Below are 69,720 nucleotides of genomic sequence, written 5' to 3'. Positions count from 1 at the left end.
AAAGTAATGTAACACATTACTTTCCATAAAAAGTGACCAATTAACGCAATAACTTACTTCTTAAGGGAGTAACACAATATTTTAACACATTACTTTTAAAAGTAACTTTCCCCAACACTAGTTATCAGTCAGTAAGTCTACATTTATAGATCCATTTATATAAATCTAAAAACAATATTCTAAAGTTTTCTCTTTACTCTTTCCACCGTACCCATATGTCTAATACCAGACAAATTAAACTCCTTCTCTCGAGTGCTTTGGTTGTATTTGTAAGGGGATCAAATTTTAAATACGTTAATGAATTGCTAAACTGCTTCTTCATTTAATGGGGTGTTGTTCGGCTAAAGAAAACACACCCCCGGCTCCTGGCATTAGATCCCATTAGCTCACCCACCTGCTGTCTATGGCCAATGCCAGATGAGTCATAAGGCTGAAGCACTCATTCATGGGATTTCTGTTTGCCTCGGAGTACTCAGCTGCTCTCCCAACATGATACACTATCATAATAGACTGGACCGTCTAAAATGTGAAATGTAACAATAAAATGAATTACAATAATAACATTATTCACGAGTTCACATCTACATATAATTAGTACAATAAGTTTATGCGTATTTGGCGTGCTGTCCGGGGAGAGGGCTCCGAGCTCGGAGTTAGGCCCGAACCCAGAGTACTCCCCCAGTTGGTAAGTGTAGATCAGGGGTGTCCAAACTCAGTCCTGGAGGGCCACTGTCCTGCAGAGTTTAGCTCCAACCCCAATTAAACACACCTGAACCAGATAATCAAGGTCTGATTATCTGGTTCAGGTGTGTTTAATTGGGGTTGGAGCTAAACTCTGCAGGACAGTGGCCCTCCAGGACTGAGTTTGGACACCCCTGGTGTAGATGGAACTGGAAGTGAGGAGATGGGCTGGACGAGGGATGCTGACAAACTTTCAATGAACAGAGATAGGTCTGCTGTGAATTTATACTCTGTCATTGAGTTGATTACTGATTAATCTCCAGCTGTGCATAATTTGGTTAATTATCTGAACCTGCTCCTCCCGAACTTTGTTAATAAAACATAATTTATGTAGTCAGAGAAAGAGGATCTCAATGACAATTTCAATCAAATTAACTTTAGCTGGAAAATAACTTTATTCACGAACTGCTATAAAGCCAAAACAATCTCTGTTACTTTAAACTATCCTTGTATCTCTTTAAAGCCGCTTTGGAACAAAAGCGCTATATAAATGAAGATGACTTGACTTGACTTGACTTGACATGTAAAGCACATTAAAAAATAACTCAGATGCACAGCACAAAATATTAAGCAATAACAAACATAATACTGGCACACAGTGCCATTTGTTTCTTAATTTTCTAATAAAAAAAATAAAAAAATAAATAAATTCATACACTGAGGCATGAAATAGCCTAAAACATGCCAACAGCAACTCTAAAAATTATTAGATGATCACAAGAAACATTTGTTCACCATTTCTTTAGATTTTCTCTTTTGATCGTCTGTTTTTGATCGAAGACATTTTTGAACTGGCTCTAAACAACTATATGGAATGGAAAATTATGCTTGAATCTGCTAATCTTAAAGTCCCCCTGTAGTCAATCATTTTGTCCCTTAAAACTCTTCTTTGATCACCAAAATATCATATTTAAAAGTAAAAGTTTTTTCCTTGAAAAAAAAAATGTGTTCATGCCTTAAATGTACTTGAATGTGACTTTAAACCCTAATTTAGTATACGCGGTTATATGAATATGCAAATAAATTAGCCCCGCCTCCACGCACTCACACCAGCTCAGAGATCCATTCAGAAACACCGGCGATCTCAAACAGCGTTTTTGCGACTGTCTTTGGTAAACTGCAGTTTTCAGGAGAAAATACTCAACAATCTGTTGACTTATGTATTTGTACATGGTTTGTCTTATAGCATATCAAAAACACCACATAGACATAAACAACATTAAACATCAAAAGCCTGTCCAAACATAAATTGTTATGTACCAGTGTTGGGTATAACACATTACTGAGTAATTCATTACTGTAATTTAATTACTTTCTCCTTGAAAAGTAAAGTACGGTATACTCTTAATTTTTTCTGTAATTTAGTTCAGTTACTTCGGAAGTAATTGCATTAAATACTGTATAGAATATAGAACAATCCTGTATAAAAAATCTAACTATGGATATCTTCATGAAACAGTCATACACTGAGGACTCTCTTCTGTAGAGAAATATAAGCATATTTACAGCGTCATTTTATCACTCATTTCTGCCATGTACTGGCCATATTAGGGAAGCATTAAACCAAGACCGCCCTACATGGACACAGTAGCAATGAAAGCTTATGTGCTCAGGTACAAACCTTTCCTTACAAGCTTTCTAACTGATCCTCTAAGTACAAAGCGCTTTTGCTCTTTTCATGTTACGATCAGTAAATGGAGGGTTTTGCTGCTGTGTGGTGTAAAGTGCTCAGTCTATTGAAGAGAGTAAAGAGGTCTGTAGTATACAAAGGCTGGCTGTGATGATAATAGTGGTAATGAAACACAACCAAAATAGGAATATGCAGTGAGAGAGAGAGAGAGAGAGAGAGAGAGAGAGAGAGAGAGAGAGAGAGAGAGGGTTGCTGCTGTACTGTGTGAGAGTTAGTGATTTGCACTCGTTCTTTGAAGACACGTTCACACCAATAAATGAGGCACAGCACAAGTATGTATGTTTTGAATTTTTTTATATTTAGGCTACTTTATGACTGAAAAAAAAAAAAATCTGTTGTGTTGAATCCTGCACTAGTATGATAACTTTGTTTGTCTTGCAGTGCATGAATGCATTTGGTCAGATGAGGAATGATGCTATGGACCATTATCTTCGTTTGAAAGGCACAGATGAAGAGGGCTAGCATGTCTCGTCCTGTATGGAGTTCACTTCAGATGCTCCTCCTTCTGTCCTCTTCTGTCAGGGTTAATCCTGCTGTGTCTGAATTAGGTGAGTATAACCTGTGTAGTATTTTGGATGCAAGTTAGCTTATGTGATTTTATTGGATTTTATTCTGCTGAACAGGCCCATAAAAATGCATGCGTGCCATGCAAATCTTTTATACGCTTGCATAATTTGACAAAAGGCTTGCCAAAACATTGTGCTTGCTCCACATGTAGCCTAGCAACGGTGGACTTCAAACTACCCCTGCTTCCTCAAAGTGACGCCCATTTGAAATGAGATTTAATGTGGTGAAAGATACACTGAATATCTACAATACCTGGGTATTACTTTGCAAACACTAATGCAATATAAAATCATTAATGCTACAGATAACATGATGCATACATTGTGTTTTTAGTCCTATATTCTAACTAAGACATAAAGTAGGGTCCACAAGCCTAAACAGTAATAATAATCTAATTTAAACCTATAAATAAACAGAGTGGTTTATGATTTTCAGAAAAATCGTCACAAAGTGTAAACATTTACAATTTTCTTTTTACTCTTTCTTTTTTTTGTTGTAAAAAATTATTAAATTAGAAAAATGCAAAAAATATTTTCACTAAATATGTGCAAATGCATTTTATGCATAATTCAAGAAAGCACTATAATGTTTTACACTATGAGGTTCCATTTGTGGCAAAACTTAGTTGACTGCTTTGTGGTTTGTACATTTGTCCTTGTCTACATGGTCCAAATTATAATTCTTTTAGTTCAGATAAATTAGTATGTTGATGTGTATGTTCTCTGTTTATGTCGTCTTTCTCTGTCTCCTTACTGTAGTTCTGTCGTCTTTACAGTCATCCTTACTGTCATCTTTCTCTGTTGTCCTTACTGTCATCTTTCTCTGTTGTCCTTACTGTCGTCTTTACAGTCATCCTTACTGTCATCTTTCTCTGTTGTCCTTACTGTCATTTTTCTCTGTTGTCCTTACTGTCGTCGTCTTCTGTTGTCCCTGCGGTGTGTGCCCACTGGCGCGGAGCAGAGCAAGCATTTCCAATTCATTCCTATGGAAGTTGAGCTTCATGCTTGCGTTGTGGGATTGACAGTGGACAGAACAAAACGTTGAGAGCGTCAAATATCAGGCAAAAAAACGCAGTCGGCAGCCAATCGCTGTGAGGTTCAGGTATAGTGACGTCTGTCTTGAGAGTTTAAAAATATGCAGGTTGTGCTGGAGTTTATGCTGGATTTAATGCATTAGTCATGTTGTTTACACATTAGTCGCTTTGCAGTTGTTATATACACTGCCCGACCAAAAAAACTTTTAAAAAGTCGCTGTTTGGATTTAAATGGGCAAATGCTTAAGAGTCTATGATTGGATCATTATTGCAGTGATTATATTTCTAACATTTTATATGTTTGGCAACAGTTCTTCTAACCCTAATCGATGGAGTGTGTATCCCTCTCCATCAATTAGGTTTAGAAGAATTGTTGCCAAACATTAAACATGTTAGAAACATAATAATCACTGCAATAATGATCCAATCATAGACTCTTAATCATTTGCCTATTTGCTATAGTTGGAGAGGAGAGAGAGAGAGTGATCGAGCCAATTCAAATAATGGGGACTTTTAGGAGGCCATGATTGGCAAGGGCCAATGTATGGAATTTGGCCAGGACACCGCGGTTACACCCCTACTCTTTACGAGAAGTGCCATGGGATTTTTAATGACCACAGAGAGTCAGGACCTCGGTTTAACGTCTCATCGGAAGGACAGTGCTTGTTACATTAAAGACACTGTTACAGTTACATGTTACAGCGATATGGCTGCTGGCCCTTGATTAATTGCATCAGGTGTGCTTGAGACAACACCTGTTTTGCAGATTTGTTCTGTCGTGAGGGATTCTATTTAGAGGGTTGAATAATTTGGAGACTGCAGAAGTCATTAAAAGTTGCTTTTTCAGTTGAATTTGGGGAAACCACTTGAAACATTTGTTGTGTTGAGCTATTTCAATTACTTTTGTTTAATTTTCTATTGCAAACAGCTGACACCTGGGCCCGTTTTCACAAAATGGGCGTGTCAGTCCTAATTTTAGGACTCCTAAATTTTTGCTCTAAGAGTATTTCACAAAGCATTTTAGTGCTAAATCTAGCTCCTAAATCTGTGAAACCTGAGTAGTCAGGAGGACCCTTAGGTCAAAATCACAAACAATTCTAATGGCTGTTGTTGGCAATCTGCCTCAGCAATCCGTCCAAAGACACTGTACATTGAGGCAATAGCGATAGCTAGCTTTGGGTGCTGAACCTTTTCTTCATAAATGCAATAAAAACATTTGATTTATAGATTTTAATCTATGATAAAATGCCAAAAATAAATCTTTAATAAATAAATTAATAAATACATAAATAATGTCCGATTAACTGAGGCAATTGTTTTAATAATAATTTGTTACATTTATATAGCGCTTTTTCTGAGACCTCAAAGCGCTTTACATAGATGGGGGAATCTCCTCAACCACCACCGATGTGCAGCATCCACTTGGATGATGCGACGGCAGCCATTTTGCGCCAGAACGCCCACCACACACCAGCTTACTGGTGGAGAGGAGACAGTGATGAAGCCAATCAGTATATGGGGATGATTAGGAGGCCATGATGGACAGAGGCCAAGGGGCAAATTTGGCCAGGATGCCGGGGTTACACCCCTACTCTTTTTCGAAGGACATCCTGGGATTTTTAATGACCACAGAGAGTCAGGACCTCGGTTTAACGTCTCATCCGAAGGACGGTGCTCTTTTGGCAGTAAAGTGTCCCCATCACTATACTGGGGCATTAGGACCCACACAGACCACAGGGTGAGCACCCCCTGCTGGCCTCACTAACACCTCTTCCAGCAGCAACCTGGTTTTCTCAGGAGGTCTCCCATCCAGGTACTAACCAGGGTTCCCTTTCGTAAAGGGAACTCCCGCTGCATCGATACTCGATACTTTGGGGAATGCCCTCGGCATGACGCGTCTGAAGTCTGTAATGGAACTATTCCAATCTTGATTGGTGCTGTGTCTTTCGTCACTCGTGACGTTGCATGTGACGGTGATCCGGAAGCTATAAAAGGACAACGGAACATAGCCGCGTCAGCTTTTCTGTCTTCAGCAAGCGTTCTGTGTGACTGTATTGTCTTATTTGATGTTGTCTGTCTATCTCAATATATATGGCGAATATAGAGAAACGACTCAGGCGGTGTGCGTCCCCTTGCCCACGCTATTTGAGCGAGGATGACACGCACTCGTTCTGTGTTGTTTGTCTGGGAGTGGAGCATGCACGGGCAGTGCTCGAGGGCGCTGTCTGTGCAAACTGTTTTCAGCTATCTATGAAAAAGCTCCGCTCCCGTTTGAGCTTGTTCGATCAATTAGATCAGGCTCGCGTTCCCAGTGCATCAGGTCCCGCGTCTGTTGAGGCAGCGCGCCGCTTGTATGCATGGGATTCGCACGTGGGGCTGGCATATAATATGACGGTTGCGACCCTTTCTCAGTGTTTATTAACCAGCTCCACTGGTCTCGCGCACGGTTCGGAAGCCCGCGCTGCGGCTTCTTCCGACCGTGTTAAAGACACAGCGTTTGATTTATCTGGCTCCGAGGAGTTAGATATTATCAACACTGAATCACGTGGATATGGGGATTCGCCACCCCATATTCCCGTTATTGAGGAGTTGCTGGAGGTTGTGACCAGGGCAGTGGTTAAATTAAATGTTGAATGGCCATATAATAAGCAGGAAGCGACTAAGAAAAATAAAATGGATGAGCGCTTCCTGCAGACCCAGTCACAATCTTTGTGTCAGAGCCTTCCCTTTTTCACTGATCTCCATACTGAGGTATCGAGATCGTGGAAAAATCCATGTTCATCTCAATTATTTTCCCCCCATGTATATATTTACTCATCCATTAGGGAATCTAATGAGAATGGTTATGAGGTGATGCCTTGGGTTGAGGAATATTTTGCGAAATATTTTCTCCCCGACATTGCGTCACCCCTGATAGCTCAGACACTTCCCTCCAAATCTCGTACATCGAATTTGTTAGGGAAAGCATATATGGCGGTGGGTCGAGCCGGTGCATGCCTACACACGATGGGGTTATTACAGGCATACCAGGCTGACCTCCTCAAAGAGGTGGATGATAACTGGGAGGTCTCACTCAACGGTATTACTGAATTTCGTAGAGTAGCTGACTTATCTCTCCGTATTATTAAAGAGACGGCCCGTGCTATTGGCCGTTCTATGGCAGCACTAGTCGTCTCAAAGAGACATTTATGGCTTAATCGCTTGGGGATCGGGGAAAAAGACAGGGCTTTCCTTCTCGATGCCCCCCTTTCGCCTTCTGGCCTCTTTGGCGACGCGGCAAGAACCGTTGTCGAGAGGCTTCAGGAGGCAGAGCGACAATCAGCTATCCCCAGTTGTCAGTCCAAGTCTCATGGGGTTGCTGCCAGGGGGCAGCCTCATGGGACAGCCACCAGTTCCTCATATTTTGAGAAGGTTTCCTCTCGTGCCCCCCCGTATAAGGCTTGGGGCCAGAAGAAACATTCTCGCATGAAGCCCTCTATATCGAAGACAGGTCTGAGGACTGTCTCTCGGGTTAAGTTGGCTTCAACTAAGAGGTCTTGTCGTAACACGCAGACCCTTATGGCCGTTCCCCCAGGAGAGCGAGTACAGGAGTCTCGCCCCCTTATACAGCCCTTAGGAAATCGATGTTTACTTCCCGCCGCCGATGGCGCTTCGGGACACATCGGCTTCCAGCGAACACAAATCGCAGTATCTGCCCGAAAACGTTGCGGCCCTGTCGAGTTCGCCGCCTCTCAGGAGGTCTGTAGAGAGCATATTTCGGTTAGTTCCTGCCAGTTAGCTGCTTCAGGTCACCGAAACCATTTGGAAATTTATAGTCGAGGCCAGTCTCGAGGGACTGGTCCCCATAATGGCATATTTAGACACCCCGAGGGGTCTTCAAAATATAGCCTAGGGGGTCCTGCTTACAGTGGAGCTAATATACAAATATTATCTACTAAGGGTGATTCACATGTCGGCCAGCCCCGAGCAGGGTCGGTTCTTGGAACAGGAAGTCTAGTCTCTCTTAACACAGGAAACCTCAAGGTGGGCTCTTCCTTGGTTAAGGGAGCCCGGGTTCTACAGCCGGTACTTCATAGTTCCTGTGAGGGAAGGGGAGTTAGGCCTTGTTTCGGATCTTATGGTACTGGATCAACCTCCGAGGGGGTTCAGATTCAAGATTCCGACTGTCAGTCAGACCAGCTCCGAGGACTGGTCTGTCGTGATAGATCCACAAGCTCCTTAACTCCTCATTCCCTTCTAACCCCATCACAGGAAGTTTCCGAGATCCGCTTTTGGGGGAAAAGCACATCAGTTCTGGATTCTTCCATTCGGCCTAGTATTGTATCCCCACACCTCCTCGGAATGCATGGTCACTGTCCTAGCTCCATGGAGTCTTCAAGGCATCCTCATTCCCGTCCATTGACTACTAGAGCAGACGGTTCAACACCGAGGTGTTGTTCTGAGTCTCGTGAGGTGCTCGGGAATATGGCTCAGAGTCTAGGAAAAATCACCAGTGCCTCTTCAGAGAAACCGATTCCTGGGGGCGGTGTAGGTTATAGTCACGATGCATGTTGAGATTATTGTGTGCACATCCCAACATCTGGCAGGTGCTGGACAAAAAGGACTACTAAATAGAAAAGATTGAAATGTCCGCAACACTGCTTACTCCCATATTTTAATAAAAAAAGCAACGTTTCGACCCTACTGGGTCTTCTTCAGGCAAAATGTTTTGCCTGAAGAAGACCCAGTAGGGTCGAAACGTTGCTTTTTTTATTAAAATATGGGAGTAAGCAGTGTTGCGGACATTTCAATCTTTTCTCTATAGTCACGATGCAGGCACAATTGTCTCCAGCTCGGACATTCACCTTCCTGACCATAGTCGTGAATATCAAGCTAGGCCAGGCCACCACTATATGACCTTATCAAAGAGTGGGCTCGCTGGCAGCAGTGTTCAACATACTATTCTTTGGCCTGCTGTACGTGGGGGCCCTGTAGTAGTGGCTCAGGACCAATGGGTTTTTCCCGAGAGGGAACCCACTCCGCTTGACCAGAGTTACGCGCACATGCCCTCGTTTTCTGATCATGGGGAGAAAGTTATGGTTTCTGCTCCTAGAACCTGTGTTGGAAACACAGGGTCTGAGGAAGCTTCAGACAGGCCATCAGGTTCTATTTTTGACAGACACTACGTCGGTGGTCTCTCTGATCAAAGAGGGGGCAGTCATCCTGTCGAGGCAGGGGCTGCAGCCCGGGGATTTCAAACTCCACCCCAAGTTGGCTTTAGCCGGGATGGAGGTCGGTGTGTCGGAGGTGGTCCTGTTTCCCCTTCATGCGGACGGCCACCTTCTGCGCCACCTCTCCCGTGCTCTTCCAGCTCTGCTGGGTCTGGATATCATGATACAGACATGGTTGAGGCCATGTCTGCGTATATTTTCCCCGATTGTTCTGCCCCCGAGGGTTCTAGAGTACAAGAGGGTTCGGCAGTACGGGATCAGCTTACTCTTAGTAGCCCCGCACTGACTGGCCCAAATATGGCTTCCAAACATCTGGGCCCTTCTGGCAGGCCTTCCGCGGTAAATCCGGATCAGGGTGGTCCTCCCTCCTCAGTCCGAGGTCGTGATATTTCACCCTTGGCTGTAGCCCAAGAAGCTGCTGGATTGGCCCCTGAGGGGGACCAATTCATAAATTCTGGTCTCTCAACCGAGGTTGTTGAGACCATTCTAAACTCTAGAGCCCCCTCCACGAGGAAACTTTATGCATTTAAATGGAAAATTTTCATTTTATGGTGCAGAGAACGTCAGTTGGACCCAGTTAACTGCCCAGTGGCTTCAGTACTGGAGTTCCTCCAGAATCGTTTCTCTGACGGGCTCTCCCCGTCCACGCTTAAGGTTTATGTGGCGGCTATATCAGCCTTCCACACGCCTTTAAGGGTGGGCACGCTGGGGACACACCCACTCATAATTCGTTTCCTTCGTGGAGCCAGGAGGATGAGGCCTGCCATCCAGCCTAGGGTCCCCACGTGGGACCTGGCAGTGGTCCTCGAAGGGTTATCCCTGGCACCCTTCGAACCCCTTGATAAGGTGTCTGAGAAATTTTTATCCTTTAAGGTAGCCTTCCTGCTCGCTATTACTTCCCTGAAACGAGTTGGCGACCTGCAGGCGCTATCTGTGGCTCCCTCTTGCCTCGAGTTCTCCCCTGGCAGAGTGAGAGCCATTCTCCACCCTAGACCTGGCTACGTGCCTAAGGTGCCCACGAATGTGGCACGGTCTATAATCCTTCCGGCCTTTCATCCTCCACCGCATGTGTCGGCTGATCAAGCTAAATTACACTTGTTATGCCCGGTCCGAGCTCTTGAGGCCTATGTACATAGGACCTCGGGCTGGAGGAAGTCGGACCAGCTGTTTGTGTGTTTTGGGTTATCCAAGAAGGGCTCCCCGGTCTCCAAACAGACTATTAGCAAGTGGATAGTAGAGGCTATTTCTTCAGCTTACGAGGTGCGCAATCTGCCTTCACCTCTCCTGATAAAAGCTCACTCAACCAGAGGAGTGGCATCCTCTAGAGCCTTGCTAGCAGGGGTTTCTCTTCAAGAGGTCTGTGATGCCACTGGCTGGGCCTCCTCACACACCTTCATCAAACATTACAGTCTGGATCTGCCCTCTACACCAGGTTCACAAGTTCTCATGTCTTGAGTGTGCCAGATTGCTTCACACCAGGGCGGGGTCTCTCAGTGTGGCGGCGTGGGTATTCGTTCCCCAAAGTATCGAGTATCGATGCAGCGGGAGTTCCCTTTACGAAAGGGAACGTCTCGGGTTACGTATGTAACCCTCGTTCCCTGAGTAGGGAACGAGACGCTGCATCCCTCGGCCACACTTTTCGCGCTCCTGAGAACGACTTGCTTCGACCCTTTAAAAGCTGACGCGGCTATGTTCCGTTGTCCTTTTATAGCTTCCGGATCACCGTCACATGCAACGTCACGAGTGACGAAAGACACAGCACCAATCAAGATTGGAATAGTTCCATTACAGACTTCAGACGCGTCATGCCGAGGGCATTCCCCAAAGTATCGAGTATCGATGCAGCGTCTCGTTTCCTACTCAGGGAACGAGGGTTATATACGTAACCCGAGACGTTCCTACAGGTTTCTTCAAGTTAAATTCAAGTCTTTTTAAGACCTTTTTAAGACCATTTATATAAAAAATTAATACCTATTTCACGTCCCTACCGGCAAAGAAAAACAAAATCCTTGAATTTGTGTTCATTTATTTTTCAAATGTGGAATGGGTAAAAGATAAGCCAAGCAGGTGTGAAAAATAAAAACATTTCAGTAAGCCACAAGAAAGTTTGCCGAACAATGTTAAGTTGTTTTTTAACATTAGCTAGCTACTTATTCCATGCTGGGAATATGGGGAACTGAGAGACCCCTGAACAATAAACATCGAAAATCAGAACTCAACAATAAATTAAATTAAGAAACACAGTCAACTCCTTAGCTCTTCACTCAGGGCAGCAATCTCTTTATCAAGGACAGCCAGTTCCGTCAACTTCTCCTTATGGCCTCTCCGCAGGAGGTTGGACCTGGAGATCAGGTCAGCCATCTTGCTTCCTGCCTTCCTTTCAGCCTCCTCAGCCAGCCTGTCTGCATCCCAAGCCAGACCCTCACACACCTCTTGTATGCGTCTCCTCTTCACCTTTAGCTCCTGAAGACAGTCCCCTGACTCTTTCCTCTTAAGAGCCTGGGATTTTGCCTCCCTTTTCTTTCTCTCTGTGTCAAGATGGGCACGATATCTGGTCCTAGCTCTTGCTACACTCTCGAGTAGCGCTTTACTGAGTGGAACCTAGGTATAGGATTGGGAAAAGAGAACCAGAGACAGTGACAAACTCAAGAAGCCAACTATGTTGATTCTGTCAACTTTTAAGTCAACAGCATTTTACTAGTCCAGGCAGGGATCATTCTTACCTGGGTAACACCTCCGTGTTGTGTGATATAATCACACACCAGCCTCCGTGTGACCACAGTGTCCTCTTGAATATTGTCTGACTCCACCTCTTTGTTGATAGAGAATCCATGTTCAACCGTAGCTTGGCCGTGGGAAAGGATGAGCAGCTTCTTGCAGAAGCCCCACAGCTCTGGATAAGGTTCCATGGCACTCCTCAGGAAGATGTCCAACCTCTTCTGCATGGGAGGAAAGGAGAGGAAGTCCTCACTCCGGCTCTCCAAGGATAGGAAACTGTCGAAGTGCTGCAGTATGACATCCCCTATGACAAAACAGATGAGAAAATATGCGGGGAAAAAAAAGAAATAATTAGGCTATAGGGCATTCCCAGCCAATCAGGTTTAGGATAAATTCATGTGTAGCCTATGATTTGCCTTTCTTATTCCTACCCGCAGAAGAATCAGTTAGCTGTTTGTCCTGGAGAAACCTCTGAACCAGCCCTTTCATGTGCTTCCTGCATCTTTCTGGGTCTCTGTACATTACTGATGGATCCAGGCACACCATCTGCCTAACAGTCGGATACTTGAGGGGGCTCTTGTCCTGCACTTTCCTAATGATGCTACACAGTCCCTGCATGCACTCTCTCCTGAACTCTAGCACCCTGAGCTCTGCACCTTTGATGCTCTAGAGAGAGGTAGCCATGAATATAGAACATGTCTTCAATGACCTGGTTCAGCCTAACCATTTGTAAAATGACCTTTTTAAACCATCACACTACCTTAAGCAGCGGCGGTTTCTTCATTAGGGCGATTGGGCGAAGCACCACCAAAGTGTGAAAGGGACTTTTTCAATCACAATCTCATTCAACCACAGAGTTACGCTAGTAGTCACTCACTGTTGTTCTGCCTCTGGATATAGTCCAATCAGCGCCAAGTCACGTTCTGTGGAGTACCGCCTCTTTTTGGGCGATTCCCATAGACTTACATTCAAAGATTTTTTTTTTCGAACTGCAGGCACTGCAATGCATTCTCTATGGGTTCCGGGAGGGCTCGCACTAACGTGCTTTCGTCATCACACGTAAACTTCACTTGTGCAGCGATTGGTTGAAACAAATATACCTCTAATAATATTTATCCATAAGCTGAAGTGACATCCAATAATTTCCTCAGTGCATAACTTACATTTCACGGACATATTCTCCATCTGTAAATGTTAGAAAGTCAATATTTCCAGCTTGTTGTCATGAGCTAAACTTCCGTGAACGAGCGCCGCCGCGTGCATGCGCGCCGAACAGACGGAGCGCAATAGAATAGGAGCGCAATTATTCTGACTAAAATATACATTAGCACTAAATTATAAATATATTTAGCTAAAATATTTCTTGTTGAATATTTGTTGTTGTTGGTGAACATAAATGTGCTAGAGAATTTCAAACCTACATGTGTATTTTTATGATATTAGCTTTGTTTTTATTTTTTATTTTTTTATTTTAAGTTTAGTAAATTTAACTACTTCTTTAAAAAGCATTATTTTGTTTTTAGATTGTAATGTTGCAATGTTAGAATGTAATGTGATTTGACCCCTTTTTTGGATAGACTGCAGATAGACAGCAAGGTTTCACTATGTTTGTTTTTATAACCTTCAATATGAACATTGTTTGTAGGACAATATTGATCAGAATATTAAATATTTAAAAAGTTATTAAATACATAATAATAAATATTATTAAAATTAAATACAGTTTTTTTTTATTCAAATAGAAAAATAATAATTAAATACTCAGATTATACCATACATCGCCATTTAGCCCAAAAATTCAGATTTATTTGGCAATTGGCTATTTCCCAACCCTACCGGCTGAAGTTTTAGCTAAACTTTAGGCTAATGATAGCTACATTATCACTGTTAAATTGTTATTTAACAATTAGCCTACATTCAGTCCCAAACAATTAATAATTCAGTTTGTTGTGCCCCCCCAAATTTTTTTAGCACCAGCCGCCACTGACCTTAAGGACTGACTCTGCACCTAGACCAATGGTGATGTCTTGTGGGCTGAGCCAGATGGTCTTGTCTGTGACATCCAATTTGGTCAGCTGCAGGGCAGTGATATCATGGAGGACTTCTCTCTTTATGAAGCGTCTGAGTAGACTCTGTCAAAAGACAAACACAAAAATGTCCGGTGCGGCACATTAATCACCGACATCAAATTGTCTGATTTTGATGCACAATGTATCCACTATTTTTTACACATACTAACCACAAACTCCACATTGTCAAAACATATCAATTGAGCCCAATCAGTGGTGATTATAATGTTAGAGAGAAACTCACCCCCCTACCAGAGTCTTGCTGCACCTACATTTCCGGTTTGAAAAATGCGGCAAAAGGAGGCGTTGCCTAGCGGACCGAGGGACGCGCGGGGGGAGTGGGGGGCCTCAACACTTCCTTGCTATTCCAACTCGCTACGAAGGTGTGGCCGAGACTGGGCGTATTTTATACTCCACAGCCGATTCAAATTCAAGTAAAGTTTTAACCTGAAGAGGGCACCACACTAACGGTTTTTGGAAGAAAATGTACTAAAATGTACTAAAATACCAAAAATAATTACCAGACATGTAGACATCACTATTAGACACTTATTATACAGTTTATCAGCAAAGAAAAATGATTTGGGGGTGAGTTGCACTTTAAGTAAATTATTACCATCATCAACTCAGTCAGGTCCTTCAGAAGGAATGGAAGCACAGGCTCATCTGTCTGGTATTTTTTCAGGAAGGGAGTGAAGGTCCTGGCGAGTGCTGTGTAGAACTGCAATTTGGCCAAGATGAGTGGATCCTTCATGGCTGCTGCAACTGTGTCATAGGATGCTGACAAAGAGAGGCAGACAGAGAGGCAGGACATTTCAACTTAGCCATATATTACAAAAACTATGACAAGGCCACACCAGCACAAGGGTTAGGACACAGTCACAGACCTATTCACTGCATTTAAGAACGGCCTACCTGTTCCAGGGTTCGAGAGTTTCTTTGATTTCACTGCTTCCATGTGCAAGAGCAGTGATGGCCAGACTTCCAGGGCTCTCTCCACAACCGGAAGGTTTTCCACCCAACGATGGGCACAGAAAGAAAGGGGGAACACACTAGACTTGGTTACTGTGATGTAATCCTCTCTCCTGGCGGGCACATTGAGGAACAATGTGTGCATTGCTTTTAGCAACTTGTCCAGCTGCCATGCAGTGAACCCACACTTGAATGCGTTGTGTAGCGTGTGTAGGCCACAGCTCCCCACACAAATGAGCTGAGCACCTGAAAATTTCATTGCAAAACTTAATATTAGAAACCAAATTCATATTTTGTATCACATGGAGATGTTTTGTACTGCATATGTTGCACCCATGCATCAATTTTTGCTCTGTAGCACTATGAGATTGTTTGTTCAATGTAAAGTGCACTACAAATAAAATGCATTATTATAATTATTAATAGATCACATTCACATTCACCCACAAACAGTAATAGCATTCTAAACTGCTCACCTCCATACTGCTCAGCGTGATCTTTCTGGAAAAGGTCGAAGAGTTTCCAATTCACACTGGGCCCATCCATTGAGATGGACACCAAGTCCCTGAGGTTCAGTCTGTCCATACATTCCTGAAAAAAAGGGTTGCATTTGATTACTCAAGATAAGAGGATTGGATGAGCAGATATTGTTAAGGGAAATAACTAATTGGTCATGTAATATTGCAGTTACAGAAGAGTATATGCACACAAGTTGAGTCTATCAATATAAATTGATGAGCTTTTAAAGTAAAAAATTATTATCCTTGCTTACTTTGAGATGCGACAGCAGGTCTTGTGCAGTGGAATGTCCCATAAACTGAGAGCCCAGATATCTGGACTGAACCTGTCCCTCGTTCCAGAAGCGGATGTGCACATCCAGCTGTTTGTTTTTCGTAGTCTCGTTGAGACTCTCATCAAACATCAGAACGAATGGCGATTTGTTGACTTTGGACACCAGGTCTTCTTTGATGTGAATAGCTAAACCAAACTTGGCTATGTAAGCTGTTTTGTCGGGACCGCAAGTAAATGTTTTAGCGATGTCGGAGTCAGGGAACATGCACTTGAAAAGCTCTGAGATACCCTCATTTCCATTGTAGGACTGGTGTTTAGCGATTGAGTTAAGAGTCCACAACACCTCGGCTTTCATTGTTGGTGTGGACCCAAAAGCTGTGCGCAGATCCACTCTAGTTGCGGTCGTAGCTGGACGGTCTGCAGCGCTAGCAGCAAGCTGGCTAATATTAGCTCCTGCTGCCGCTTCAGGCACATTAGCAGCGAGCTGGCTAACATTAACGTTAGTTGGTTGAAACACGCAGGTGATGGAAGGAGTTTGTTTTTGTCCATTGAGAGCGTTCATGTGCTTAGACGACTTGGCATGAGACTCTAATGCCTTCATTCCCATTGTACCTAGCTGAATCCTTTTTTTGCATATCGTGCAAAAAGCCTCAAAAACGTTGTTGTCCACTGGTTTTAACCAATGACGAAAAGAGTTTTTATCCAGCCACGCTTCATTAAATTTACATTTCCCCATAACCTCAGAATGAAATTGGTAGCTAGCTAACGTAAAACAAACGTTAAAAATATAACGGCGTCAGTCAACCTTTCCCGTGGAATGCTGAGATTTTCTTTGATTTTTCGCGCTTCTCCTTTGCTTGAGGTCTGTGTTGTGTTGCAGCCTATGGTTGTGGTTACTGAAGGCATCACGTGTTCGCAGTATTTTGTACTGTGACCCGGGGATGCGTTGCGTTCTCAATTATTGGTTCTGCAACTCTTTATTTATACTACGTTATTTAATCAAAATAATCGTGGTTGACAAATGAAACTTTTGAGGAAAAATACAATACGGAGAAGTTACATACAGCACAATTTTTAAGACCCAGACATCAAAATTCAAGACTTTTTGAAGACTTTTTAAGGTATTATTTCCAAATTAATAAATTCAATGCTTTTAAGACTTTTTAAGACCCCGCGGGAACCCTGACTAACCAGGCTCAGCCCTGCTTAGCTTCAGTGGGCAACCAGTCTTGGGCTACAGGGTGATATGGCTGCTGGATGTGAAACTTGTGAAACTTGTTTTCACAAGTTTACACTTTCAAAAGTCTAAGGGAATCAAGGAATAAAGTTGCACTTTAGACTTAAGTCGAAATCCATATGTTCGTTTGGCCGGAAGCTAGTTATTTTAATTTAATTTCTTACACAAACTCATCCCTTTGCTTCAGAAGGCCTTTATTAAAGGAACACTCCACCGTTTTTTGAAATAGGGCTTATTCACCTTCTTTCCTACATTTAGATAGGTGGGCAAATGCATTTTTGTCTCAGTGCATGCGTTGTTTTAGTTTGACAGGGTCGGCGCTAGCTTAGCTTAGCACAATGAATGGAATCCTTTGTTGCCAGCTAGCATGGCCTGAGTAAAAGTGATCTAAAAAAATAAATAAACCCCACCTAATTACTTCTTGTGGCCTGCGTATTCACAACGAGTACAAATAGCGATGCTGATTAACACTAGGCGATTTCCTAGGCAGATATTGACTTGGGACTATATTAGGGGGAAGCACAGGCGAATCACTGCTGCTTAGGCGAAGCACTGCTACTTGGGCGCAGAGATATCACGCAACACATGAAATGTCAATATACCGGCGTGAATAGTAGCTGGCTATTTTTCCTACAGTACATGAATGGCAATGAACATGGCTAATTTTGTGAGAGACGAAGAGGGTGACTTCTCAGACAGTCAAGAGCCAGAGCCAGAGCCAGAACCATACCTGAGTTTTCAGAAGACGAGCTGCGTGCTTTGGAAATAGAATGACAGGAGGAGGAGGTTGCGATCGCTCAACAGCCTGAGGACGTGAGGATGAGAGCCAACACGAACTGGTGGTGTGAATCTGGGGGAATATGCCAATCTATCCCGACTGAAATAGTGTCTGTGCTGTAGAGAGTGGGACAAGTTTCTGCCATCCATCGATGACCAGGCTCAGCGCGTCAGATCAAGATGAGCGTGCCGGCAGTTGTGTCACAGCTAACGTTACCGAGGATTTCACGGCGTTGATCCATTCTGCAGTAACTTTTACTCTATTTTTTTTCCCGGTGTGATAAAGTGAACTGGAAAAAAAGCCCCACGCCGAATGGACCAAATGGACAACTGTCCACAGAGTAAGTGATTATTTTAAACATGACGCATGTATAGATCGAAAAGTAAATGTGGATATGAGCAGGCTTCACTCAATGTGTACACTTGTCAATTTTAAGAGTGCTGGCCTAGATAATTATAATACATGCAGTGGGAGAGAGGCCGCACTATGCTTAAATATATTTTTATTTTTATTTGCACAGATGCATGTATAGATCGAAAAGTAAATGTGGATATGAGCAGGCTTCACTCAATGTGTACACTTGTCAATTTTAAGAGTGCTGGCCTAGATAATTATAATACATGAAGTGGGAGAGAGGCCGCACTATGCTTAAATATATTTTTATTTGCACAGACGCGTTTCTGAAGAAGGCACGCGGCGAAACGCGTCTGAGCAAATAAAAATAAAAATATATTTAAGCATAGTGCGGCCTCTCTAGATGTATAGATCGACCCATATTATACCTGTATTCACATTCACATATTAGACCACATATTCACATTTCATGTGTTGCGTGATATCTCTGCGCCCAAGTAGCAGTGCTTCGCCTAAGCAGCAGTGCTTCGCCTGTGCTTCCCCCTAATATAGTCCCAAGTTAATATCTGCCTAGGAAATCGCCTAGTGTTAATCAGCATCGCTATTTGTACTCGTTGTGAATACGCAGGCCACAAGAAGTAATTAGGTGGGGTTTATTTATTTTTTTTGATCACTTTTACTCAGGCCATGCTGGCTGGCAACAAAGGATTCCATTCATTGTGCTAAGCTAAGCTAGCGCCGACCCTGTCAAACTAAAACAACGCATGCACTGAGACAAAAATGCATTTGCCCACCTATCTAAATGTAGGAAAGAAGGTGAATAAGCCCTATTTCAAAAAACGGTGGAGTGTTCCTTTAACCCCCCAGAGCCATGTGGAGTTCTTTTATGATGGATGGATGCACTTGTTTGATCTTCAAACTGATGGTTGCAATGCATTGCCAATTATAAAGCTCGGAAGCGTTAGGGTGTTTATTAATATAACTCTGATTGTGTTCATCTGAAAGAAGAAAGTCATATACACCTAGGGTGGCTTGAGGGGGAGAGTAAATCATGGGGTAATTTTCTCTCTATTCCTTAGTAAAAGTTGGTCTGTGAATAGGTTTTAAGAGAAAACTCTTAACTAAGAACTTTTACTGCCATTTAGGAGAACTCTTAGTGGTAAGATACAATGTTTTGTGTTTTGCAATGGGTGTTGGATAATTTAGATTACAACTGTATATATATATATATATATATATATATATATATACACTCACCTAAAGGATTATTAGGAACACCATACTAATACTGTGTTTGACCCCCTTTCGGCTTCAGAACTGCCTTAATTCTACGTGGCATTGAATCAAACAAGGTGCTGAAAGCGTTCTTTAGAAATGTTGGCCCATATTGATAGGATAGCATCTTGCAGTTGATGGACATTTGTGGGATGCACATCCAGGGCACGAAGCTCCCGTTCCACCACATCCCAAAGATGCTCTATTGGGTTGAGATCTGGTGACTGTGGGGGCCATTTTAGTACAGTGAACTCATTGTCATGTTCAAGAAACCAATTTGAAATGATCTGAGCTTTGTGACATGGTGCATTATCCTGCTGGAAGTAGCCATCAGAGGATGGGTACATGGTGGTCATAAAGGGATGGACATGGTCAGAAACAATGCTCAGGTAGGCCGTGGCATTTAAACGATGCCCAATTGGCACTATCCCCCACACCACAACATCCCCCACACCATTACACCACCACCACCAGCCTGCACAGTGGTAACAAGACATGATGGATCCATGTTCTCATTGTGTTTACGCCAAATTCTGACTCTACCATCTGAATGTCTCAACAGAAATCGAGACTCATCAGACCAGGCAACATTTTTCCAGTCTTCAACTGTCCAATTTTGGTGAGCTCGTGCAAATTGTAGCCTCTTTTTCCTATTTGTAGTGGAGATGAGCAATGTTCCCTCTAATTTTTTTCAGCACTGAGCAAATTTTTTTTTTTCTGAGCGCACATTTCAGTACTGTGAGCAATTCGCAACCACACGACCTGCCGAAAATGACCACGAGCCTGCGTTAGCCATAGGGGATTCAAAGAGATGACAGCAAATGCATCAATATGTCTACAAGGTTGATATTTATTCAATATCCTTTATAATGGTTGGACTTTGGGAACATTTTAAAGATGGTGTTTTACCAGTCAGTTTAAAGTCAAGTCAAGTCAAGTATATTTGTATAGCGCATTTCACAATACAAATTGTATTAAAGCAGCTTCACAGTATTAAATTAAAATAATACAACAAAGTTTGTTTCTAGTGGAATTTATTGATTGATAAAAATAAATTAATATTCCCAAAATATCCCCAACTTATGGGGATATTTAAGTTTAAGTTACAGTTTTTATTTCACTTTTAGATGCAATACATTTTAATTTATTCATTAAAAAAAGTATGTGTATGTAAGCAGAACAGTGTTGATTTTAAAACTGTGTTGTTACAATGTTTAAAGTGTCTGACAACAATAAATATTCTTATTATAAATAAAACTGCCTAGTTTTTGAGCTGTGCATAACTGTAGCTGAATACTATGCTACTGTATTTTAATATTGGCCATTATGTGAGCTTGGAGAGCCAAATATTTTCTGAGGTGGTACCTTACTTGGTGTAAAAAGTTTGAGAACCACTGGCCTAAAGGATATGTATGCGTACCGTAAAACTTCAAATAATAGCCCGGGCTTTTATTTTCCCCAATCGCCAAACTGCACTGGCTTGTATTTGAGACAGGCGTCTATATGAGACAGGCCTTTAATTTAGTGAAACTTCACCCTGTGCTGCAATATACATTTAGTTTGACATTCATTTACAGAAATCAGCTGGTTGAATGGAAACTGATGTTATCGGATTTTCAGGTGATATTCTCAATTCATTCAGTAAACGGACGCTCTGAGGTAAAGTGAATTCAGACTGCAGACTTAGCAACGATTGTATTTGTACAGTACAATCATATAGCCTAGTACAGACATTATCTTAATTCCACAATGTCCTTAAACATAACTATATTGCTGGCCATAAACTGACAAAGTGCGCGTCCGGTGCGGTCTGCGATACCTTGTCATGGACGCGACGCGGCGCTTCTAGTCCGGTGTGTGATACCTCGAGTTGTCATAGACGCGACGCGACGCGGCGCTAAAGCCTGTTTTATGCTTCTGCGTCGAACTGCCGCCGTAGCTACGTCGTAGGCTGTGTGTAGCGTGCGTACCCTACGGCGTACCCTGACGTGCACCTCTCCAAAAATGTAACAACGCGTCAATTCTACGCGGACACAAGCGCTGTGATTGGTCTGCCAGAACCCCTCCCTCGGGGTTTCACACGCTCCCTAGGTGCGCGTCAACGCGGACAACGACACAGAAGTATAAATTAAAACCAACACGTTGCCTACGGCGTATAGGCTCCGGCGTAGGTCCGACGCAGAAGTATAATGAGGCCTTAACTCTCTCTGCCTGCCTTGCTTGCGCTTACAGCTCCCGCCCAGATGCGCAGGGCTCTCTTGCGTGCGCAAATCTGCACCATAGAACTGGCTTAAACCGACGATCTGACGGGTTTTAGAAGATTAAATACAACCCGAAACAAAAAAACAGACCGGGCCTCTATTAGAGACCGGCCTTTATTTATCCAAACCTGTATCCACACCAGGAGTGTAAAATAGAAGTCTATTTGGGACTCGGCTATTATTTGAAGTTTTACGGGATGTAAACATTCTAACGTACATCCAGCTTGGTTGTCACATGTCAGTATTTTAAATGTTTATTACCTAGCCTGCATCGCCTTTGATGCTCAGATGTTTAACCCCTGAAAAAAAAATAATAATCTTTGCGCGGTCTGAAAAATCTATTGCGCGGCCACTTCGATTGGCCTGCGCGGCCGCGTGCGCGCGCAGCTTAGAGGGAACATTGGAGATGAGTGGTACCCGGTGGGGTCTTCTGCTGTTGTAGCCCATCCGGCTCAAGGTTGTGCGTGTTGTGGCTTCACAAATGCTTTGCTGCATACCTCGGTTGAAACGAGTGGTTATTTCAGTCAAAGTTGCTTTTCTATCAGCTTGAATCAGTCGGCCCATTCTCCTCTGACCTCTAGCATCAACAAGGCATTTTCGCCCACAGGACTGCCGCATACTGGATGTTTTTCCCTTTTCACACCATTTTTTGTAAACCCTAGAAATGGTTGTGCATGAAAATCCCAGTAACTGAGCAGATTGTGAAATACTCAGACCGGCCCGTCTGACACCAACAACCATGCCACGCTCAAAATTGCTTAAATCACCTTTCTTTCCCATTCTGACATTCAGTTTGGAGTTCAGGAGATTGTCTTGACCAGGACCACACCCCTAAATGCATTGAAGCAACTGCCATGTGATTGGTTGATTAGATAATTGCATTAATGAGAAATTGAACAGGTGTTCTTAATAATCCTTTAGGTGAGTGTATATATATATATATATATATATATATATATATATATATATATATATATTGTCTTGCAGAAAACATTAAGCATCTAAATTAATTGTTTTTACCCAAATAAAACATATTATTTATTATGATTGAACCTACTATATCAGGGTACAACAGCAACACATTTTTAGAGGAGGTAGAAATGGCTTCTCAAGGTAATATCACACGTTTCCCGCTTTACAGTGCTTTTAGAACATATTACGTTTACTTGAGATCTCTAAAAAATATTTATATTATACTCTCTTTATATTTACATCATCTTTTTATATTAATTTATTTCCTTGCACACTTTTATCTTTTGCTTAGTATTTTCAATCTTACCAGAAGATGGCGTTGGGATTTTAAATAGCTCTCTGATGCTGCACTGCACAGTATTTGACTCTGGCCTAAAGGCTCCTCCACCAGTGAAATGGGAGAGAGACACTGGTGGTCTGGACAGCAGGATTCATCAAATGGCAAATGGCTCCCTTTTCTTTCCACGCTTAAAAGAAGAAGACTTTGGAAACTATTCGTGCAGTGCAAAGAGAGGGAACAAACAGATTCAGACCACTGTCATGATCAGCAAAGCATGTATGTATCTTGCATTAGTATAAAATGATATTAATTATTGAAATTATGTTAATGGTTACACAGAGGACTTACACACATGATGCATCTAAGGTGTCCACCACAAAAGGTCATAGATTGTAATTTGTGTTTGTTTGTTTGTAGGCCTGGAAGATGTGTTCTTTCACCCTCAGTCCATGAGAACTGAAGAGGGACAAGATGTTTTCCTTCAATGTGTCTCTGGTGATAGTTCTCCTCCTGCTCAGATTTCATGGTTGAAAAATGGCAGAGTTCTCACCAAAGGAAACCAGATTCAGGTACAGTAGCTACAGAACTAAAACACGTTTAGTAAGTAGCCTACACAGACTGTTATATAATCAAATATGGCTATAATAAAATAACTTACAATCAATTACAACTAAAGATGGGTTTAATTTTACTACTTTTAAAAGATGAGAAGCCTTTATGAAATGATATATTGTTTGGTGATATATTTCCTGTTAGGATCTCACCAACTTTGAAAGTCAAAGAGCATTGCTGTTTGATTAAAACTGTTCGTGGGTGTGGTTTGGACGTGACTTTTATTCTATTTACAATCACACGTGCCAGCTGAGTAGTCACAAATTGATAACTTTGAAGCCCATCTCTCAGAGCTTGTGCAGAATATTTATATGATTTAGCACACAAACTCCACAAAGAAAGTGCAACCACGACAAATGCGTGGAGAGAGATTGTTTTTTATGCAGCCAGATCCAATGGTTTGTCGCCAAAAGGGGAAACTGGAAAGGGCTCCATGACAGGTATAATAATATTTCTTTGCTAAATACTACCACTATATTACCACTAGGGACAGTATGGAGGAGGGAGTCAAAGGAAGACTTCAGGCACCTTGCACTTGGCTAACATCACCAAAACAGACCAAGGAATATATATCTGTATCACCCACAATCCTCTTCTGAACATAAGCAAAGAGAGTCAAGCAGCAACTCTGACAGTGCATGGTAAGACCTTTGATATATTTTGCATTATACAAATCTGTCATTCTTAACTTAGTGTCTTTATTTTTTTTTATTGCACAGGTTTTAATGTAGACATAAAGATAATTGAGGGCCCACAAAATGTCACTGTACCTGTTGAAAAGGAAGCGGCACTCCACTGCTTTGTTGAAGGCTTCCCCATTCCCACAGTGCAGTGGTTTAAGGATGGACACCCATTACCCAGTTCATCTAGATGGGATCTGCAGAAGGAAGGACAACTGCTGATTTTCAAGTGAGATATTTCTACGGCAGATTATGAATCAATAAGTGTGAAATTAAAATAACAAAATATATACATTTCTTCAAGAATAAAGAGTTTTAATAAAACAAAGTTCAATGAAATATATGATCATTAATCAATAAATCAGCAATATATGCCTATGAATATTTATAAAATACCCATTGTTGTTAAAATTGGCAAGAAAATGGAAGTTAGTCTTTTCTTCCCTATTGTGACATATATATCCGAGTAAAATGGCTTCTCAAACAAGAAAAAATGTAGGACAGGACTTGATTTTGTCCATGGAGAATTGATTGGACCGTTTGATCGTTGTTTGCTCGTTGATCGTCGATTGAGATTGTTGATCTCATGTGAGTGAGTGTCCCGCCCTCACGCCAATAAACACTTCATCAGAGAAGAGATGTTGCTGCAAAAGGAAGAGGAAGTTATTTCGATTAAAGATTATGAGGCGACATCAATTAAAAACAATAATGATGTGCATGGATAAATAATTTTGCCTATAAAAAATACTGCAATATTTCATAAAAAATAATAATGGTCAATTTTGATTGCATGGTGAATTTAAATACTAATGACAGAAGGCATTAAAGCTGTGAAAACCTTCTTCCTAGGAGAGTTTTGTCAGAAGATGAGGGGCTGTATTTCTGTGAAGCTCGCAATGAGAAGGAGAAAGTGAAATCCCAACCAGCTTACCTCTTACCTGCAGGTACTTCCTTTCGGATGAGTCTACTTTCGTTCCAGGTGGTAGCTGCTCACACCTGTCCTCTATAGTGTGGGGAATTGTGTTATTTTAGGAACGGTTCATATAGATTTTTGCAACTGGTGTTTTTTTACTTGCTATGACCCCACTGAATACAAAACAACCTGTTTCCAATTTTTTTCTTCATTTTTAGTGCCAAAATTCAAGATGGCAGACAATATATGCAGAAAAATCACAGAAAATAAAATATATAATCTTTTCACTTCTATGAAAGCTTTAAAATGGTAAACTTTTTGATGAATGTATTCCTAATAAGGCAGACAAGTGAGACACAGACTATTTTAAAAATAGTTATTCGATCATTTACCAAAAAAAAAATGTAAAAAAAAAAAAAAAAAAAAATCTGCATTTTGTTTCATTATTGAAGAGTTCAACAAAACAGTCAGCCATTGTCACTCAAGTATTTATCCTCATCACTCTCACTGTCACTGTCTGACTTTTCAATATTGGTGCATGTCTCCTCAGAGCCCTCACACCTGCAAAGTTGCGTGCATGGTAAGTTGTTGCTCTTGCAAGAACACCTTTAGTCCAGACGTTTTAAGCCAAAATGGGGGTCAACTGTGAACAAATTGCAACAGAAGCAAACTCAACTGATTTTGTATCCTCAATATGTCCTGAGTAAGGAAAAAAAAGCCCCGAAGAATCCCATTAGGAGAAAGTTTTGAAAAAGACCCAAATATAGCCTATTCATACGCCTATTCATTATTTTTCTCACATGAATAGGGTAAAAAATTTAACCTTTAGATATCACCATGAAAATTACTGAGTTGATTACTTATATCAGTTGTACTGATACATCTTCTGATGCACCAGGGCACATCATCAGTGATGTATCCTGAGGTCATCGGGTGTTTCGGGTCTCTCGAACATCAGACACCCTCACTCAGGCGACCCAGCTGAGGTTGATCAAGCCTCAGCTTGTGCCCTGGCAGCTCAACCACGGTTCCGCTCTCTTAATCCAGAGCCATCTAGAGGCTTTCTCCGCTGCCTCTTTGCTGTTACAGATGGCTCTTCTCCTTCTTTCGCCTGAGATGCCGAGTGCAGTATATGCCCTGCAGAGGGACTGTCCAGCAAAGCCTCTGCACCCTACCTCTACAGGCAAGCACCTTGCCTTCCAGCCTTGTTCGTGGCAGTCGCTGACTAAGTCCTGATATTTCCCCTTTTTCCGCTCAAAGGCCTCCTCCATTCGCTCCTCCCATGGCACGGTGAGCTCCAGCATGACAACATTTTTTGTTGCCTCAGATACCAGGATGATGTCAGGTCTGAGTGAGGTCTTGACTACATGCTGGGGGAACTTGAGCTGCTTGCCCAGGTCTACTGACAGCTGCCAGTCCTGTGCAGTTTGGAGAAGCCCTGATGTTCCTTTCTTTGTTCCTGGCTTTTCTCCGGCTCTAATGAAGCTGATGGTTTGCTTCCTAGGTCTGGACTTTTGGCAGATGGAAACAGCACTAGAGATGCTCTCTGTGATAGTCTTGAGCACCTGATCATGACGCCAGCGGTATCGGCCTTCCCCCAGAGCTTTTGGGCAACAACTCAATACATGCTCAAGGGTCCCCTTGTTCTTCTGGCAGAGGGGGCATGCTGGTGATTCGGCCAAGCCCCAGCGGTGCAGGTTGGATGGGCTGGGTAGAACATCATAGACCGCCTGGACCAGGAACTTGATGCGGTGTGGTTCTGCCCTCCACAGGTCAGTCCACGAGATCTTCCTCTCCACAACTTGCTCCCATCTAGTCCATGCGCCTTGCTGTCTCATCCCCACCGCTCTGCTGGTCCTCTCCTCCTCCACAGCTGCTCTGACTTCCTTCTGAACCAGTTGCCGCCGCTCCTTCCCCCGCGCTTTGTCATACCGGGGGGCTGCAACGGCTCCTAGTCCAGCCCTTCCTCTGGCCACAGTTCCCACAAGGACTCCATGGCGCAAACGGGACTCTGCCTGCTCCACTGCCACCTCTGCTCTCCACTTCCTGCCAGTCTTGACTACCACCCCTGCCCCAGAGACTTTTGGGTCTGTTGATTCCCGGAACTGCAGCACCTCTCTTGCACGCAAAACCTTGAACTCCTCCTCGATAGATTTCAGAGGTAGTGTCAGTTTGCAGCTGTTTCCATAGAGTGCGATGTTGCTTAAGCTCCGCGGTAGACCCAACCATCTCCTCAGATAGCGGCTGACTCTCCTCTCCAGGTCTGTAATGGTGGAGATCGGGAATTCATAGAGAAGCAGTGGCCACAGTATCCTCGGCAGAATCCCGTGCTGGTATATCCACGCCTTGAATTTGCCGGGTAGGCCTGTTTTGTCGACGCTCTTAAGCCATTTCTCCAACTCCTCACAGGTGTTCTTTATTGAAGCTGTGTCCCTGAGGCTGCTGTCAAAATACCTCCCCAGGCTTTTCACAGGCTTCTCGGAGATGGTAGGGATCGGTGTTCCTGAGATCGAAAACCGGAACTTATCGACCACTCTGCCCTTCTTCAGGACCAAGGATCTTGACTTTGCTGGCTTAAAAGACATCCTGGCCCATCCCAACAGCCTCTCTAGGCCTCTCAAGATCCATCTGGCTCCAGGCACTGACTCGGTGGTTACTGTCAGGTCGTCCATGAACGCACGGATTGGTGGTTGGCGGATCCCGGACCTGGACTTGGGGCCTCTACACTCTGGTTCAGCAGATTTTACCAACATGTTCATTGCTAGTGCGAACAGGATCACGGAGATGGTGCAGCCTGTGATAATTCCAACCTCCAATCTGTGCCACTCCGATGTTACTGACCCTGCTGAGACTCTCAGACTGAACTCGCTGTAATAATCCAGAATGAGGTCTCTGACTGTAGCTGGAACATGGTGCCTCTCCAGTGTTTCCCACACCAACTTGTGGGGCATAGAGCCATAGGCATTGGCCAGATCTAACCAGAGGACCACCAAATCTCCCTTGTTCTCCCTTGCTTCTCTAAGGAGCTGCGTGACCACGCCTGTGTGTTCTAAACACCCCGGTACACCAGAAATGCCGCCTTTCTGCACTGAGGTGTCGATATACCCGTTCTTAAGGAAGAAGTCAGCCAGCCTCCTAGCCACAATGCTGAAGAAGATATTCCCCTCAACACTGAGTAGTGAGATGATTCTGAACTGGCTGATCTCTTTGGCGTCCTCCTCTTTAGGGATCCACACACCCTCAGCAAACCGCCACTGTTGCGCTGCTTTCCCTCTTCTCCAGATGACCTTTAGGATCCTCCAAAGCCGGTATAGCAACTTGGGACAGTGCTTGTATACCTTGTAAGTGGTTCCACTTGGTCCTGGTGCTGACCCGGTTCTTGCCCTCTTTACCACATCTTGAACTTCTTTCAGGAGGGGTTCCCTCTGGTCGAATGCCACCGTTGGCTCTGGTGGTCTTAACACAGTGTCACACTGTCCTAGGTCTTGGTCTCTGGTGGGGTCTCTGAAAGTGTTTTGAAGATGTTGCTCGACATCCTCCTTTGCACAGGCTAAGCGTCCGCTGCGTCTCTGTCCGAGGAGCTGTTTGGTGAACCCGAATGGGTTGCTGATGAAGGCAGTGCGTTTCTGAGCTCTTTCTCTGCGCCGCCTCCTGTGATATTCCGCCCTGCGCAGGGTAAGGAGTCTCTTCCTGAGCACAGTACGAAGCTCTGCCAATGGTGCCCGCTCTTCTTGTCTTGCCACCTTGTACTGTTTGGTCAAGGCTTTCAGCTCTGTCCTGATGTTGTGGATTTTAACCGCCCGCTGGTTCATGCTGTAGGGCTGCCTAGCCCCTCTTACTTCTTCAACTCCAAACCTTTCCGCAGCCATACTCACTATGATAGTTGTCATAGCCTGCAGTCTCCTCTCCACATCCCCTTTGGCCGTTGTTTCTAGCACTGCATCCACATCCTCGTCGAACTTCTGCCACTCTGATGTTTTAGAGGCTTGAGGCCACTTGATCCTTCTCTTCTCCGATGGCCTGCTTGGAGGGACTGGCGGCACCACTTGGAGGCTCTGGGCTCTGTGGGGTGCTTCCGGGCCCTGCTCCTCCTCTGTCTCACCAGGCACTAGTCCTGAGCATTGTGATGGTTGTAATCTCTCCTTACATTTCATCTTTGTTTGATGGATCTTTAGGCCTCTCTCATTTTTAGCAGATCTTTCCACAAAAACACTCTCTTCTCGTCAACATTTGTCCATTGCTATTGTTCGTTAACCCTTAATCACTCCTAAAAAAGGATAACACTTAAGGTCTTTGGGGTCATTTTTACCCCAAACTTTTAAAGAGCGATTGCATAAGGAAATATAAAAATTTTATATGGAAACTATATAACATTTTTTTTTTTTTACTTCTCAACTATACATTTATGCTGTGTTTTTGTGGAAATTTTGATTTTTTTTACCTATTTACTGCACAATTACATAACTAGGCCATAAATTGTCTCATGAAAAATGATTTTTTAAAGAAAAAATCACTTAAATGATGATCTTAATTAAATCTAAATAGTTTTTGGACATTGCTCTATGTGTTAGGGATAGAATACTGACATCTGCTGGTTTGTGGAAAAACTTTAGAAATTATAATTAAAGAAAGAAAGTGCAATGACCACATATATCCAATAGAGGGCCATAGAGACTCATTCATTTTCACTTCATTGTTCTTGATGCTTCAACTTCTCCTCACAACTTTATGATATATATTTTGTGAATATTTATTTAAACATTTTGAAATACATAAAAAATCTGTATTTTTGTCAGAGTTAGAATTTGTTGTTGTTTTCTGATATATTTTGAATTATCTGCTTTTGCAAATTATTATACATACATTTGCAGAACCATTACAAGTCACCACTATGACATGACTGTGGTGTGTGTGTGTGTGTGTGTGTGTGTGTGTGTGTGTGTGTGTGTGTGTGTGTGTGTGTGTGTGTGTGTGTGTGTGTGTGTGTGTGTGTGTGTACATGCTTGTTCCATGTTGCATATGTGACATTTTTTAGATTTATGCCAGTGTAGTTGATTTTATTTGCCAATTTCTATAAAAATGCTCTCTGTTGCAGTGACATACATGTGTGTGTTTGTGTGTGTGTGTGTATGAGATAGAAAGTTCGTTCCACTTTGGGTTTATGCTCTAGGACCAGACCTTGATTTAAATGTAATTTTTTTTTTATTTATGCCAGTTTTGTTTATTTTATTTGCCAATTTCTATAAAAATGCTCTCTGTTGCAGGGACATACACGTGTGTGTTTGTGTGTGTTTGTGTGTGTGTGTGTGTATGAGATAGAAAGTTTGTTCCACTTTGGGTTTATGCTCTAGGGCCAGACCTTGATTTAAATGTAAATTGTTTTTAGATTTATGCCAGTTTTATTTATTTTATTTGCCAATTTCTATAAAAATGCTCTCTGTTGCAGTGACATACATGTGTGTGTTTGTGTGTGTTTGTGTGTGTGTGTGTGTGTGTATGAGATAGAAAGTTCGTTCCACTTTGGGTTTATGCTCTAGGACCAGACCTTGATTTAAATGTAAATTTTTTTAGATTTATGCCAGTTTTGTTTATTTTATTTGCCAATTTCTGTAAAAATGCTCTCTGTTGCAAACACATACATTTGAGTGTTTGTTTATGTGTTTGTGTGTGTATGTGTGTGTGTGTGTGTGTGTGTGTGTGTGTATGAGATAGAAAGTTCGTTCTACTTTTTATTTATGCTCTAGGACCAGACCTTGGTTTATATGTAGAAATTTTCAGATTTATAATGGATTTAATTTAATTTTTTTGACAAACAAAATAAAAAAAAGTCATTTTTTTCATTTTCCCATTCATTTTCAATGTGGGGTCATTTTGACCCCAAAGACCTTAAAAGGTAAAAAAAAATGTACACACCTTTAGAACAACCAAATCAAGCCCAGTTTTTTTGTGCATGTTTAGATAGATTATTTAGGAAAAGTCACAGAGTTTCATGCCCCTGAGATGAAGGTAACATTTTTAAAAAATGAAGGAAAAGTCCATTGGGGTCATATTGACCCCAAAGAGTGATTAAAGGTTAAACTTGTGTCTGTCCGGCTGGGGTGCTCATTCTCCCCCCCTCTCGGGCTCCCCTGGGGGTATATCTCATATATATATATATATATATTTTTTTTTTTCGTAGCTTATTTGGGTCCTCCTTCACAGGAGGTGCGGTTAGGGTTGCTGACCCACGCCGCCCCGGTTGCCGTCTTTCCGAGCTGTTGTCTGTCTCTCCAGCTGTCACCAGCCTGTTCCTGGTTGTCAACCAGCCTGTTCCTGGTCGTCACTGGTTTTTCCAGTCTAACAGTTGTACTGATACATCTTCTGATGCACCAGGGCACATCATCAGTGATGTATCCTGAGGTCATCGGGTGTTTCGGGTCTCTCGAACATCAGACACCCTCACTCAGGCGACCCAGCTGAGGTTGATCAAGCCTCAGCTTGTACCCTGGCAGCTCAACCACAGTTCCGCTCTCTTAATCCAGAGCCATCTAGAGGCTTTCTCCGCTGCCTCTGTGCTGTTACAGATGGCTCTTCTCCTTCTTTCGCCTGAGATGCCGAGTGCAGTATATGCCCTGCAGAGGGACTGTCCAGCAAAGCCTCTGCACCCTACCTCTACAGGCAAGCACCTTGCCTTTCAGCCTTGTTCGTGGCAGTCGCTGACTAAGTCCTGATATTTCCCCTTTTTCCGCTCAAAGGCCTCCTCCATTCGCTCCTCCCATGGCACGGTGAGCTCCAGCATGACAACATTTTTTGTTGCCTCAGATACCAGGATGATGTCAGGTCTGAGTGAGGTCTTGACTACATGCTGGGGGAACTTGAGCTGCTTGCCCAGGTCTACTGACAGCTGCCAGTCCTGTGCAGTTTGGAGAAGCCCTGCATCTATATCAAGACAAACAAAAAATGTATTACAAGTTTTTTTAAATTGTTTGTTAACATGGACAAACGGTGCATAATCTAATTACGTATGTGCTAATTTGCATATACCACAACAGATCTAAACATTGGGTATAGCCAGGGGAACATGTCTTGTTGAATCTTGTTGACACATAACAGTAAAACACTTTATGTTGTAAGGTTAATGTCTGAATGGAACCCATTTAGGCTACCCATGAGCATAAATACATAGAGGCAGGAAGAAGTACTTTAAAACAGCCTTTATTAATTATTATTGCAGAGATGGGATTTGGGGCTGGGTCTGTAGGACTGTTTCTGGGGGATGAGTCTGAGGGAAGAACAGGAGACAAGGGTGAGTAGAATGCAGAAGACAAAAAGGTAGGTAAAATAAAAAGTGTCTGGATAAAAAGATCTAATTGCGTACTAAATTCACCACTAGAGAATCTCATCTTCATTCTCGTCACAGGCCATCTGCATTGAGTTTGTGCAGCTCACTCCCCTATGTATTAATGCTCATGGGTAGCCTAAATGGGTTCCATTCAGACCTTAACATTTAGTCTTTTACTGTTATGTCAACAAGATTCAACAAGACATTTTCTCCTGGCTATACCCAATGTTTAGACCTGTTGTGGTATTTATGCAAATTAGCACATACGTAATTAGATTATGCACCGTTTGTCCATGTTAACAAACAATTTAAAAAAACTTGTAATACAATTTTTGTTTGTCTTGATATAAGTAATCAACGCAGTAATTTTCATGGTGATATCTAAAGGTTACATTTTTTACCATATTCATGTGAGAAAAATAATGAATAGGCGTATGAATAGGCTATATTTGGGTCTTTTTCGAAACTTTCCCCTAATGGGATTCTTCGGGGCTTTTTTTTCCTTACTCAGGACATGTAAAAAGGAGGATACAAAATCAGTTGAGTTTGCTTCTGTTGCAATTTGTTCACAGTTGACCCCCATTTTGGCTTAAAACGTCTGGACTAAAGGTGTTCTTGCAAGAGCAACAACTTACCATGCACGCAACTTTGCAGGTGTGAGGGCTCTGAGGAGACATGCACCAATATTGAAAAGTCAGACAGTGACAGTGAGAGTGATGAGGATAGATACTTGAGTGACAATGGCTGACTGTTTTGTTGAACTCTTCAATAATGAAACAAAATGCAGATTTTTTTTCTTCCATTTTTGCCAATTTTTCAATTTTTTTCACCCAATTTTTTGACAAATGATCCAATAAATATTTTGAAAATAGTCTGTGTCTCACTTGTCTGCCTTATTAGGAATACATTCATCAAAAAGTTTACCATTTTAAAGCCTTTATAGAAGTGAAAAAATTATATATTTTATTTTATGTGATTTTTCTGTATATTGTCTGCCATCTTGAATTTTGGCACTAAAAATGAAGAAAAAAATTGAAAACAGGTTGTTTTGTATTCAGTGGGGTCATAGCAAGTAAAAAAACACCAGTTGCCCAGGCTGGAAAAATAATTTCCCTCTTCCTGCAAAAGCTGAAAAGTTTCATTTTGTTTATCGTTTCCTAGTAACAAGGGCTGGCTATCTTTCCCATCTTTCCCATTGGCTTCATGTAATCCATTCTCCCCAATAATTTTCCATGTCATCTGATTGTTAACAGAATTATTGTGGTGAGCGCAGAACATTATTTTAATTAAAATGATTATTAGGTTATATGAAGGAAACTTTTAATCAGTCAATGCGTTTTTCTGGGTATGCCAATAAATAGCATAATGGTGGTTACACCCATCATTGGTTGATAATCATGATAATTCATGTTACCCATGGTCATATTTATTACCCAAGTCAATCAATTAATTAGAAAATGTATGTATATAATGATATACCTAACATATATCCATTTGAAATGTTTAAAAAGACGATTATTTGCAATATTTGGTGATATATCCGCCATCTTGGATTTTGGGCCTGTGCAGCCCGGGAAAAAATCGGAAACAGGTAGTTTTGCAAACTATAGGGTCTGAAGAAGTCAAAAAACATCATTTGCAAAAATCTATATGAAATGTTCCAAACACTTTATTTTGCTACATATGGCCCTGCACTACTATCCCTTTTCATCCTTTCTCACGCAGTTATGGATTGGACCTTTATGCTTGAACCTGCCAACCTAACAGTGAGGAAGGGTGAATCTGCGACTCTTTCCTGTAGGCCTCCTCACAGCAGACCTCAAGCACAAGTGTCCTGGTTTAAGAACAACAGACTCCTCCACCCAGGACTTCATTATACTGCTGATCCTAATGGAGACCTGCTCTTCCACAGGTGTGTTGTGTAGATTGTTTGCTGCAGTTCATTCAGTTCAGTGTCCCTCCAGGAGCAGGATTGGACACCCTTGATTTATGTACTCTGTTTTTGCTGAACTGTGATGTGTGTGTATATTTTAATTAGGCATGTCCTATCTGTAAATTGAATCTTGTAATAGGTTAAAACATTAAACATGTAAAATATAAATCTTTTTAACTGTGAGTATCTGTGTTTCAGTGTACAAGAGACAGACAGTGGATTGTATTTCTGCAGAGCATCTAATTCCCTTCTCAAAAGGGCTCTCACCTCGAAAAAAATCTTCCTGGATGTTCATGGTAAGGAGTTATTTGACTAAGTAACTATGTGAAAGTAACTAAATAGGTGTTATCCGAGAAAGGTTTAGTCTGAACTATGAAATCATAAACATTTCACTGCACATATAAACCAGGAAGTGCTTTTATGTCTACTGAAACCCATCAGGCCCAGACAGAATCTGCAGAATGACTTTTTGTACTTTTTAATACTTTATAATACTTTTTAAATTTGGTAAATGGAGCGGAGTACTAAACTCCTCTTGATACCTGAAAGAATAGCAAAATTAGCCAGAATATTTAATAAAGAAACATGCAAAGGCTAAGTGTGCATTTTATAAATAATGGACATTTAAATTATGTATAAATCTGCAGGTGTGTCTTAAAACTTTTTACTATTTTTGTATATAATATAAAATGTTTTTAAATTAATTTAAATTGATTTGTTGTAAAAAAAAAAAAGAAGATATATAATATTTATAAGATATATAATATATAATAATTAATATATATATATATATATATATATATATTAATTACGTTTTTAGGACTTTTTAAGAATATGATTCCTAATCAAATTTATTTATTTAATTTGCCATTTTGTAAGCTTTATTTATATAGCAACTTTAAAAAACAGTGTTTAGTGCTTTACAGAAGAGAAATACATGTGTGCATTCACAGAAAAGAAAAACACATACATACACATTATAGAAATAAGATAACAAAACGAAATTCACCAATAAAATAAATCAAGGAAACCAGGTGTTTCTGGACATTTCTAACATAATGTCCTGAAACACCTGTAGTTCTATCATGAACCAAAGCGGTGTTTCACGAACCCATAAAACCGTGGCTAGTAATTTGTGAATTTTGAAATCTCCATTTTATGTTTGCTAAGCTCGTTTCATTATTATATTATGTTCTGTGGTCAATCTGGCCTTATTTCAGAACCTCCATCCGTGACTATCTGGCCAACGGTGATAACGTCTCCTGTAGGAGCTGAAGTGACGATTCACTGCCAAGTGTTAGGACACCCTGCTCCTTCAATCAAGTGGTCAAAGCTAGGCCAGTCTGTCCAAACTGGAGGCAAAATTATCATGGGGTAAGTTTTTGCAGGAAGAGTTTATTAACTATAATTGTGGTTCTTGCTTACCGGGTGGTGCTTGTGAATTCATTTTGTTCCCAGGTCAAGAAACACAACTCTCTACATTTCATCAGCGAGAAAGCATGATGAAGGACATTACACATGCGCAGCCTCCAATACACTGGGTCACGATGAGAAAACCATGACTCTTCGAGTTGCTGGTAAATCTTCTTTGCCAAAAAAGTACAAGTATACTAAAAAAGTACCATAGTACTAACATGTATTTGGGCATGTTCGATGGTATTCTTTGAGATAAGGGGATGTGAAAACACATTATTATTAAGGTAATCATTTTGTACCATGGTATTATCAACTAATACGTCACTGTATTATGGTATCACCTTAGTTCTTTTTTTGTTAGGGTGTTTGTGATGTCTTTACTTCAATAGAATGACAACTGGGCCAAATTCCAAACAGTTGCCTTGAAAGGGCACTTCACGAAGGGGATCGTTCCAAATAAAAGTGAACACCTAAATCCCTTCATAAAGGGCTCTTCATTATAAAATGTATATTTATTTGCAGCAATTATATTAACAGCAATAATAAATTCCTCTTGTAAGAACAGCTAATGGACACGGTAACATTCCAGGAAATTACGTTGTCTTTCATTGCTCCCTTCACCAAGTGCATTCCAAACGGCTACATCAATCATTACACGCAAGTGCCCTGCTCCCTCCAAAGTCTCCTCTTCAAGTGCTCTGCCCTTCGGAGTGAGTAGGGCATAGGGAGGCTCACTTCCGATTGGAATTCACCCCTTATCTAACTTTGCATTTCTTTTCAGTGAAACCAGTCATTGTTTCCTTCGTTGCATCACTCACTGTCTCAGAGGGATCTCCTGTTAGTCTCCCTTGTCGAGCCGTGGGAGATTTTCCTGTCAAATACACTTGGATTAGAACCGCTTTGATACGAAATTCACCACAACTGTCTGGTCCAAAGTCTCCAGTCTCACTCCCACAACAGATACACATTGATGGTTTGTTACATACGGAACAGACTGTGGTTTAATATGATGCAGGTTTTCACTTGTTTTTAAAACGTAACATTTCATTTTACAGATAATGGGACATTAGTCATCTCAAACATTCACCGGTCTGATTCAGGAGAGTACCACTGCACTGCAGAAAATAGAGTCGGTCAGGAAGTGAGAAGTGCCATTATAACTGTAACAGGTGGGTAAAATGCATGAGAACTAAACTATTAGTAGTTCTCATGCAATGAATACACATCGGTTTCCTGTTTGCATCTCAGTTTGATCTAATCATTCTAATGCTCTAACTTAAAGCTGACTCTGATGTCCCACGTGATAAAGAAGCACTGAGTAAAATGATTATAACCACTGTGAGTAATGCAGTGTGCAGAGTCATTCTGGTACCATCTGTGACATTAGCCTCATAACATGTGTAACTGTGACTCTGTGATTGTTTTGTGAGTACTTTGGCATTTTCATCAACATTCTCCACCATTTTCAATGGTTAAGTGCATTTAAAAGATTGAATAATGCCTTGCAAAAAATGCATCTTGTAACAATTATGGGTCTGAATTTGTTTGTTTCTCTAACCTTCCAGGTTCCAGAGAGTGAACAAGAACTATTTACTAATTCCTTTCTCTATGGTTCAAAGATTCTGAACAAAACAGAGATAAAAGAATCCCTTCAGCGGACAACTGAAGTTTATACAAAGATATCTTGTAAGGATATTAACATACCTTAGAGCAGGGATTCTCAACTCTGGCCCCCAAGGTCCACTTTCTTGCACAGTTTAACTCCAACCCTAATCAAACACACCTGAACAAAATAATCAAGGTCAAATCAGGTCGTACTAGAAAGACAGTGCAAAACCAGTGTGGGTGCTTCTCAATTCTTATTTGTGCATCCTTTCCTCGCTTCCTTTCCTCGTGTCTCAGCTCCACCCCCTGTAGAATGCAAAAGAAGGCTGCCAGGAAAGAAAAGGAGGACGGAGGAATCGAATGAAAGCTTTTTTCTACATTGGAAGACTTGATCACTCGAGCGTCACTTCACAGCGTCATCAGCAGCGCTCAAAGGATCTGCCCTTATGTTGTTGAAGTTTGGTCATTTAAGAAATTCATAATAAATAATCATAATAAAGCAAGATACCCTGTTGAAATATGTGAGATTTGTGGTTTATTTAAACTGCAAAGGTAAAGTATAAATTCAAATCATTGTGACAGATGTGAAGGGGAGGATAATTTATACGTGTGTCACGTTTCTAGACACTTCCGCAAAGGATACACCTGTGCATCCTCGCTCATAACTCCACTGGAAGCCTCCTCACTCCTCGATCCTCGCCTCCACACGGTGCAATTAGAGAATTGAGTTGTCCTTCAAGATGGCTGAGCTCGATCGGTTTCCGGGTCATAGGATGGAGGACAGAGGAAACAAGGAGGGATATTGAGAAGCACCCCAAGATATGCAGGGAAGGCGACCAGAGGCCTTTTTTTTCATGGATGTCAATGGAAGAGAGGCTTCACTAAACTGCTTTTGTGGGAAAACGGCTTATTTAATGAATCGACAGTTTGCTCTTAAACATTATTTTTGGATTGATTTACATCGAAGAAAAAAATGCTGTTTTAAAAGATAAATAACAGACAATTGTGTGAGAGGTAGGACTCAGTTTATGCCACTTCTCATTCATTTCTATGGTATCAACAAACAGTGACTGACTGTCGCACAACTCTGAACAAAATACAATGACGTCAAGGCAGTAATGTGATTGGTTATCTAGACCTGTGATTTAAGTTAGCCGTTACGCTTTTTCCAATGGTAGAGCCACAGACCCTCTTTTCTCCCAATAATAAGACCATCTCTGGCTAGAGGCTGGTGAGTTTGATCAGGGTTGGAAGCTAAACTCTGCAGGAAAGTGGATCTTGAGGGCCAGAGTTGAGAATCCCTGGCATAGAGAAGTTTTTTCTGTTTCTTTGTTTGTTTGGTTTGTTGGTTTTTTTTCTTCTTCTCATTCTTATTCTTTGTGTTTGGTGCAGTGTTAAATGCTTTTGTGGAGGACTCACCAACATACTTGAATCTTGAATCTACCCAAGACACTACAGAATTTATTTCACTGAAGCCAACTGGCATTAGCATAGGAAGTAATGAGAACATTAAAGAACCCATGCAAACACAAAATCCTACTACTGTGCCCGTTAAACCTACACCATCTCCCAAACTCAAAGAGACTTTTATGCAGGATACACATCCACATATCCAACCAGCGGACCAGGTCACTAAACCTCCATTAATGAATCCAAACACAAACAACCCATCGCCTGCAGACTCATATTCTCAGATTAAAAACATTCAGAGCTTTTCCCAGACTCCAGGCTTACCTTTAATGGATATGGACAACTTCACTGCCTCAGCCCCTGTGGAACAGCATCAAAATAAGAGTCAAAACATTAAGCAGTCTGGAGGTACGAAGTCATCGGTAACAAATGACACAGAATTAGTCGAATCACTCAAGAAAAACACATCACAGGCTCCAATGAGGACCACTGACAATAATAACAGGTTGGTTATCAAATGAACTTCCTCATTAATCAGCTTATCATCCCCTCCCCCCTCCCCCCTCCCCCCTCCCCCTCCCCCTCCACCCCTCCCTCCCTCCTAATATCTCATAATTTGGGTCATTTTTATAGCGTAAGATTATGATATATATACACCTTAATAGTCATTTAGTTAATACACTTTGAAACAAAACTTATTATTTCCTTTAACCTTTGCAAACTATTATTGACCATGACTGAAATATTTGTGACAGCTTGAAACTTTACTTCAGCAGTACTTCAACGTTATCAAGAGAAAGTGTGGCATGAGAGACTTTGATGCTATTTTAGTTAATTTTTGGGAAAATTTACTGAAGCATGCTGAGATGTTTTTGTTTCACGCTTTGTTTGATTTGTGATTTTGTAAGTAACATATGACCCTCTTTTCTTCAGAGAAAAGGAGAAATCTCAGACTTGGTTGCCTGTGATTGAGAAACATGACATTCCCATTGTGGTTGGAGTAGGTGTTTCCTTGGCATTCATTTTCATTGCCATGGCCTTTTATTCTCTGGTTCAGACAAATGATCCTGCAGCTATACCTACAGGTAGAGCAGGTGAGACTTTAATATAATTATAATAAACCTTGATACCTATTATTTTTGCATAGACCTGTGATGAGCTCCTAAATGAGATTTTCAAATGCATAAAAAATGTAATATAATCTTTTTTTTTCTCATAGCTCTGAGGTGTATGGGTGGGCCTTGCAGACATGGGGAACGTCTTGCGATGGAAAGGACATATGATAACAAGTTAGTTTTGTTGAGAGCATTTGTTAATTGTATAATGTCCCTGTCAACATTGCATTAAAGGGTTAGACCTAAAAATGAAAATTCTGCCATCATTTACTCATCCTCATGTAGTTCCAAACCCGTAAGACTTTCATTCATCTTCAGAACACAAATGAAGATCTTTTAATGAGATCTGAGAGCTTTCTGTCCCTCATTGACAGCCTTTGCAACCACTTGAAAGTTACCACTTTCAACCCCCAGAAAGGTAGTGAAGACATCATAAAAGTAATCCATGTGATCTAAGTGGTTTTACTTCAATTTTATGAAGCGAGGTGAGTGCTTTGCAAAAAAAAATGAATTTACCACTTTATTTTCAAAACATTCATCTCCAATGTGCTTTCACAAGAGAACCACAACGCATGCATGTTGTGTTGTCACGAGAGCAGACGTTGTTGCATGATAAATAAGATCTTAATTTGCGCTAAGAAGATGAACAAATGTCTTACGGGTTTGGAACGTAATGAGGGTGAGTAATTAATGACCGAATTTTCATTTTTGCGTGAACTATCCCTTTAATTGAATAGTAGTTTTTGTAACATTTTTAATGATGACACATTTCAGAGCATTTGAGGATGATAATTTGGTGGCTGTTATTGAACAAAGCCCCAACATATCCGAGACAAGAGCGCTCCCAACAGAAAGCAGCCCATCCACCATGATGATGGAGCCACCATCAGATGATGTGCAAGAGAGTGTCCATTCCACCCAGGACCTGCCAGTTATTGTGGAGACTCACCCGGAGCCTAGAGAGGAGGACCAGGTCAGTACAAAGTAGGGATGTGGCAGTGAGGACCTGTAATTTTCCCACCTGTAAATTGATGTTTGACAACATTGTTCTTCCCACCGGAAAGACCCCGAAGATGTCCGATCAGAGTCGTGCTTTCTTTCCTGCAAGATAGGTTGGAGCGAAGGCTGTCTCCCTCCACCCTCAAAGTGTATGTTGCCGCTATTGCCGCACATCACGATGCAGTTGAAGGTAAGTCATTGGGAAAGCATGACCTGATCGTCAGGTTCCTGAGGGGAGTGACGAGATTGAATCCGCCTCGCCCTCCCTCTATACCCTCTTGGGACCTGTCTCTGGTGCTCAGTGCACTGCATGTCGGTCGACGAATCGTGCCTAGAATTCGGGCCGGCCAACTCTCACGTTGTCCTGAGACCCCGGCTCGGATGCATGCCCAGGTTCCTATCACTCCCTTCGGGGACCAGGTAGTGAACCTGCAAGCGCTGCCTTCGAAGGAGGATGACCCAGCCCTAGCTTTTCTCTGTCCTGTCCGCTCTTGGCGGTTATTCGTGGACAGAACGCAAAGCTTCAGGACCTCAGATCAGCTCTTCGTCTGTTATGGAGGCCAGCATAAGGGAAAGGCTGTCTCCAAGCAGAGGATGGCCCACTGGATAGTGGCATGCCTTGCCCGTTCGGGTTGCGAGCACACTCAACTAGAAGTGTTGCTTCCTCCTGGGCGCAGGCTCAAGGCGCCTCGCTGACAGATTTATGTAGAGCTGCGGACTGGGCGACACCTAACACCTTCGCTAGATTCTATAGCCTCCATGTAGAGCCGGTCTCTTCCCGTATTCTCGCCCCCAGTGGCCAGTAGCATGAGGGACCCGTTCTTTGTGTCGGCTTGCAATGCCACTCCCGCCCCCATGGGCCATATACGTGCGTACCCCCCTATAACTAGGCTGGAACCACCCCAGAGACTGCCATATGTTGTACTACCCTGCTTGGCTAGTCCATATGTGTAACCGTCACAGTGCCTCCCTCCGGGGTAGGATGTGGCTTCCGCAGCTTTCCCAGCGTTATCCAATAAGTCACACTGAGTGGGTCTTGCAGAACAGCAGTGATTAACCTTCTCTGCTTAGAGTTCCTACTTCCTGCCCAACACTGCGGTCAGACCAGGAGGTTCAAGCGGAGCGCTGGAAGGGCCAGCAGCCGTGGCGTTTTGGTAGATATCCACATTCATCAGCAATGACGTACATCATAGTGAAGCTGACGAAGGGGAATGTCTCGGTTACGTATGGTAACCCTCGCTCCCCGAGGAAGGGAGCGGAGACGTACGTCCCCTCGCTACAGTTGCAGAGCTTCCGCTGGACGGCCGAGTCACAAGTCCGGCTCCTCAGCGGAAAAACAAGGATGCGATGCAATTATCGCATGCCAATGTGCATTGGCTCATTTAGTTTCATTTGAAGTAGATAGGCTCTCGCAAGCGATGCCCATTCGTCAACAATGACGTACGTCTCCGCCATAATTTATCATAATTTATACACAGACTGTGAATATAACTCATGTGTCATAGGGACCAATTTTATGGCACCCTTGTCTTTTTTTGGAGCTTATCAGCCCCTGGTCACCATTCACTTTCATTGTATGGAACAAAGCAGCATGAACATTCTTCAAAATGTATTAATTTTCTGTTAAATGAATAGATTGATTTTGAACTTACTATATTATTCCTATTCATAAAGCATTGTAATCTCTGAGACTCCAAACATAAAGAGCGTACAGTCAATCTTAGCATTAAATCACAGATATAAAGGAAGAAGCAACACTTACTTGTTCTCTTTTTAACAATATTATGACTTTTTTTTCCACTATGAATTAGCTGGAGACTATATTTGAGGAGGGGAAGGTGTCTCCCTCACCACATTCTGACATTCAGCTGCAGTGTATGGAGGACTGGAGGAGCAGAGAGTTTGAACCATGTCAGGACGCCCCCTCACCTCCTCCAGCCAATCCAGCACCTGCCCAGGAGGAGGGTCTGAGGTCTTCCCTGACACTCCAGACCACCGATCCCTCCTCAACTCCTGTGCGCCACAGCATCAATATCTCCCACGGTTTCTCTCCCCTAATGCTGTCCCACTGCGTGTCTCTGGGCATGACCTCTGTGGCTGTGGATGTGCACTTCTACCCTTCGGCCCCCTCAGCAGCCGGCATTCCTCCATGCCCTGCTTTTGGAGCCCCGGGCCAGCAGGTGAACACCAGGCTGGACCATGAACGATCTGCACCCTCTGCTAGCCACAGTAAATAAGTAAAGTGTGTTTAACAAATATTGAATATTTTTTAATCGCTCACTTCATAGGGCTGCTGTCAGTTAGTTTAAAGATGGTGCTGTTGCTTTTTCTCCCTCTTTTTTAATGATCGCCATTTCTTATAATGTTGGTTTAATGAAAGGCCACCTAGGGAGTCTGAGCTCATATGGAGCCAGCCAATGGCTGCGTCTGAATTTCCGTACTTTCACAGTACTATGTACTAAATTTAAATCTGATGTTACTTTTTATACTATTGTACATCTGCTGTACTGCACTGAAAAAATACTGTTAAATTTACAGTAATTTTTTTTATAAATTCAACATAAAGATACAGTGACAATGTTTCCGGTATCACTGGATGGTATGTTGGTAACATTACTAGTGGTACATAACTGATAATAAAAAATAAGAAGAATGTTATATTATATGGCGATACATACATCCAAAACTCATAAAATTCACAGTATTTTACAGTAAAATTACATATGTTAAATGTTAAACCATTTAAAAAAATCACTATATATGGTAGGGTATCTTACAAAATCACAGAGTGACATTAGGTCAGGGAGATATAACTACAAATATTTATTTTGGCAAAATTGTATAATTATATTGATCATCTCAATATTTGTGAATTAGCTTAAAAAGCTTTATTATTACTATTTCCTTTCTTTTTTTCTTTTTTTTTTATCAGATGAACCACCATTTCTTCCAAACAGATATTGTTGCAGAGCGGAAAATGTTTAATAATAAGGTAAGAATAAATGTAAAAAAAAATGTAAGAAATAAAGTTTTTCACTTTATGTTAAATTAATTAACAATAATTTTCATTTATATATAACAATATATAGTTACCATAAAATTTACCATCAATCATTTTTACTAAGACATTTTCATATGAAATATTGACATTTGCAGATGACATACAAATTACAACCATGAAATCTTTTGTGGTCTGAGTGATAAATATACTTCACATTCAGCTTTTTGTTGTATATATTTGTATTTTTGTAGAAGGGAAGTATGCATATTCAGACACAAGGAATAATTGCAGGTAACATTTATCAGGTTCATAGACACTTTTTTCATATGCCAAGGAATTTATAATACTGCAAGTATATCTGGATGTAAATGTATATGTTAATGTATTTCTGAAAATTAGATACTATTCAGCAATTTTTCAAACAGTTAATATTTTTTGAAATTACTTCTACGAACCTAACCATGGTATTGTGTAAAAAATTGTTGGAAAAGGTCACCACTTTAACGGAGAGTAAATGCAATGAGATCATGGAACTTAAAAGTTGTAAAATGGTTTATTTGTGCAACAACTTGACTGTTATTTCTACTCCTGCCAAAGGTTAAACTACCCTTAACATTAGTTATTGCTGTGACCTGTATTCTTAAACATTAATCTTAAAATATTGGGAATATTGTACTTCATGGGTAACCAACTGTTGTAACTTTCTTTTATATAGAAGTAAAATTTACCAAATAATACAACTATGTCTCTAATTGACTTTCTTGAACATATTATAGGAAGCTGAGACACACAAGTATTATTGTATACCATTTAAACTATATAATTTTATTCAGAACAGTTAATAGTGTAATGAATAGAGCAAATGTTATTGTCTGTATTAATGGCCTCAGTTTGTTTTTATTAAGATTAGTGGAAATGGTAAGCAATATTTCGCCATTCAAATGTACAAGATTTCCTGTTTTATTCATTTCAGACATACAGATAAAGTTATTTTTGACAAACAAAATCATATTGCAGAAAAATCTCATAATAATGAGATTGCTACAAATGCTCTCCTTTTGCTTAGAAGGACAGGAATATTATAAGGTCACATTCAATTATCAAGGAAGAGAAATTAATACAACAGTAAACACTGAAAAAAAACTGGCCAATCACATATTCAAAGTTCAATGACAAATTACTTTTTTCAAGTTGAACAGTGCATTAGACCGTAAATTTACTAAACAGACCAAACGATGAGTTTTTTTTTTTTTTTTTTTTTTTTTAACTATGAATAAAAAAAGCTAAATATTTATTTTGCCTGCGATGGACTGGCCATCCATTCGTCCAGGGTCCTAGACTCCACCGACCCTACATAAGACGAGTGGTATGGAAAATGGATGGATGGATGTTTGGCAACATGAGTGCCTGTAAACCTAAGGGGACGTTTACACGTCAAACGACATAGTAAAAACTGAAAAGTTTTTTCTTTGTACAGATGACGAAGTTCAAAGTTCGGACACACGGATCCGGAAAAAAAAGAGACTAAAACCGCTGTATTTTGAATGCCAGGCCAGTAGTTGGTGATGTCACTTTGTAAAGAAACACATAAGACCATGCGCTTAGATCTTTAAAATAGGGCCCTAAGCGCACAGCGCAAGTGCACTTAGTCCGAATCCACTTTTGCTAGTTTACCAACGCGAAAGCATGGTCTAAAAAGGTTGTCCCAATTCTCTTAATGAGTAATGGGTGTGTTTTGGGCTTTACGTGCAATATACCAATCAGAGTCTCATCTCCTATTACCTTTAAAAGCCAGTTGTGCTCGCACCATGGCGGATTCGCTATTTACATGGCAGAATTTGCAAGCGGAAAGACTGAACGCGGCTCCAGAGAGCAAACGGATCTGCTCTTGCGCGAGGTTAAAGCGTCTATGGGGCAAGCCGGATTCCACCATATCTTTATGTACACAATAATAATCTTTTACATTGTAATCCTTTATTTTTTTATATTTGGCATGTTTGTGGGCTGGTGTGTTTGTAATAAGCAGAGTGTATGCGTGTTGTGCACCCGCCTATAGTTGCATATTACTAATGCGCCCTTTAAATAACAAAAAAATACCGCAGTCCAGTTCAGTTGCCTCAAAATAGCAATGCGACAACAATGCACTTGAACACACCTCATATTCAGACCAGACCATGGGTGCACAAATGGGCGCAAATGCATTTGCTATTTAAACAACAAGGCACAGGACGGGAACATGATAACTGCGTCGGGCTGAAACTAATAAAAAAATACTTGCGTCGTGCCTTGCGCTGCATTGTACCGGGTGTATGTAAGCCTATAAGCCTATAACACTTTACAATAAGGTTCCATTAGTTAAAGTTAGTTAATGCATTAACAAATATTAACTGACAATAAGCAGTAAATTTGTTACAGTAATTATTTGTGAACACGCATGTACAGTACGTTTTTGTAGTTTACATGGAGACGATAACAGTAGCGTTTTCAAAAACTTGCACTTGCAAAAAACGTTTCCCCCAAATGCCGTTATCTTGTAAATGCTTTCTAAGTATTTTTCAGTGTTAGTTCATGTTAACTAATATTAACAAATGGAAACTAATTGTAAAGTCCTACCAGAATACTGAATCTATGGAGCCAATAATCACCAACCTCAGAGTCAATACTCTAACTGATCTTTTGTTAAGCTCCACCCCTTTAGTTATTGTTTCTAACTCAGACAAACTTCCCATAAACACTTCATAAAAATTTTTTTAAGATGGGACTTAGCAAAGAGTCAATTAAGTCCATAAAATACTCATGTGTGTTCTTCCTGAACATTATTTCATATTGCAAAAGCATTCATTATATGGTAACACTTTACAATAAGGTTCATTAGTTAAAGGTATAGTGGAGGATCTTTCCGAATTTTAGATAAGACCCGCCCTCTCCACTTTTTGAATAAGTTTGATTGATTCACCAGAATGATTGACAATTAGGAGGACCAATAGTATAGGTGATCCACCCAGAAGTAAAAAATCCTCCGCTATACCTTTAACATTAGTTAACTACATTAGTTAGCATGCACTAATAATGAACTGCACGTATACAGCATTTGTGTTAATGTTAGTTTCAACATTTACTAATACATTACAAAAATTAGTTAATGCACTCTGAACTAACATGAACAAACATTGAACGGCTGTATTTTTTATATTATATTTTATATATGTATTATTCAAATACAGTAACAAATGTATTGCCCATGGTTAGTTCATGTTAGTTAATACATTAACTAATGTTAACTAATGAACCTTGTTGTAACATGTTACCCATTATATTGTAATATTATAAAGAATTATTCTTCAATCACCTTGTAACAAATAACAACTCTCTAATAACTCTTATAACTAGTTCATACAGATCATTACTAGCATTTCATTAAGCTTCTTTTTAAAGATCAAAATTGTGGTCTGTGACTTAAAACAGATTCGAGAAGTACACTATGCTAAAGTTCACCGTGAGATGTCCTCTCTTGTTTATAATCTGATGGAGGAGTATGGAAAGATACATAAGGACACCATTTTGTATTGAGGCAAACCAGTCTCTTCAAACTAGCAGAGTTTACTATATCAAAGCCTGTCTGCCCCCCAAATGTACTGGGCTTCCAGTAGTCAGGGGAGCAAATAGGATTTCCCATCAGGCCTTTTAGGGAAAATGGGGCTCCCATTTCCACCATGCTTTCGCCAAATATCGCACCAGGTCGTGTTTTCTCTAGAAGAAGAGCTGGGTAGAACTCCAGCGCATCGATATCACCGTAGAGTTCCTCTAGTTCTTTAGCCATTTCTTCCTCTCCTGTAAAACAACAATTTCAGCCATTAACAGCCAATACACACTGCATAAATATTGTGTGCAGTTGTGGGCAGATGTATAAGCAGCCAAACATTGTTTGAACATTAAGTATATAATCCAAAACGTAACCCTGAATTTTCAGCCTGTCCACATTTCTCTCATTACCCCTTAAAAATGAATGATGAATCAAATACATTCTGACCTCTTAAAAATAATATATCTACTGAGCATTCAAGAAACCACAGAAGCTCTTTATAGGCACTAATGATGATAATTTGTCCTTGATTCTTTCCTTGTACTTTTCATTGTAAATGAAGCTTTAAAAAAGTGTTAGTACAATCATACCTGTAAATTCTGAGAATGACGTATAGGGTTTCAGATTGAATCTTTTGCGATACTCGTTGAAGGGCTGAAGTCGAAGCTCCCTCGATTCAATGATGACGCCCTCAGCTACTTTGCGCACCGCTGGGTGAATATTATGACCACCTCCAATCTGTTCCAGCACAAAGAGATTTATAATAAAAAAAAATCTTTACCATAAATAAAAAACGATCATTTAAAAATAACAAATGTTGTACATTAAATCCCTTAGTGAAACATTACATTTCTTAGCGAAATGTCATTTTCATCTATTAAAAATAAGTAAACACATATCTACAGTGCCTGTCAAAGGTTTGGAAACAACTTAGTTTATGTTTTTGAAAGAAGTCTCTTATGCTCACCAAGGCTGCATTTATTTAATAAAAGTGAGAATTAGAATCTAAACTTAAGTGACCGAATATTTGAAAATGTAATTTATTTGCATTTATTAAAGGTGCATTGCGCAACTTTTCATGTTAAAAATACCCGTTTTCTAACCCATACATGCTTAAACAATTGCCTGATGGGCTGACTGAGCCCTTCTCTGATCACTGCGATTGCCTCTATAATCCTGTACAGTAAAATAAATAAGAGGGATTCGGGTCGGAATCTGAGACTGGGCGTGACGTCATGCGCGTTCACGGCACGCTCATATGTCTGGCAGGTTTGTGATTGTGTATGCGCCGACGCCGCCATTCTCCGTAGAAAATGGATTCTAAGAGACCGGCTTGTAGTTCATTTCAAACACCAACGCAAACTCCACGTAAGATAAAAAAAAAAACTTTTGTCTAGTGCAACCAAAAGGTCCAAATTGGAGTCAGACAGGCGTCGGGGTAAGACGAGAGTAAACATAGGGAAGGCTTTCAACAAATGGAGAGATCTCCGGTCTGCTCTAGGGCTCAAACGGGATCCTCAGTTGGCTTTTTTCTTGATAAAAAGGTAAGATATATCCCATTCTCTAATGTCTGATACGGCCAATAATGACAATAAATGACGATCCATAAAATGTGTAATGCTTTAGCGTAAGCTAGATAAATGTACAATCGGAATAGGTTTTACTAACTTACCATTGTCAGTGATCAGGTTCAGAATGATTGTGATATAAAATGCTGATATATAAGTTAGATACTTAGACACAAATTTTGAGCAAATTACTGCTTAATTACGATGTATTGCTATTGGAATATGCTACTTAGCTGATCAATAAAACAGGCTAAACCCCCGCAAATCTTCGGCGGATTAGCCTGTTTGGCTTTTATGGTAACGTCATAGTGCCACTTGATTGTTTATTACCTTGAGACATTTGGGTGTACTTTGTTGACCGACTGTGTATGGTATGGTATCATGATTACAATTTTGAGCTTTTACAAAGTTATAACTTATATTGTTCATGAACGTGTTTCCATAATAATAGTCATAAGTGGATACAGTAAACACATAACACAGTTCAACATGGAGATAGATGGGAATAAAAAACGAAGTTTTCTACTACCCCCATTTTTTCCCTCACACATAAGTGTGTTATTTACTCAATTGCCTTTCCTTTCACATATTTTAAATTACTTGCAGATTTAAAACTTTATTACCTCTGAAGACATTATGATTGTAAACAAAAGATTTGTGCGGCTGATGCTCCTTGGGTTATGACCAGCTCGAGCTCGTGCAAGCGTGCGTGTGCGTGTGGTCCGTGAGCGTGCACACCTCTGGTTGCAGTTTCGCTTGCCGCCAGAGGGGGCGTAGTTCTGCGAAAACTCAGACTCTCGCGCAATGCACCTTTAAACAGAAATCCTTTGTAACATTAGAAATGTCTTCACTTTTGATCAATTTAATGCATCCTTGATGAATAAAAGTATTAATTTCACTCCTTTTTGGTTTAATCTTACCACAAATGTTTGAATGGTATCATAGTTTCCACAAAAATGTTAAGCAGCAAAAACATTGATGATGATAATAATAATAATAAATGTTTCTTTAGCAGCAAATCAGCATATTAGAATGATTTCTGAAGGATCCTATGACACTAAGGACTGGAATAATGTTGAAAATTCAGCTTTGACATCACAGGAATAAATTACATTTTTACATTTATAAAAATAGAAAACAATTATTTTAAATTGTAATAATATTTCACAATATTACTGTTTTTAGTGTAGTTTTATTAAATTAATGCAGCCTTGGTGAGCATAAGAATTTTGGAATGTGGAATTCAGTGTTTACCATTGATCAACATTAGTTCAGGTCCTGCAGAGCTTTTGTTGATATTCTGCAGGCACATATTTGGTGTGATCCTACCCACAGGGCTGATTATGCTATGATGTAAAGGCTTAATGTTTATACAACAGAAATCACACCATCATGTGAGTTTCTCAGACACATACCCATCAGATTATACCTACATATACAGTATATACACATTACAAATGTTTCTGTCTGTATTCTGTTGTTCAGCTAAACTATTTTACAGTTAAAGGGATACTCCACCCAAAAGATTAACACACATCTCTTCGATATCATTCAATCCAAGTGGATAAATATCTCAAAGTTAATGCTTCTAAAAACATGCAAAGTGAACAAGATAGTAATCCATACAACCCCAGTTAATAAATCAATGTCTTCCGAAACACTGTAGCAGTTGGACCAGTCAGACACACAATTATTCATTATATTTAATGAATAATCCAGCAAACCCCCTCTCCCAAACACCAAACTATGTTCCAAGGTGTCTGTGACAACCCCCCCCAAAAGGGCAGAACAGGCCCCTGGTTACCACGGCAGCAAAGACATGCCAGTGAGATAATACAGGATTTACGACGTAGAAAAATGCAAAAGGTTGTCGCATGCCACAGCACAGGCCATGTGAAAAATAGACACAGGCGAACCATAAAACAAACTGTTCTCCATTAATTCATATACAAACGTACTATGAAGGAACATGCTTAACCCCAGGACACTGTGTATCATTACTGTTTTGTATATTGTCTTTTTATATTGTATACTGTTTTATGCATGCCTTATGTTAGAACTACTAGTTGTAGTAACCTCATCTATATCATGCTTCCTATCAAAATGATCCTTGTTTAACACCCTGCACATTGGTGTATATCACCTCTTTATAGCATGCATTGTATGCTTGTTATATTAATCAGAGTATGAGGGGACAAACTGCCAGCTCAGACTGATCATGCAAATGAGTTAGCTTCCAAACAAAGAAACCTTTCCCGCTTGAAAAGAACACCTTTTTCATTGGTCAAGCTAAACTCAAGAGGTGTGACCTCTGCGGAAGTTAAAGGGCACCATCTCAGTGACCTCCGCAATCTTCCTTCTTCTGGCTCCTGTTCGCGTGACAAGACTGGAGCCATCCGGAGGGGCCTAAAATTACAACCAGCCCTACTGTCACCTCCTTGACCATAACAGAGTCAGACTAACACCGCAAGTTTGTCATCACTCCATTCAAACCGGAAGAATTTGATTGCAACTGCACCACCATCGAACTACTGAACCATCATCAAGTCTTTCTCCTGAGACTGTATCCGTACGCTCATTCAACGGTTAAGGCAGTGCAGAGGTTTAGTATAAGCTGTTACAACACCTTGTTACCAAAGTGCTGATGGTTCTGTTCAGGCGACTAACTGACTGTTACGTTTGTGGTTATGTTTCTATAGCTTCCTTCCCCTGTTTCTGTTTTGGCTTCATTCATTCACATTTACTTTCCATTTTATCCATGTATGCATGATTGTGTGTGTGTTTGTTTAAATTAGTTATGTGTTCGTGATTTAGTTAAAAAACAAGTAATAAAAACTCAGTGAGTGTTTTAGCGCAATTTTCTCACGTCATGGGATCACAACACTCAAAATTCAATTTTTGAAGCGTAAAGGAAAGATTTTTGATCAAATCTTTTTTTCTAATATTATTGTACATTTTTAGAAGCTATCGATTGCAATTTGTTTCAACTCGATAGCTATTATGGTTGCCGAGAAATTTGCAAAAAACAGAATTTTTTCTGGAATTTCCAGGAAATCCAAAATCTTTTCCTGGATTTTTTTTGTGCGTTCCCGAGATTAGACCTTCCTTAACATAATGCCGAAAACCCGAAGTCTCTAGGTGGTCTGGTTGAGGAGTAGATAGAAGTGCAAGATTGGTGCGCACAGACAGAACAGAAATCATGAGTTAACAATCGCAATTTTGTCCGGTGGAAAATTGCGCTAAAAAGTTTGTGCACATTCATACGAGGATTACGTTCTGTCGTTTTAATAACGCGCCGCTCACATTGAAAACAATTGGAAAAATACGCTAGCCTTGGGAAAAAGGCTGTGATGCAATAAGATTCCAGCGACAAATAATTTGTCTGTCCACACCAGACGCGACTATGGGACGCGATACAAATCACAGCCAATCAGCCCGTGGGGGGCTCTCTCTGCAAGCTCCAGGCACTCGCAACGAAATGGATAAGTAATCAAATTCATGAATATTACACCATTTTTCACTTTTATTTATTTTGAAGATCTGAGGTGAATTGTTGCTTTCAGTATGGCTAAATAATACACACAAAATGATATTCAAACTCACACAGATGCTTTTAACATTAAATAAAGCACATAAACAGTACTTGATGTTATACTTTTTATGTTGTTGTTCTAGCCGTGACGTCGCAGAGATAGAAACCGTTTCTAAAATAGAATCATTGAGTGTCTGGTTAGGACAAAAACTCTGATTAACATTGAAAAGATACCTTTTATTGCATGTCGCAGCGCGTCTGGTTAGGGTTGTTTGGATTACCGTCGCGTTCACTTTGTGTGGTTTTTAAAGCATCAAGTATGGAGCTCCCGTCCACTTACATTATATGGACTCACAGAGATAGATTATTTTTCTAAAAATCTGTTTGTGTTCATTTGAAGATCTTGGATGGCATGAGGGTAAGGGAAGTAATTTTGGGGTGAAATTTTAATTATGGGGCTTCTATGTCCCTCTGCAATAAAACACTTACAGACATGTTTCAATAGATGAGGGTGGTAAACTCATTGGAAATGGCCCTTGGAATGACAAAAACAGACCTAAACATAACCCACACACAACCCAAGGCTCACTGCACCTTCTTCTCTTTTAGAACAGATGTTAAAGTGATTAAGTTCTCCCCTACAACCCTCATGGTGCCATTACCTGTCCTGCGGGTTGGGTTGAGAAGGCCTCAACCAACTTCTCCACCCCGTAGTGGGTGAGGATAGAGGTGTTGAAAAGGAACTGAGGGTACTGAATGTCATCTCCATCGATGTGGAAGCTGTCAGGCATGAGCGGGTGCCAGTGGTAAAGGTGACTGAACTCCACAGAAATGCGGTTCTGGTACTGGAACTGTGAGGTGAACAGCAACTTGGGATCAAACAGGAGCTTCAGCCGGTAACCGCTCAGATGCTGCACATAGTCCTCGATCACAATACGAATGGTCTCGCCTTGAGTTTAGGGAGTCAACATTTTACAATAAATTAGTAAAAAAAATAAATTACAAAATAAATTGTAAATAGTGTACCACAAAGGAAAACTGTGAGCACTCTTTTAAACCTATATTTGATAGAATAGCATAGAGTATATTCAGTGTTTAAAAAAAAAGAAAAAAAGATTACATAACAGATTTGAATATAATATAACAGATTTGAATATAATATAATATAATATAATATAATATAATATAATATAATATAATATAATATAATATAATATAATATAATATAATATAATAGCACTAGGATAAGACACCAGAGTTGAAATAGACACCAAGGTTGGAGGAAATTCATAATTTATGAATTGTTTCTCTTTCAATTAATGAGTTGACAATAAAGTTCATTTGTTAAATATAAATATACTGAAATATCATGTTAAATAAATAATAAAATCTCAAATGTATAAATTTATAAATTATATATTTAAAACAAAACTTCAATGTAATATACTTGATTCATTATAATTCTTCTTGCTAATGTAAATTTTAATTACAGTTCTACATCCTAATTCAATTCATTCAAATTCAGGAATGGAACTGGAATTTAAAAGGCATTCTTAATGCCACACAACCATGTCTGCAAAGTATATAATTTGAGTGGTATATATTTTGAAGTATTCTCTCGACTTCAAATTATTTGTATATGGACCTGAGGAAATCTTTACCTATAATGATTAGCCTGGCAGTCTGAAACAGCTGCTCATCCCCCCAGGTCGGATGTTCTTGTTTCAGGATATCACACACACGGTTGTGCTCACGCAGCCACAAGGTGGCGTACATACTGAGACCCGGCAGCAGTCCATACACCTCTTGCCCAATGGCCAACTGCTTCTCTGGAGGAACAGACGGTGGGTAGCTCATTTTGACCTGCGCATCTAGCACAGTAGGGGGGTATATCTCACCACTGACAACCTACATCAGAGCCAAACAGAACATTTTTTGGTAAAATGCAGAATTGAGAAGATGTTTCGATAGTTCTTGTCCTCTCTTATTTCTTTTTCAGTACCTGTAAATAAGTGAATTATTTTAAACAACAAGCGATCTGAAATAGCTTTTAAAGTTGTTTTAATAAGTGATTTATATGCTCACATTAACCAGCCAAGCACACTAGATATGGTATTTACTGCTACTAGACTAAACAGTGTGCAGTATTTTACATGACATCACTGACGCTTAACAAAAACCACATGTTTAAACTATAATCACACACACCCACACTATGAGGTTAAGCTCATTGAGAAGGAAATACTTGCACACAGCTGTGAAATGAAGCAACTGAAAATGCATAGGGTCTCACTCATGAAACACAAGCAGAATTATTATGTATATATCATTTGTAAAACATGTAAATATGATTGAATGTAAATTGTTTCATGGTAGAAGAATGGTAAAAGTGAGACTAGGAACTTTTTCACGAATAAGCATTAAACAGACTGACATTTCCTTGAAGACATGCTCAGCCTAGCACGACTGATGACTTCACAACATGCCTGATGTGAACAGTACCTGGTACTTCAATTTCCCATCTTTATGCAGTCTGAGGTCCAGCTGGCGATCAAGAGAATCTCCATAAATGTGTCCAGCATCCACCTAGTTTTCAAAATGCAATCTAAAATTGTATTTTTTTAAATACAGACACTCAGCAAATAGCAAATACAGTGCAAAACTAAGTTATTTTTTTTTTCATTGCATACAACACTGATTCAAACAATCAATAATAAGAGGTAACAAGGCTTTATATAGCCTATGCTGAAATTGTGAAAATTGTGTGAAAATATGAAATTAATGTCCTTCCAACTTTGTATGTAATATGAGTGTGGATGAATGTGGTTCCTGCATATCCTACTGTGAAAAAACAGCAGGTTCTTAACAGACATAGAATAGTGTCTGAGAGAAACATTGTACCATCTCTTTTTCATTAAAGGGGGGGTGAAATGCTATTTCATGCATACTGAGTTTTTTACACTGTTAAAGAGTTGGATTCCCATGCTAAACATGGACAAAGTTTCAAAAATTAAGTTGTACGTTTGATGGAGTATTTCTGTACCAAAAATACTCCTTCCGGTTTGTCACAAGTTTCGGAACGTTTTTTTCGAGTATGGGCATGTGTGACGTCAGATGGGGCGGAATTTCCTTATACGGGTCCTAAGGGCACTTCTCCCAGAAGGGCGCGCGCGCACCCGTAGACCAGAGCGAGAGAGCGAAAGCAGTACGCCCATCAAAGCGCTGTGCTCGCTGCAGTCACAGGACTTTGTTTGCTCCCTGCATTTCGACGATGATTGTTTTATAAACAAGGCCCAGTTCGACGCCGGATTTGCAGATCGTCTAATGCTTAAGGATGGAGCAGTCCCAACGATAAAGGTTCACGGTCGTGCGTTGGTACCGCAGGCGGTGAGTAAAACTGCTTCAAATTACTGTGTGTTGTTAGCTATCGGCGCGTAAGCACAGCAAGTAAACAACATGATCACGTATAATTAATGTATCTATGGAGCATGCGATGTATGGTGTGTGTAAATACATTTGTTTAGCTGGCCACTGTAGTTGTCTGTTTGTTTATTGTAAAACCACACGCGCTCGTGATTCTTTAGCTCCGCCCACACGGCACGCCTCCAGCCGCTCGTTTTTTCCGGAAAGACTCGGTACAGCCTATCTTTCTTTTATAAATATAATAAAACTAAAGACTTTTTGGAGATATGAAGGATGCAATACTACTCCATAGGTACTCAAGATTAAAGGAGAACTTGGTAACTTTTTTAACGTAATAAAACTGTCTAGAAATCATTTGGATGGTTAAACAACCTGTTCTGGTGATATTGGTGACTTTCCCCGCTCCCCCCAGCGTTCCCAGGCGGAAAACCAACCTTGCAACTTGGGGACTACCGTCCCGGCAAGATAGAAATTGGAAGTCTCGTGAGAAGCGAGAACGAGAATGAGAACGAGCGCGAAACACAAATTGCTTTACGGCAATTCGACATAAACACACACGCATGTATGATGTATTACCAGATTACCCACCTCGGTAGACATAGCTCCACACGATACAGTTGGCTTGCTCCGATCAAAACAAACGCACATGAGCAGCGGTAGAGAGGGGGAGGAGGCCGCCGCAAGTGAGTTTTTTACGACCGTGTTGTGAAATATACGCCCCCCCCCCCCCCCCCCCCCCCCCCACAGCTGTAGGGGGAGCTCATGGGGAAAACATGCGACAACAAAAGGGAAAATCAGCGAAGAAGTGAGTAGAGTTCGCTAGAGTTACCGAGTTCTCCTTTAACATGAGATTGACTGAAACTGAGTGTTTCACCCCCCTTTAATGAAAAATAAAAATAATAATAAATCTGCACAGGTAAAGCTATCAAAACACTTTATTTGTTAAGCTTATTAGGAGATAATATGTTTAATTGTAAAAATTGTGACTCACCCCGTGACCCAGACCTTTTGTGAACCCAAGTCCCACACGGTTGTGAGTCTTAAAAAACTGGTGCGTGAAGTGCTGAGCGAAAAAGGCGAACATTAAATTTGTTCCCTGAGGGTCCAGCCTGAATTTCCGTCTTAACATGAACTTCTCTACAAGAAGCTTGGGGTCTGGAAGCTTCATTTTTCCTGAGAGACACATGGAATGATTTTACTACAGACAAAGACAAAGGTATTTCCAGATACTTTAGTATAGTGATATCTATGCATGCCTTAGAGCATTTTAATATTGCTTCTTATGAGGAAAAAATACATTTTCAGATCTTGTGTCCTTCAGAGGGAAGAGGCTACACTGATCTGGAGTAGACTTGCATGACCAGAGTATCTTACCTTTGGTTCCCATTGGTGTGGGGCAGTCCTGAGGGACTGGTGGCAGAATCCTTGTGTAGTAGGTGATGTTGGAATACGCCTCCCAGTTCAAGTAGTCATATTTGGAATTGTATGTAGGGGGGCTTGGGATTAAGTTGGCTCTTACTTTGAAAGGAGAGAATATTCAAAAACACCATCAGACAAAATGATACCTAGAAAAACACAAAACAAATGATACAACAAGCTTGGCATTGCAGTTGACCACTATACATTTTCCTATTATTGAAAGCCAATAACCAAAAAAAAACAAAAAAAACATCAAAAGGTAGGGAAGGCAATTTTGGAGAGGCTAGCAATAGCAAGCTCGCTTTGAAACAACATTGCTTGTTTGTGGTGATGCATTCCAAAATGTCATGATCACTGTTCACTGGCTGCATCTGAAATCGCATACTTCCCTACTATATAGGCGAAAACTATATGTGGCAAAACTGGTATGTCTGAAATCACAGTACTCATAAAAGAGTAGGCAAAAAAGTACCTGGATGACCTACTTCTGGTGAGGTTCTGAAGTGTGCATATGATGGATACTTTACTATCCCATGAGGCCACGGGAGAGGATTTGTGAATGGAGGTGAAGCGACGTAACTGAAGCTGGAAGGTCACATGATAATGACAACATGGCAAAAGTAGTACGTCCGGATTACATTCATACTACACATATTCATACTTTATAGAATGTATGAACGTCACGGTTCACTACTGGTTGATGTCAAGAAAGAATGGAGGCCACTACTGAGGTAGGTTGTAGCACATGCTTGGGTAAGTTGTAACAATTAAGCTAAAGAAGCAAAAACAGAGGCCGCACTATGCAATATGCTTCAAATAAAGGTTTATTTAAGCAATCCAATAAAACAATTCAAAACAATGGCTCTCGCTGTGACTGATCATAACTCAAATCCACTTTCTGTTTGTGCATGTGTGTGTAAATTAGTTTACTAGAACAAACTTCCTTAAAGGTATAGCGGAGGATTTTCCCGAATTTTAGAAAAGAACCGCCCTCTCCACTTTTTGAAAAAATGCACATGCGCAACACTCTACCTGCTCCCGAGAGGGAACGCCTATTAAACGTGTGCACGAGAGTTTACAAGTTGCTGTTGGCATGGCTCATACAAGCCTACTTTCCTTTACCTGTCGAGTAGAAACTTCGTGACTGAGGCATCAGTGGGAAGCCCAACCTGTGCTTTTAGCGCACGCCAGCATGTGAAATATTCTCCCAAAAACACTCTGGACTTGTTTCTTTCTTCAGAGGCCTTTCTCTTCTTGTCATACAATTCGTAGACACTTTCTCTTGCGACCCTCAGACATTTTGAAAAAACCCGGTGAGAACGGGCGAGCTTCAATGAATGGCTGAAACCGTAGCTCACCACACACATACACCCGAAAGTGCGCATGCGCAGAAAGCGAAAACTACCTAGGGACGAGCACGTACGACGGCCTTACGCAAACATATCATCAGAATGATTGACAACTAGGAGGACCAATAGTCTTGATGATCCACCCGGAAAAAGAAAATCCTCCGCAATACCTTTAACTATATTTATGCTTAATAAAACACTTGACTCAACTCCAGTGGACAAGTCCTTGCACACTGAGGGCCCTATCTTGCACCCAGCGCAATTGACTTTGTACACCGACGCATGTATCATTCCTATTTTGCACCCGCGCAAAGCGGACTTTTCCCTCCACAGACGCACGTCGGTTAACTAAGAAATACACTTGCGCTCCCCGGGGCGGTTCAGCGCAAAGAGGAGGAGTGTTCCGGCGCAAACGTTCTGTCATGCTATTTTACAGGTTTAGAAAACAATTGCGCCACTGACCGAAAAAAAACAGTTTAAAGTCAGTGGCGCGTTGCGCATGTTATTCATATGCTATTTTAAGGGCGCATGCTTGGCCTTAATCAATGTAGCGTGTGCACAACGCGCATACACTTTGATTCTCTCATCTACACACAGACGCAGCAGTTATTTTTGCAAATCATACATTATTACGATAGATAGATAGATAGATAGATAGATAGACAGACATTTTATTATAAAAGCATACATCTAGCTTACACATTTACCCAAATTATCATACGCCTGTTTAACCGAAGTTAATTTGGGTGTGTTTCTCCATCCCCAACGTCCCTGACGAGAACGTCGGTCTCCTCGGCCTTGAACCGCTCCTGTCGTGCGCCTGGCAAATCCGCCGTTACAATAGGAATCCGCTTTAGAACAAGCGCGCCTGCTCTTAAAGGGAATGTGAGATGTCGCTCTGATTGGTTTATTTCACGTTACGCCCAAACCACACCTATGAATAATGAAGCTACTTCAGACCAACCCCTTTTAGATTTGCGCCAGGCGCAAGAGTCATTTATCCCGCCGGGAAAATAGCAACAGCGCCAAGACCCGCCCACAAAGTTACTTGTGCTTTGCGCTTTGACACTTGCGTTTCAGATCGTTAAAATAGGGCCCTGAGTCCGAAATTCGTGTCCAAAATCTTCGCAAGTTAAAAAATAAATACGACCTCATGTTTTGTCAATCACGCTTACACACTGCCTCCGAAACTTTCATCCGTCATAAAATAATTCTGTTCGGGTTAGATTTTCTGCGTTTTTCACATCCATTTTGAATGGTGTTTTGACAATTCAGAGCCACCGAATCACAGATACAAAAAAACGCATATGAAAATTTCAGACTCAGTAAGTCACAGGTAAGGTCCTCAGTGCAAGGACCTTACCTGTGTAAAGAACATATAGGTCTAACAAAAAAACACTGTCAATGTGCGTGTGGGTTTGTGTGTCTATGTGTGAATACTCAATCAGAGTCACATTAGTGATAAAATGAATGTTGTTAACCCTGGAGTGCAGACTTGGTAGACCCAAAGACTGCATTAGCCACATTCTTTAGTTGTATGTGTCAGCAAGGTGCATTTTGTTTGATAAACTACAATTTAATCTCTGATTGGTGGAATTGGTGGTGTTATAACTTCCCCTATGTTACAACCAGACCCGATCTCCCCTACTTTTACAGGTATGTTTACAAATTACCATTGTCTCATCCCACATTAAAACATCTTACGGGTTTGGAAAGAATTGCGGGATTGGAAATTAAATGATTTTTATTTTGTGAAAAAATTGTTGCTTTCATTTCATATTCCTTTCTTTTTATAATTTCATACTTTTTATTTATTCAACTCATTGGATTCACAATTTTATTTCATATTTAAAGTTTTGAAGATAAAATAATTGAACTTAGATTAAACTGTAGTTTCCACGCAAATGTGAAGCATTTTTAGCCTGCTAATTTCAAACCATTATGCTAATACAGCTAGTGTTACAACCATCCCCTTACATACAACTAAGAACATTTCTTTTTTTTTATAATTTTACAGAATATCAGTGAAAGAAAGAAAAGATAGATAGATAGAGGTGTGCCTGCCAGTGTTTTTAAAAAAGGAACTGATGAGGTTTCAAAGAATGGCAGGTCAGCCAGATCAGCTGCAAAGAAAATGTTGAAAGCCAGTGGTGAGGATTCTCAGACCTCAAACTCCAAGCCAAACGAAGTATGGGTAAAATGTGGCCTATGCAGTCTTTGGGCGTACCAACTTTGCACTCCAGGGTTAACAACATTAATTTGTCACCAGTGTTTAGCGTGAGACTCAGGCAATTGACCGTGTTCTCACGCTCTCACGCCACACATCCATTTTCCCCCGCAGTGAAAAATCACTAAGCAAAGTGGACACTGACACTGACCGACAAGACAGAGCAGGTTACTTTGACATGAAACTCAGTATCAGCTTTCAAATTCTGTCAATTTTATTGCAAAATAAAAAAAAAATACCGTTTTGGCGTTCTTTAATGTGGTGTTTGACAGATCGCTGTAGCGCCTCAGTTCAAGCGCTTTGTGAACCGATCGTCTCTTACTACTTGTTAATATTAAATAAACATTAATGAACATCAGAAGGTATGTTGAAAGACACATTACAACTTACTGAAATGAATCAGTAAGAGATGTCTTATAGATCACAAGTTCAGTATGGAGTACCTCAAAGCTCAGTACTAGGACCATTGCTTTTCACCCCATATATGCTACCCTTGGGAGATGTCATTAGGAAGCATGGCATTAGCTTTCATTATTACGCTGATGATATTTAGCTTTAAATAATTTTACAGAATATCAGTGAAAGAAAGAAAAGATAGATAGATAGAGGTGTGCCTGCCAGTGTTTTTAAAAAAGGAACTGATGAGGTTTCAAAGATTGGCAGGTCAGCCAGATCAGCTGCAAAGAAAATGTTGAAAGCCAGTGGTGAGGATTCTCAGACCTCAAACTCCAAGCCAAAGGAAGTAAGGGTAAAATGTGGCCACAAAAATGTGGTCTTTGGGCCTACCAAGTCTGCACGACAGTGTTAACAACATTCAGTTGTCACCAGTGTTACTCTGATAGTCACAGGGCTACCAACTTTCACGCGTGAGATTCGCACAATTGACACTGTTCTCACGCTCTCACGCCACACATTCATTTTCTCACGCAGTGAAAGATTGTGAAGCAAAGTGGACACTGACACCGACTGACAAGACAGAGCAGGTTACTCTGACATGAAACTAAGTATCAGCTTTCAAATTCTGTCAAATTGTATTTTATTTTTGACGCTCTTTAATGTGCCGTGTGACAGATTGCTGTAGAGCCTCAGTTCAAGTGCTTTGTGAACCGATCATCTCTTATTACTTGTTAATATTAAATAAACATTAATGAACATCAGAAGGTATGTTGAAAGATACATTACAACTTACTGAAATTAATCATGTCTTATGTAATTGCTCAATCAGTCAAGTTACATTTACCTTAGTTAGCAATAAAGAATGAACTATAGAGAGGAGTATTTTGCTAAACATATTTTTTATTATATATTATATGTTATTTTTACCCATATCATTAAAAAAATAACGTTATTATTATAAAAAACACATTATATTAATTTGAGTTGTTAATTTTAACCTTTAATAATAATACCAGCTGAAAGGGCTCCCTGTATGTTTACAGCATTAGTAAAGAGATTTTACCTTGAGAAAAAATTAACATAGCTATTGTACCTGATATTTATCCAAATTAATCGATATTGAATCAAGATCAGAATTGAATCATAAGCTTGTGAATTAAAATCTGAGACAAGTAGTGATGGGCATTTCGGATCATTTTACTGACTCTCTTGTTCGATCTCGTTCATTAAAATGAAAAATCTTTTTTCGAGTCATTTTGTTCATTAAGTGGCTTTAAATGTTATACATTTAACAGCCAAATTCCCCAAACACATCCACCTAACCAATCTTGATCATATTCTGAATTAAGAAATCATTATTAGTAGGTTAATTGGCTCTTAACAGATGTGCACATTGGTCAACATTGCGTTGTTTTAATTGTGCTTTATAAATAAAATAAATGAAATGAAAAATTATTATGCAGTCAAAAATAATTTACAGGGAACATAAATAATTACTTTACCATCCGAGTTTTTCGTTCATTTGTCACGTGACAGACGCAATGAACCGTTCATCACTAGAGACAAGCAATAATAAAGTAGCCTACCAGTTATTGTACCATGTAAACATTATAACATGTTGTCACTAAACTTAATGAAATTCTGTTTAGTTACCAGATGTTTTGACAATCACAACACAATCGTGATATTTTGTCTAGCAAAAAAATTCAGCGAGTTACAGATGGTGAAAAAATGTGTTACAGCCATACCCAGTCTCCCCCTATAGATTTTGTATTTTGTTATTTATTAGATAAAAAATAAGGACCCACTGTATAATAAGTGTCTTTGACTACTTTGTACAAACATTTAAATTAATAATTTGATACATTGAACTTATTGTGTACATACATGTTATGTTGTACTTATATTTTAAAAATACCTTCATGTAATTATAGCTGCAGGTAATTTCTGTAAATGCATGTACTGTACAATTACACTATTGACCTCCCCTTACACCTTAACTCGCCATTAAACCTAACCATACCACCAAACCTCAACTGCAGCAAAAATGTTTTGCAGTACAACATCAACATTAGTATAACACTTTTTTTTTTTTTTTTTTTTTTACAGCAGATGTTCAATAAAAACGCAACTGCTATTATTGAGGTAATATGGAAGCACATTTAAACAGGAGGCATCAACAAACAATTGAGCAACACCACTATACAGGTAGACTTATTCTGAGTTAACATGCTCTCCATTACACTTTCCTGGAACAGTACCTCAGGATAATCAGTAACTTGGCTCATGGAAAGGAAATTGTATTTTTTTGGCCAACAGCAGTGTGAAGGCCATGAGGAATTTGAGGGCCTCTTGTAGAGTACATTAGCATTGCCATGGCAACAGCCGGCTGGACTCATTGCAATGAGTGCAGAATGAAATGATAGATTCCTCTGACCCTGGTGTCTCTTGCCACCACATTCACATTACATAAAGCTTAACTGACTTTAATGTCTGTACAGGAAAACATTACAGAGTGCCAACTGGGAGGAAATGATAAAAAAAGGGGCTGGAAATTAGTACAGGGGCCATTCAAAACAGAGTAGTGACTGAGTAAATAAGGGAAGGATGCTGAGTTAAAGGAGACTCCGGTTACAAGAAAATAAATACAACCCACCCAGCCCTGCCATTTGTTCTGACAACAACTGCAGAGCACAATCACACATTCCTGCTCAGATACAGCACCATCTGAACTACATCCAAGCCATTTAGTTTATAGATAGTTTTGCCAAAGCGAAGAAAATAGATAATATCTAAACCACCGACCAAGACTTCAAGCAGAATTTCTGTCTAAACTATGCATGTGTGGTCTGGTCCGGAAGTATTGTACATACTTAGCCAAAGACTTTCTGTGTGCTGATAAAACAATGTTTACACTATGAGTGAACCTATTCTACTCTTCCCCTAAAATAAGACTTGAAGGCCAAGCTTAGACAAAAAACTAGTGTAAATATCGGTACGTCATACACAAATGGGAAAGATTTGATGATGGAAAAAAAATAGTAGTAGATGCCGAAGTTGCTTTTTGTTGGACAGGTAAGGGAATTAATTATTTTGTAGACTGCTCTCTAAGGGCATTTTCATACCTGGCTCATTTGAAGCATTTGTTTCGGAACCTGATGCATTTTCTCCCTTAGTTCAGTTCGTTTAGGCATATATGAACACAGGCAATCGTGCTCGGATACACACCAAAACAATCGCTCTGAGATCGCCTGAACGACGGCTACATTTGTAAGTGTTTGCATGTATCACGACAGCTACAGATAAAGACACAATAAGCTCGGAGCGAACTTGTCAATCCATCTTAATGGATGACGCATAGGAAACTCTGACCAATAAGAGGACAGCTTTACTCCCATGACTTGCATAAACACATTTTGGTACGCTTTGAAATGTCGCCTTGTAAAAGAGAACCGAATCAACAAGAAAATGCAACTTTGTAACAAATTAAGTCCCAGTTTCGGAACAAAGCAAACAATCTAGTGGTTGGAAAATGCCATCAGTATCAGTGTAAAGTACATAAAAAAGAGACGTTCATGTTAAACCATGTGGATAGATGGCAGTGGAGCATCTAACACCAATGTGGAATCAATATTTAAAGTACAAAAAGAACAGCGATGCTAACACAACTTAAATAACTATTGAATGCACCTTTAAAGTTGCATAAAAAGGAAGTTGCAATGTGTTTTCTTCCTTATTGTGATGTATATCAGAGTGAGAAAAAGCTTTTTGAACAAGAAAAATGTAGGGTGGGACTTGATTGGACCATTGGACGTTTGTTTTTTGCAAATGCTCTCATGAGTTACAGGTTGCACTGGTAAACATGTCATCAGAGAAGAGAAGAGATGTTGTTGCAAGTTATTCTGATTAAAGATTATGAGGGCATATGATTGAAAAATTATTTATAATAAATAATGAGTCGTCAATTTTAATTTCATGGTAACTTTAAAAAATATTAAAGAATTTTTCAATTTTTAAAACTCACTAGTCAATGACATTAACCAGCTAGCTGGTTGGTAGATGACCAGTCGAACTCCCAGACCCATCTCTAGCTACAAGTCCCTTTTAACAAATGCTTTAAAAAATGTCAAAGTCTGCAGGAACGTTGGCATTGGTGCATTACGCAAGAGCAAATAAATGTGTAAACTTTGTAGACATTGCCATCTTCTAACACTCTGAAGCAGTATTATACTATTTATGCCTGTAATGATCCCACATAAATACACATGAGCAACATTATGAACATGCGAACACACAAGCCATGCTGAGTATGTAACACAACCAACCTGTGAGCACTTTGTGCATGAGCCAATCCCTGAGGAACGTTTTGTTGATGATGTTCCATAGCCAGTCAAAGTGGGTTAGGATATAGTGGACAACATTAGGACTGGGCTTCAGGAGCCGAGAGACTCGAGACCAGAACTCAGCTGAAGAAGAGAGAGGAAGAAAAGAGGTGGAGGGTGTGAATCTAATAAAGAATGAAAAGGTGCAACTGTTTGGGATTATGAATACACCCTGCATTGGTAAAAATATATGCCCAATACATGGAAAACTTGTATTCAAACTGGATTGACACTAAATTAAGCAATCTAATTGTTCTAAAGCTCTTTCAAACACATGCATCATTGTTTTTTTGTGTCTTTTTTCTAACACAAACAGCATATGGTAACTTCACTGAAACTTTGTGCAAAACCTTTTATTGAGCCAGATCACATGAGCCAAAAAGTTGAGAGAGAAGGGAAGTAGAAACATAAAAAAAGAAACGGAAAAAGAGACAGACAGAAGGCTTGGGGGTTGTGGGAGAGTAAAAATTGGTCCTGGGCCTTTCTCTCTGCCTGGAATAGGCTGGCACAGATGTTGGACTGAGTAAAAAGAGGCATCTGCTTCCAAAACATTTGTGATAGTTTATTTTTCTGTTTAAATCATTCAGCAAATGTATGTGCTGGCATTATGTACACCCAGCTATATTTACAGCTTAGGTTAATATCAAAATGAAAGAAATGGTAGCCTTAAATTTCAGGTTAGGGTAAAACATTATTATTACCTGTAGCTCAGTCCACCATTTAATCAAAGAATACAGTAGAAATATACAGTCAGAATGAGATACATACGTATAGTGCAATTTTCTCCATAGTATCCTGTTCTGGTGCAGTCACATTCATATCTGTCCATGCCATATCGAACACAAATCCCTCGGTTTTGACAAGGGTAATAGCAACACGGATTCACTGGAGAAAACAAGTGTGGAATTACAAATTTAAGAATCTGTTTAAGATCTGCCGGTCTTACATTCTTACATAACATCACATGAAAAACTAAGGGGAAGTACATTGTATTTAGCATTTAAGATAAAGATGATGACAACAGATGAATGATTCGGTTAAGCAAAGATTTTAGCGAGAGGTTCCTGTCAATCCTGTTCTCTTTATTGTAAGTCAAATCAGCCAGATTACTGAGACTCACACCTTTTGTCTTTAATGGCTCTTGGAGCCCCCGTACCATTCTTTGAATAGTTATGCTAATTGGATTAGGACTGGTAACACTCGAGAGTCTGGGGCAGGTTCCTATACCTGGATACTTAATTTCCGTGCTTTGTTTAAGGTTGTCAGCCAAAGCACTGCCTCCTAAAATCTATTTAAACTACAATGTACACTGCCATAGTTAGACTTGATGACTGCAGCTACCAACAGCTCGTGTTCTCATCAATAAAGAATCCTGCTGAAGATACAACCGACTGAACGAGTCTCCTGGTCTTCACTTCTGAGTTTCCAACACATGCCATAATAAAAAGTCAAAGTTATAAAAGGCTTCATGGGTGTTCTGACTCCCAGGCGCTCCCCAATTTTATTTACTACAGAATGTCAGGCTTGAGATTATATCTGAAGATTAGAGCAACCATTATGACATGCCTCATCAGGGCAAATGCATCATGGGGTTTTGCATGCAGCTCTCAGAATTCCCAGAAATTAATTTTTTTTTACACTCTAACTGGAAGATGAGAATTCATTTTGGCATAATAGTTATAGATGATTTTGTAATCATGACCGAAATGGTATGAACATCTGCACTAAATTGTTTCATGGTATCAAATGTAACATTTGAAATATGTGAAATTATCAGCATTCTACAGTCACAGTGAGTTGTTAAACTATGCTTTTGGTAAAAAATATATATATACATTTCTCACAATACTATTAATTTATTCTCAATACAATAGGAATGAGACAAGGGGCTTCCCCTGATAAGGCTTATTCATAAATACAAGACACATCATAACTTTGCTCATAGTTGCCAGTGGCATGACCCTCTACTTCTCTTGACAGTATGACAGACACAGTCTAAAAATAGAGGACATTTTGAATGAAATGTGGTTACTGTACACAAATTGTGCAGCAGATAACCAAAATCGTTTACTGTCTCCAGTACTTTCATCACTGCATTACTGAACAAACTTCATCTAGCTCATGCACATGCAACAGTGATCAGAGCAACGCAACCACGACCTGACAAAACTTAGGATAACTAATCTATTAACAAAACACAGAACCTCTACACTTTATTCATTCAGTAAACCAAACCGTGTAAACAGAGAGATAACATTACATCCACAACTACCCAACCAAGATCAGACTTGTTCATTGCTGCTTACGCATTCCTCCATGAGGACGAAAGGAAAGAGTCATTCTAGAAATATCTGTGATAAACTATTTGAAACTGGTGTGAGATTTAACATGCTTATTAATACTCAGATAGTATTAACAAATATTTCCGTCTTATAATCATATAATTATTATTTTTATTTTAGTCAATATTGTTATGATATATGTTTTAAGCATATGCCGAAAAAAATTTGTTTGGGAGAAAATATTGAGAAATTAAAATGAGAAAATCTTGTCAGTTCTCACTCTACTGAAAGCACAAAACTGAATGGACATTTTTTTTTTTTAAATACTAAAGTTGAGATTATCTGACCATTCTAAATACTGGCATGGAAGACTTTTCTTTCTTTTCTTTTTTTTTCTTTTTTTTAACCATAACACAAATAATGGAGATATTTACCATTGTTTGATGAAGTTGGGCTTTCTTCACTTTCTTCACCAACACATAAAGAGAGACTGAGCAGCAGGATAAAAGTCCACTTCAGGAAAAAGTTAAACGCTGCAAAGCAAGATATCAGATAGGGCTTGCCACAACGTTGATATATAAAACTTAAGAGATTTAAAAATATTAATTGCTCACCTTTCATTGCAGTTTGGAACGCAAAATGAATTAAATAAAAAAATACGATTACAATACCAATGCAAAGAATTCAAAAAGTGGTGTTAAGGAAAAAACTCCAAATAAATAATTCCATGTCGTTTATCTTCGCATGCAAGCCTTCATGACAACGTCAGCTCGTGCACAGGGGCTCGCTGGGGCTTTTAGCAGACTGATAAGAAAATCGTTCAATTGGAACTTTTAAAGCGACAATAAAACCACAAAAGCCTACCAAGAAACTCCACCCTTTCGCCTCAGACTAAACTCTCGATTAAAACCCCTAATATGCAAAAATTTAAATGGATCTCGCCTTGTAACTGTAGTTCAGCTTTGAGAACAAGTTGAGAAGAAAAAATAATTTACTGGGGCGCCACCGTGTGTCTGAATCTGTTGAGCAACACTAGACGCGCGTTATACGTGCAAGCGCAACCTAATATGACCCCAATAAATTATCTACTTTTAAACAAGGATTTTATATCAGCGGAACAAGGATTCATGAAGATCAATCACATTCAGGACAATGTTTAAGTTTAATCATAACAATAAAAATGAAGATTAACTTTTTTTTTTTTTTGTCTAAACTGAATGACTGGTTTCAAAATGTTACAAATTGTTGTGCATTACAATTTCAATGTTATTACCAAAGTCTACAACAAAGTATCCAATAAACATAACTTTGTTACTTAATGCAGAGAAAATCATGTTATTGTCCAAACAGCCAAGCCAAAATTACAGCAACAAAACCAACAACAAACACTTTGCTATATGGGATTGTAATAATGAAAATTGTATAGTCTATTCTATCTTGGCTACATGCGTAAACATGAAAATATATCAATACAATTTTCAGAAATGTTCCAAACGACACAAAGAAATTGTGCATTGCTGTAACATATGCAGCTCATTTAGCAAACGATTTTAATCTGGTTGCCCGTTTCAGCATGCAGGTGATTTTAACATGGTTCAAAATCAT

The 69,720-nt window shown here is 40.2% G+C and overlaps 4 protein-coding genes across 4 annotated transcripts; 2 read left to right on the top strand and 2 right to left on the bottom strand.

Moving 5' to 3' along the window:
- Positions 1–11,252: 11,252 nt before the first annotated feature.
- On the bottom strand, positions 11,253–16,399 carry LOC311293740 (uncharacterized protein; the record flags this gene model as incomplete). Its single annotated transcript, XM_084414230.1, has 8 exons — positions 11,253–11,842; positions 11,965–12,263; positions 12,391–12,625; positions 13,948–14,091; positions 14,645–14,808; positions 14,944–15,246; positions 15,477–15,591; positions 15,773–16,399. The coding sequence occupies 8 exons, from the start codon at positions 16,397–16,399 to the stop codon at positions 11,486–11,488; spliced, it is 2,244 nt and encodes a 747-aa protein (XP_084270356.1). The 3' UTR covers positions 11,253–11,485.
- A 6,398-nt stretch (positions 16,400–22,797) lies between these two features.
- On the top strand, positions 22,798–25,884 carry LOC311293739 (netrin receptor DCC-like; the record flags this gene model as incomplete). Its single annotated transcript, XM_084414229.1, has 6 exons — positions 22,798–22,810; positions 22,980–23,225; positions 23,367–23,518; positions 24,049–24,202; positions 24,281–24,470; positions 25,091–25,884. The coding sequence occupies 6 exons, from the start codon at positions 22,798–22,800 to the stop codon at positions 25,248–25,250; spliced, it is 915 nt and encodes a 304-aa protein (XP_084270355.1). The 3' UTR covers positions 25,251–25,884.
- Positions 25,885–35,521: 9,637 nt separating this feature from the next.
- On the top strand, positions 35,522–43,190 carry LOC311293738 (uncharacterized protein; the record flags this gene model as incomplete). The annotated part of the gene is made up of 11 exons (XM_084414228.1): positions 35,522–35,782; positions 35,867–35,985; positions 36,606–36,797; positions 36,880–36,993; positions 37,107–37,162; positions 37,390–37,510; positions 38,822–39,344; positions 39,773–39,933; positions 40,059–40,128; positions 40,729–40,927; positions 42,765–43,190. Exons 1-11 carry the CDS (start codon positions 35,598–35,600, stop codon positions 43,188–43,190), a joined length of 2,166 nt encoding a protein of 721 aa, XP_084270354.1. The 5' UTR covers positions 35,522–35,597.
- A 1,708-nt stretch (positions 43,191–44,898) lies between these two features.
- On the bottom strand, positions 44,899–69,096 carry ptgs1 (prostaglandin-endoperoxide synthase 1). The gene is made up of 11 exons (XM_084415210.1): positions 68,730–69,096; positions 68,550–68,648; positions 66,602–66,718; positions 65,777–65,917; positions 57,435–57,578; positions 57,052–57,233; positions 55,140–55,223; positions 54,299–54,545; positions 53,300–53,586; positions 48,128–48,275; positions 44,899–47,785 (listed from the first exon to the last, which is right to left on the bottom strand). The coding sequence occupies exons 1-11, from the start codon at positions 68,734–68,736 to the stop codon at positions 47,439–47,441; spliced, it is 1,803 nt and encodes a 600-aa protein (XP_084271336.1). The 5' UTR covers positions 68,737–69,096; the 3' UTR covers positions 44,899–47,438.
- Positions 69,097–69,720: the final 624 nt, after the last annotated feature.

The sequence above is a fragment of the Rutilus rutilus genome (genome assembly GCF_951802725.1).
Source record: "Rutilus rutilus genome assembly, chromosome: 7".
NCBI lineage: Eukaryota > Metazoa > Chordata > Actinopteri > Cypriniformes > Leuciscidae > Rutilus > Rutilus rutilus.
Note: the sequence above shows the minus strand (reverse complement) of the source record. Positions and strands in the feature narration are given on the sequence as shown.

Bases quoted from the DNA above. Each gene is read 5' to 3' on its own strand.
- ptgs1 (XM_084415210.1), bottom strand. The intron at 54,546-55,139 runs GTACTGTTCACA...GCTCTGATGTAG, and splicing joins ATGGGAAATTGAAGTACCAG to GTTGTCAGTGGTGAGATATA. The intron at 48,276-53,299 runs GTAATGGCACCA...GTGCTGGAACAG, and splicing joins CAACCCAACCCGCAGGACAG to ATTGGAGGTGGTCATAATAT.